The following is a 72089-nucleotide window of genomic DNA, read 5'->3' on the forward strand; positions in this document are numbered from 1 at the left end:
TTTGAGCACATTAGCTCTCTTGAAAAATCTCTAATGCTGGGAAAGGTGGAAGAAAAGAGAGGGAGAAGATGACTAGCAGCAACCCTAAATCAAACTCAGTTACAATGGTGATGAGGGTGCTATTGGAAGATCTGAAGAACCAGATTGGGGACAGATCATCCTGGAGAATCTACTGTATGTGGTCAATGTTGACTTGATGGGATATAATCAATAATCAATTATTGCAATTGACAATGATACTGCAGTGGTGGGTTTCAATTTTTTTTACTACCGATTCTGTGTGTGTGGCTTGGTGGGCGTGGCATGGTTTAGTGGGTGTGGCTTGGTGGGCGTGGCAGGGGAAGGATACTGTAAAATCTCAATTCCCACCCCATTCTAGGGGAAGGATACTGTAAAATCTGCATTCCCTTTGCAATCCAGGGGAAGGTTACTGCAAAATCCCCATTTCCTCCCAATCAGCTGGGACTTAGGAGGCAGAGAATAGATGGGGGCGGGGCCAGTCAGAATTTTTACTACTGGTTCTCCAAACTACTCAAAATTTCCGCTACAGGTTCTCCAGAACTGGTCAGAACCTGCTGAAACCCTCTTCTGTGATACTGTATCAACAATTTTGAAGATTTTGAATAGGGATAAGCCTGTGTAATTTCATTTTAAAAAAAAGTGGTGGAGAAGAAACACACACTCATCCGAATATCACTTATAACTTGATTCCAGAGAGAAATTTGTATGGAGTCAGAGAGTTGGTCATTACTTTAATGATTGCTAAAATACAACATGTAAATATATTTTGGGTAAAGGCATGCAGTCTTTTTCTCTTTCCTTACATACAAAAATGTTTGTCTTTTTGGCTCCTGAAAAGGCTGACATTGGTTAGGGTTGGGAAGGAAATATGTCATTTAATTATAAACAAACAAATACCAAATGAATTAATGTGTTGCACTGCCGGTTATTATAGGCTTCACACCCAGCATATTTCCTGCCTTTTTGTTGGTAAGGCCTTTGGGCAAACATCAAAATGAGTTAAAAGGTGGAGTTTAATTCCAAAACTGCACAGAGCTTTTTCTTTCAGATGTCAAGCAAAACGCCAGAGAAATGGGCAATGTTGGGAAAACAGAAAGCAGAGAATCCAACAAACCTAAGTAGTCTAATTGCTCTATTAAGAAACAAAATAAAACCTCTTGTCATTGTAAAATCTTGTTCTTTTACTGAGTTAAAGCAGCCTTTGTCCAACTGGTGCCTTCTAGCTCTATTGGACAGCTCAAATCATTTCAGCCAATTGGGAATGATGGGAGTTGGAAACATTACTTTTTCAGCAAATATTCTGGCTGGGAATTATGGGAGGGAGCTGCTGTCAGACATATTCATCCCAAATGACATGGAGGGAACTGATGTCAAATATATCCATTCTTAGCTAACTTGTTGGCTAGATATTATAAGCATTGTGATTCCTCACTTCTGGAAAATGCCACATTGGTGACAGCTATCTTAATAGCTTACTCTTTCTTCTGGATAGATGAATAATACACGTAATCCTTGACTTAGAACAGTTCATTTAATGACCAAAGTTACAATGGCATTGAAAAAAAGTGACTTAGGACCATGTTTCACACTTATGACTTTTGTAGCATCCCCATGATCATGTGATCAAAATTCAGTTGCTTGGCAACTGGTTCATATTACTGAGTGTTGCTGTATCCCAAGGTCATGTGATCCCCATTTGTGACCTTCTAACAAGCAAAATCAATGGAGAAGCCAGAGTCACTTAACAACCATGTTACTAACTTAACAACTGCAGTGATTCACTTAACAACTGTGGCAAAGAAGGTCATAAAATGGGGCAAAAACTCACTTAAATGTCTCACTTAAAAACAGAAATTCTGGGCTCAATTGTGGTCATAAGTCAAGGACTATATGTACAGATTTAAATCAACAGACCTTTCTTTTTAAATATCTTTCTACTACAATGCTTTAACAGAATTCCCGGTTTGTACATAGACTTTCATTACTTTTTAAAAACCTGTCTCAAAATTTCTGCCATTCTGGTTCACTGGAGAGTTATAGGTTCTTATATTAAGAGGAAGGAAAAGAATTCTGTTCTGTTTTCTGTATAACAAGTAAATTTTATCCATTTTTCCTGTAAGCTAAAAGTCCCCAAACACTGCCCCTTGATCGTTAGTTATAGCTTTCTTGCATACCCCAGTGTATTAATAATTATAATTTCCACTAGAAAGCCTGTCTGAGGAAAAAAAGGAGGAAACTTACATTGTTTCTTTTAAAAAAATAAACAAACTAAAATGCTAATGGGTGAGAAGATTGCAATTCTTAATAATATTACAATTACTATATGATTATATTATTAAAGTAAATCAGACATTTTGATTTCAAATCGCTTCCTTTTATTAAAAACGGAAGTAATTTTAATCTACATATCTACTTTGGCTCTTAAAATATTTGTAGGCAGTGATTTTTTCCATGAAGGGTACATGTTTGGCCACGACATGAGCTTGCATATGTAAATGATTCTTGTGTGGGAAATTAAATCTGGCAATGTCATGTCTTGGCTGGGGTGGTGTGAAGACTGTGTAAGAAAGCTACAATGAAGATATTTTTCTTTAGTTATAGGCAAGGAAAGATGTGTGTGTGTGTGTGTGTGTGTGTGTGTGTGTGCGCGCGCGCGTGCGCTTTCATTTGTGTGGTGGTCTTGGAAGGTGCTGCTGGCATATGTGATTCTGTATCAACTTTTCTCTTTAGCTTTCTGAAGGAATGAAAATCTGGAGAGATGGTGCTGAAGTAGCAGCCAAAGGCTGTAAAATCTGAGGTCAAAATGCAAAGGAAAAAGTGACAAGGGAAAAGTGAGGTCTACTCCATCTTGCAGGGACTGTTCTGGAATGTGTTTGCTTGCCAGGATATGCAATGCTGAGGAGTGCGTCTTAGCAGCAGTGTTGAGTTAGTAATATGAACCCTATACAAATACCTTCAGGGCAGACAGGTCCATTTCAGGCTGTGTTTATTTAATAAAGAGCCAGTGAAGTAACTGCAATTTCATTGTCAATTTACTAATGCATTACAGTTATGTTTCTTAACCTCATTGTTTGGGCTCAGAAGCCAGTGATACCCAGCCAGTTGCCCCCTCCACCCTCCTCTTTGGAGCGTAAAACACATTTTATTATGACTAGAGAGCCTTTTGTTTATTAAAAGCTGGAATTAAAGACCCTCACCAACTTTCCTCTGTGCACATATCCAGTTAGGCAATTGATTGGCTTATTAACCAATGCAAAACCTCTTGCTTCCATTTTTTAAGTGTGTGGATGTGTGTACATGTGTATATACGTATGTAGCAGGGGTGAAATGCTCCTGGTTTGGACTGGATCCGGTAGCGATGGCAGCGGGTGGTTTGGAGAACCGGTAGCAAAAAATCCCACCCCCATGCCCAGCTGAGCCACACAATCATCAGAAGATTTTTTTTTTAACTTTTAAAAGAATTTTTTCTTTGGCTGAAAAAATGCTTTTAAAAGTAAAAAAAAAAGCCTCTGATGATCACACGGTTCAGCTGGGATCATCAGAGGCTTTTAAAAGCAATTTTTACAACCTCTTTGGCTGAAGAGTTTGGAGAAAAAATGCTTTTAAAAGGCTCCTCTGGCGATCCCAGCTGAGTTGCCTGATTGTCAGAGGCTTTTTTTTCTTTTAAAGGCAAAAAAATGATTTTAAAAGAAAAGAAAAGCCTCTGACGATCAGGCAACTCAGCTGGGATCGTCAGAGGAGCCTTTTAAAAGCCTTTTTTCTACGAAGAGGTTGTAGAAAAAATGCTTTTAAAAGAAAAAAAAAAGTTGGCCACGCCCACCCAGTCACATTACCCCCACCCCACCCCCACGCCACGTCCACAGAACCGGTAGTAACAAATTTTACATTTCACCCCGGTATGTAGGTATATGTATACATGTTTATACATACAAGCAAAAAAGACACATCTAAGGTACAGTTGCTGAACAACCTCCTTGTCTTCATCACAGATTCATGTTTCAAAATTTAATCTGAGGAGAATGGAAATGAAATTAAAACAAACCCCTATGACCAGAGAATGACTATGTTGATGTTTGAAGAAGTTAGTTACATCTTTTGAACAAAAATCCAGGCAATTGAAACAGTATTCAGAAACTGCAGCTCATTCATCTGTTTTACACACAATTTTGCACATAGCTATCTTTCAATGGATCTTGTAACATTTGTATACTGTAATGTCAGCAAACCCTACTTCTTCTTCTTGTTAGTTGCGAAGTCGTGTCCGACCCATCGCGACCCCATGGACAACGTTCCTCCAGGCCTTCCTATCCTCTACCATCCTCTGGAGTCCATTTAAACTCACGCCTACTGCTTCAGTGACTCCATCCAGCCAACCCTACCACTCCCAGGGGGAAAAAAAAAGCTTCAGAAACCAGATTAAGAAAAGGACTTCAGCTAGTCAAGTTTCTTTAGGAATGCCACTGGCATTTGTCAATCACAGTGAAACATGTGGATGAGGGCATTCTGTCTGTTCAGGAATCCCCTGCCTTTATTTTCTTTTTAATATTTTAATTTTTTCCAGTGTTGGAGCATTCACAACTTCTGAAGGCAAGTCGTTCCACTTATTAATTGTTCTAACTGTCAGGAAATTTCTCCTTAGTTCTAAGTTGCTTCTTTCCTTGATCAGTTTCCACCCATTGCTTCTTGTTCTACCCTCAGGTGCTCTGGAGAACAGCCCAACTCCCACTTCTCTGTGGCAGCCCCTGAGATATTGGAACACTGCTATCATGTCTCCCCTGGTCCTTCTTTTTGTTAAACTAGACATACCCAGTTCCTGCAACCGTTCTTCATATGTTTTATCCTCCAGTCCCCTAATCATCTTTGTTGCTCTTCTCTGCACTCTTTCTAGAGTCTCAACATCTTTTTACATCGTGGCGACCAAAACTGGATGCAATATTCCAAGTGTGGCCTTACCAAGGCATTATAAAGTGGTACTAGCACTTCACGTGATCTTGATTCTATCCTCTGTTTATGCAGCCCAGAACTGTGTTGGCTTTTTAACAGCTGCTGCACACTGCTGGCTCATATCTAAATGGTTATCCACTAGGACTCCAAGATCCTCTCACAGGTACTACTATTGAGCAAGGTACCACATATACGGTACTGGTGCATTTTGTTTTTGGCCTAAATGTAGAACCTTACTTTTTCACTGTTGAATTTCATTTTGTTAGATAGCCCAATGTTCAAGTCTGTCAAGATCTTTCTGTAACTTGAGCCTATCTTCTGGAGTGTTGGCTATTCCTGCCAGCTTGGTGTCATCTGCAAATTTGATGAGTTCCCCATCTATCCCTCGTCCAAGTCATTGATGAAGATGTTGAAGAGTACTGGGCCTAAAACAGAGCCTTGGGGTACTCCACTGCATACTTCCCTCCATGTGGATGTAGTTCCGTTGAGGACTACACGTTGAGTGCGGTTGGTCAGCCAGTTACGAATCCATCTGGTGGTGGTGCTGTCTAACCCACATTTTTCTACTTTATCTAGTAGTAGGTTATGGTCTACTTTATCAAATGCTTTACTGAAGTCCAAGTAAATTATATCAACAGCATTCCTCTGGTCTACTAATTTTGTCATTTTGTCAAAGAATGCGATAAGATTAGTCTGGCATGATCTGTTTTTGACAAACCCATGTTGGCTTTTGGTTATTACTTTGTTTGCTTCTAGGTGTTCGGTGATTCGTTGCTTGATTATCTTTTCCAGAATCTTCTTCTTCTATGAAATTTCTTCTATGAAATTCTTCTATAATTTCTTCTATGAAAGTTGTTTATCATTGCTTTCAATTGATGGAATGCATTAACTACTTTTTATATGTATTCCACTGGCGGGAAAACTATTGGAAAACCCTGGTGTCTCAATTGTCTTCTACATAGAAGGAGGAAAAAGCTCTGAGATTCAGTGACAAGCATTCTTATCTTTTCAGAAGCAGATTTAATATATATTTATTCTTTTTATTGCTTTAAAACATTTTTAGTGTCTTAATTGTAATATACTTTATGAATTTTAAGATGCCCAGAGTCATTGACTGAGATGGAAAGCTATAGAAATTGAATGGATGAATGAATAAATAAATATAAATAAATAATCTGATTTAAGAGGCAAGGAAGAAAAAATATGTTTATATTTTTCAAAGTTTGGTATAGGAATCCTTGCACTGCAGGGTTGTCAAATTCAATTTCATTGAGGGCTGCATCAGGGCTGCGGTTGGCCTCAGGGTGGATATGGCTGACTGGGTGGGCGTGGCTGACTGCGTGGGTGTGGCCAGCTTGATGCTACTTCCCAAACTGCTGGCATGTTCCTTCTTTGCACTGGGTAGACAGGGCTGAAGCCATGCTGGCCCAATGTTTCCTCTTCGCATTGGGTAGACTGGACCGAAGCAAACCAGGTTGGTCCCTTACATTTTCCAGTACGGTCCCACAGGCCGGATCCAACCACATTGTGGGCCAGATCTGGCCTGTGGGCCTTTTTTTTTGACACCCCTGTTGTACTGTATTAAAGTCTGTCAATATTCCACGAATATAAATTGGGCTTCTTCCTGCTATTAATAGAAGCAATACTAATTTTGCCTAAAACAGGGATGAAAAGTTTAAATATACTTCAATTTGAGTAAAGAATTGAAATACTTTACTCAATACTTTTTAAATACTGGTACTTTAAAAAGAACCTTGATTTTAAGTTCTTGCAGAACAGTACATAGAAGCTCAACATGACTAGCGAAGTATTTTCTCCATTTCACTTCCTATTAGTTCTTTCGCAGAATTTATAAAATAAAAATTTCAACATTCAATATTTATCCCTGATTGTGACAATTCGTTTCACATCACTTCCACATCCACATTTCATGGTAAATATTATCTGGATACATACAAAATCTTGCAATATAATTTTGCTTTAGGAAATACTGATTAACAGGAGCTAAGCCATATAAAGATGAAATGATGAATAAGAAAGAATGAACAGATAATATTCTTTGATAGTACAAGCCTATATATGCCACATGACCACGGAGACATCTTCGGACAGCGCTGGCTCTTCGGCTTTGAAACAGAGATAAGCACCGCCCCCTAGAGTTGGCAACGACTAGCACGTATGTGCGAGGGGAACCTTTACCTTTTATATATGCCTGTTTAAAAATATTGAATTTAGTTGGGCTATTCAAAAGAAAGAGGAAACAAGGGCCTACAGAGTCAGAGAAATTTATGAGGATAGGAAGAACTCCATTTTTTTGAACAATTATTTCATTTCAGGTGAAGGAGGCTAAGAGAACAAAGGAAATAAGGCTGGTCTTTGGAACAATGGTGTTTTTCTCCCCATCAGAAAAAGCAGGTAAAAGTAAAGATAATTATGGTTTTGCAGTTCTTGTGGCATTTGTATTGTCAAACTGATTTTTTAGGCTCACTGATAAAACTAAGCCCCACAAAACAAAGAGATTCCTGCTGTAGAGAAGTAGGATCAACAGCTTCACACGTTTAGCATTTTTTGCTGAAAAAAATGAAGAAAACTATATTTCAAGTTTGAAACTGTTTTTTTGAATCAATCCCACTGCAAATATTATTTATGTGTTCTATTAGTTCTTTGTAGAGGAACATTCCTTTTAATAAGCATTGTTACACTTTTTTTTCAAATGTGTATTTGTATTCCTTGAAGAGCTAATTCAGTTTTCTAGTAGACTATCTGTTGGTAAGTTGCTGATATGTATGGGTGAATATTGCCATGGTGTTTGAAAGACAACCATATGATGCTATCTTTTTGCTGACATTCATTTGGCTTTCTCCTTTTATTTAGGAATTACATGGCTGGAAGCTGTTGCTGAAATGGTTTTTGTTAGACAATGTAATCTTCATCTCATAAATTTCAGTGATGCTCCAAGGTAAAGTTGTATGATAGGGAGGTACAACTTTTTTCCAAGAGAAAAAAGTTGGTCAGAGAAGCATAAGGGGGCCTTATTATAAAAAGCAATGGGACTAGCCAAGGCAAAAATCTAAATCTGATTTCATTTCATTTGTAATTACAATTAATATGACTCTTCTCCAGTCATGAAATAATTTTCTCTATCGATCAGATTAAATTTTCCACATCTGTCAGATTAAAAAATGCACGGTTTGGCAAGTCTCTGGGAGCCATACCCAAGAGGCTCTGTTTTTGTTCTAGGGCCTCATCCTATGGCCCTTTGAGGTAGATTGCCATATGGGATTAATTAGGGTGGGAAAGAGGAGGGCAGATGAAATCAGGCTCCGATTTGTTTTTTGATCTAGTATTTGTTCAAACTAATGGGGAGGTGTTTTTTGAGGTCACTCTTACACACTGTAGATTGAACTATACAGGTCTTCATTCCCCCCCCTCATACACGTTTGCATGTAAACTTTCTGGGTCTGAAGTAATAATCTTTCATACATGGAACAAAACTGTTTTACTAATATCTCTCCCCTTTGGGAATGCACAGGAGGCAGTACCTAGTGCAGTAATCCTTTTTCTTACTCTGTTCTTTCATTAACCCACATTCTCTTCCATGAAAAGGTATAATTTGAATTTAGTAACAATAATGCTGCAGCACAAGGTGGCATGAACATATTTCATGGGATGTCTGGAGAGTTGAGGATTGATGCAGTTTAACTCGCCCAAAGATGGACAAGAGCTAGACTCCTTCAACAAGATGGTGATGGTTGTCTCGCTGCGGAGTTAGCTAAAAGAAGCAAACCTGATTGTGTGAGTCAGTTTTGTCCTCCAGTTAGAAAGGAGATTCCAGTAATATCTTTCTAAATGAGGACTAATTGTGAGTGTAAAAACCTGTTGGCATCTTATTAACAATTCTTTGGATCCTTTGGCCACTTGCAGAAAGAGTGGTAGCTGGATATCTTTTTAGAATAGGAATATAAATGTCAGATGTTACTAAGACCATGTATGTTCATAACACATAGTTAAATAAGGGGGAAAATGCAGCAGTAATACTGGTGGCAAGGGGATATTTAATATTGAATTTGCTCTTTCCCCCCACCCCAAACGTGGAAACTTTTAGATACAATCCCGGCTCTGTGTTTAAGTCATTAAAACATCTTTAAACATTTTCTGGTTTTAGTTTTCTTAGCAGCAGTCCTTTTCCTGGAACGTATTTTATTTTTCTTTTAAGTCTGTGACTTTTTTTTTTTTGGTAAAGCTCTTTGCATTTCCAAGTTGTTGTTTTTTTAAAAAAGTGGGGGGAAGTAATAGGGTGGGGAAAGCGAGAGAACAGGGCCCTTTTTGTGTTTTATTTCTAATCCACAGGAATCCATTTTAGCCTTTTATGGCTGCTGCACTTGCTGAGAGGAATTACATCCTCTGTATGTTATCTGTAACATCGCAAGCCGTGGTTTCATACCTGGGCTTGGAAACACACCAGTGCTTCTGAGAGGATTTTGTTTGGGAAGGGGGTGGGTGGTTAGTGTGAAGAAGTCCAGGCAGTGGCAAAAGAAGAAGAAAAAAAACATAAGGAAAAGTAAGGAGAAAAGGTAAAGAAAGCATGGTGTATTTTGGAGAAGCTCAAGTGTGCAAAGTTCATCGCCCAGACAAACCGATCTTCAAATGAACCAGAGAAAGAATTTCAAATATCTTTGATTCTAGCAGTGTAGTACACACTTACAATGGAGATCAATTTATGTGAAGAAAAATAAGATTGCCATTATTCTGAATTTTAGCTTTGAACTGCATTTTGGGGTGTTTTATTTCTGCACCAGTGAAGCTTCAGTTATAGAAAGGAGGATCAGATAGTACTTATTTCAACAAGCAATGCATCATAGCTAAAGTATCACAGCCTGATTAGATGTGAGCACATATTCCTTCCTAGGTGTTGCTCGTTTTAGGTAAAATAATTTAGTCTTTGGTTTTAGATGCTATTAGTCAGTCAATGGCTAGATCTTAGATTTACTCTAGATTTTGGCAGGATAAGCTTCATTACTCTTTACAATACTGTAAATAAAAGCAGATTGTCACTGCTTGGAAAATTTGTATGCCATCATGTTTGGATTGATGAAAGGTGATAATTTGGGAGACAGCACTAATTTTGATTTATGTGAAACATTTATACTTTCCATTAGCACAAATATTGGTCTTTTAAGGCAGATTATAATAAAACTGTCTGTTCAAATAAAAGCACTTCAAAATAAAAAAGTCATTTATGTGGTAAAACGTTGCCCTAATCAACAACTAACAAGTTTTTTTTAAAAAAAGAGGGAAGTTGTGGAGAGGAGATTAAAATGTACATATTTCAGCATCCCTTACATTTTCAACCTCTCTTTGTGTTCATCTGAATGTACAAAGATTGGCAACACCGGTTATCCACAGATGGATGATTTGTGAAAACCCTAGCTGGCAACATATCTTTTTATTTTAGCTTGCATTTGTGAATTGAGATATGTGTGTGTTGTTGTTAATCAACCAAGGTTATGCATTTAAGATGGGCATATATTTTCTCTACATTAAGAAAATAAATTCAGAACTTAAATAATGATGACTTAAAAGACATAAGTGGACAAAATCAGATTTAAAATATTTTTTAAAATGGCAAGTTTTCAGTATTCTTGCATGAGAGCTTGCAGGATTGCTGAAATCTATGAAATTTCAGTTTATTTTTGATTTTCATCAAGTTGACCACAGCAATGCTATATCACTGAACAAAATTCCTAGTCTTATGGAGACTATTTCCATTTAGGAATAGCACTGGCACTTAGACTTATATACCATGCCACAGTGCTTTACAGCTGTCTCTGAGCAGTTTACAGAGTTAGAAGGATGGAAGGATCCTCAGAAGGATGGAAGGCTGAGTCAACCTTGAGCTGGTGAGAGTCAAACTCCGGCAATCAGCAGAATTAGCCTGCAATACTGCATTCTAACCACTGCACCACAACAGCTCATTTCCCTATTGGTCATTTACAGTGCCTTCTAGCGTCTTCCAAACATTATTGAAGTGATATAAATCCTGTGCTCATTGTTGTAGAAGGTATAGATCATTATACCTTCTACAACATATTATATTACATATTACATATTACAAGTACATTACATATATATTATATTACATATTTATAATATTACAAATTATTATTAAATATTACAAAATATTAATTTTGTAATTAATTTGTAATTAATTATGTTATTATTTTATTAATATTGTAATTAATTTTGTAATTAAATTTTAATAAAAATATTAAAATATTACAAAAAATTATAATATTACATATTACATATTACAAGTAATTGTGTTCTCTTTGCTGACAATGTCAAACTATTTAACACCACCAACAATACAGCTATCCTCCAAAAAGACCTGGACTTCTTATCTGAATGGTCTAAAACTTGGCAACTCCAAATCTCAACCAGCAAATGCTCAGTCTTACATATTGGAAAAAAGAACCTAAACACTAAGTACAAGCTTTATGGACATTACCTTACTGATGACCCCCACCCTGTTAAAGATCTTGGAGTTTTCATATCAAATGATCTAAGTGCCAAAGCCCACTGTAACTACATCGCAAAAAAGGCTTTAAAAGTTGTAAACCTAATCTTGCGTAGCTTCTCCTCCAAAAACACTACACTACTAACCAGAGCATATAAAACATTTGCTAGACCAATTCTTGAATACAGCTCGACTGTTTGGAACCCATACCACATTTCAGACATCAATACAATTGAATGTGTCCAGAAATATTTTACAAGAAGAATACTCCACTCCTCCGAATATAACAAAATACCTTATGCCACCAGACTTGAAATCCCGGGTTTAGAAAATTTAGAACTATGCCGCCTTTGACATGACCTGAGTTTAACTCATAGAATCATCTATTACAATGTCCTTCCTGTCAAAGACTACTTCAGCTTCAATTGCAACAATACACGAGCACACAATAGATTTAAGCTTAATGTTAACCACTCCAATCTTGATTGCAGAAAATATGACTTCAGTAACAGAGTTGTTAATGCTTGGAATACACTACCTGACTCTGTGGTCTCTTCCCAAAATCCCAAAAGCTTCAACCAAAAACTATCTACCATTGACCTCACCCCATTCCTAAGAGGTCTGTAAGGGGCATGCATAAGAGCACAAACGTGCCTATTGTTCTTGTCCTATTGTTTTCCTTCGTTATATCCAGTTAATATAGTTATTACATACTCATACTCATATATATGCTTATATATTGTATAATTATTTCTTGCTTATGCTTATATATGCTGTGTGACGAAATAAATAAATAAATTTAAAAAAAAAACTAGAGGGAAAGGGTCCAAAGTGATCCAGTCAAACTTAGCTATAGCAATGCAGTAGATAATCTTCTAGACAAAGAAATTGGAGAGTTATGGAGGCTTCGGCATTTGTTTTTTTGTTTGCTTAAAAAGTTTTATTTTAACATTCATATTCAATAACATATTTAATGTACCATCATATACAATTAATCGGACCTGCCCGGTCACCACCACCTTCCTTTAACTCTCTTGCCTTCTCTACCTTCTTCTACTTTCCACGACCATCCTCCCCTTCTCTTAGCTACATCCTCTCCTCCTTCCTCCCTACTCTTTTCTTCTCCCTCTTCTATCCCTCTTCCTTCCTTTCCTCTTCCTCCTCTTCTCTTTCCTACCTCCTTCTCTCTTCTACTTCCTTCCTTCCCATCATTCTGAAATGATAGCCAGGCAGCTCCGATCTTACATTGATTATACATCTTCAATCATCTCTATACATTAACCATCAATCCATTTTCTACCTCATCCCCTCCCCTCCCTTCCCTCCCCCACCCCCCGGGACTTCCCAGAACCGAATACAGGGTATAAAACTAACAGTCAAAAATTAAATATAACACAAATCATAATCCATAGTCACTCCTTAAAACCTCGACTCCCCGATTTCAGAAATTTCCAATTGAGTTCGTATTTGTTCTTCATTAAAGTACATAGTTTTTAATATCTAACCTTCATCAATCAGTACCAAAACACCGTTCCATCTTCCAATATTCACCAAGGATTCTTCTGAAATATCTTTCTTCCTTAAGCAGTCTCTCAAGAATAGTTCATATTTCCAACTTAATTTCTTAAATTTTACTGTCCAACCTCCAAAGATAAACAATAATCCATCTTTTCATATCTTTGGTATCATTTACATACATCAAATCAGATTACAAATATTATTGTTAATCCTATATTATCTCCACAATATGTCAATTGTAATAATTAAAATCTTCACTTTACCTTACTTATATCAAATAACATTATTAAAATTACACCTATAACTTATCCAAAATATATCAGTTATAACAATTAAATTCTAGTTAACCATATAACAACATTACATCCATCTCTCAAATATAATATTTAATCCAAAATTAAATTTTACTATCTATCCTCCAAAATTAAACAATATTCCATCTTCCTATTCCTTTATACCTCAAATATATCAAATAGTACCCCTAAAATTACACATTTATATCCAAAATAAATCATTTACAAAAATTAACCATAATCATATATAATAAAATTAAACATTCTCACTCCCCTTATCTTCTATCTTACACATTTTCCACCATCTATTCACCATTCAACTTAACATCTATCGATAAAGGGTTCCCAATCTTTAATACATTAGTGTAGAAATCTCGTGCTTTAAAAACTGTATTAAGAAAATACTTTCTTCCTTTATAATTCACTGTTAAGCCAGCTGGAATCTCCCATCTAAAATATATCTGATGTTTCTTAAGCTCATCCACTAAAAAGGCAAATTCTTTTCTCTTTCTTAACATTTTAGGAGGAATTTCCTTCATCATTATTATATCTTGTCCTAGTATTTGAAATTTATTTTTATAAAATGCTTGCAAAATTCCATACCTAATCTTCTTATTTGTAAAATAAATAACCACATCTCTCGGTAAACACTTCTGCCTTGCCAACCAAGAATTAACACGATAACATTTTTTCAATATTAACTTCAAAATCTTCTGGTTCCACTCCATCTATCTGAGCAAAGGCCTGAGTAAAAATCTCTTTCAAATTTTCTTCCTTACATTCTTTTAATCCTCTCACCCTTATAGCATATTCCATTAATTTATATTGTAATATAACCCTTTCTTCATCTGCCCTATCTACCTTAACCTGAATATCATCTATTTTATTTTCTAAATTCAAATTAATTTGAACTTCATCTATTTTCCTTTGCAAATCTAAATTAATTTGGTTAATTTCTTCCAGTCTTTCCTCTGTTTGAATACTAGATAGCAATAATGGGTTAATTGATTCCTTTAATTTTTTCATCTCCCTCCTCTGTTCTTCCACCATCTCTTTAAAATCCAATATTTCTTTGTCCATTTCATCAAATTTTTGATCTATTTCTGAAAGATGAACCTCCATAAGCTCCTGTAAAAAATTCCTTAAGCCATCTTTAATATATTCTTTCAATTTCTGTATCTGAAGTGAGGAAATTTTCAATATTTTAGAACTAGTTAAATCTCTTTGTTTGAAAGCCATTTTTAAACTAAGTAATACCAAGAAGAAGGAAAGAAAAAAGAAAAAGAAAAAAAGAAAAATTCAATAAACTTTTCTTCTTAAATACTGTAATAAAAAGATAAAAAAGGATAAAAAATAAAAATTCAATTTAAAAAAATATCTTGTTATATTCTTCTTAAAGGTTCCATGCCAGCAATTGTAATAAGCATTTCCTTAACTTTCACTTCCAATATACAAAACGCCATTTACTTGCAATACACAAAACGCCATTTCCTTTCATCATCTCCAATCTTGACTACGAATACATTCTCTATCAGGGAGTTAAAATCTTGTTACAATCAAATGCTAACGCTCCAGTTTTCAGCTCTGTCTGCGTTAGAGTCCTTCAGTAATCCATTTGAGTCGCGGAGATGGACGCTGCGTTTTGTTCTGCCATTTGGCAGAAGCGTTCCGGATTCTGGAGCTTTTTTTCAGGCTATAGAAGGAGCGTTCCCATCAAACCACCAGGAATCTTCCTGGTGCTTTCCTGGGGGCTCTACTTCAGCCCGAATGCTCACCTCTCCCTCTTTGCCCGAGGGAAGAGATTTCCAAGTCGCTTGACAGCAGATTAACGCTATCTAAGCGGCTCTACAGAATCACACGGAACTGGCGGTCTGAAATAGCCCGCCATTAACGAAGCGGAGCCACCCGGAAGTCTTCGGCATCTGTTTTTATCTGCTGCTGATGTATCATTTCTGGAAATACTTGAAGAGTTCTTTGAATTACAGATAGTTTAATGAATATTTCTGTTGTGTCTGCGCCCCCTGAGCCGGGCCTGCTGCCAGAAAGTGACTTGGACAGTGAGGAGGAAGGGCCATCAGGACTTACCTCGGGAGCACCAGCTTGCCTGGCTCAGCTCCAGGAGCCAGAAATAGGCCAGGTGGAAGAGATAACGAGGCCTCCATCCCCTGACTCTTCCCCCCCCAGGCCACGCCTGCAGACCCAGGCCTGATGGCAGTCAGGCTTGGTTTCATAGGCAGGAGAGGAGGGAACAACAGAAGCAAGGATGGGGCAGGCCTAGGAAGTGCTGAGTCATGGAGCCACACCCCACAGTATATAAAAGGCAGCCAGAGCTGCTGTGTCTCTTTGTAACAGGCAAATCCACTGATTAAGAGCTGAAGTTTGTTTCTAGGTGACTTACCAGCGTCGGGGAAGATAAAGGAGGCTCTTGGCAGACGCTGGCTATTCTGCTGCCAGAGCTGATAGTGACGGCTAATTAAGCCTTCATTCGGACGGAGGTGAGGGAGGACAGAACAATTTCATTAAATATTAAATATGAATAGACATCAGCAGACAATCTCATGAAATACTGTATTTTTTGTAAGCACGCACAATGCTTTAGAAGGAGACTCTTGAAGGTGGGCTTCAGCAACACAAATAATATATAAGTAGTCCTCACCAATTGCAATAGGACCCAGCAGTGAAGCTTGCAAATGGCAATCATGTGACCATGGAATGCTGCAACTGTTTTAAATGCATACTAGCTGCAAAGTGCCTCAGTTGTGATCCCAAGATTGCAGGGACATGCAATGGTCACAACTTGAAGGACTGGCTATAAGACTCCTTTTTTAACATTGTGATAACAATCACTGAATGAATGGTCAGTAAGTGAGGACTACCTGTACCTGAATGCTTGTATAGGACCCTAATTGCATTAGGGTAGATATGATAGGTATGATCATAGTATGGTCAACTTAAAAGTTGCAAAAATCTCAGATCAATCCCCAAGGCAAATTATTTTAGTCTGAAATCTAGAGAGTGATTGAAAGTCAGTATGAACTGGGATATGGATCATGTTATAGGCTTACTTAATGAATCACACTGAGTAGGAGGAGCAGGGCTGGACAAGTTTGTCCAACTCTGGAGCTATTGGGTACTCAGGTATCTCCAGAAGAGGCTCACAAAGAGCAGGGTCTGTTCGAGGAAGAGCTGCAGGTCTGGAGTAGCCAGGTAAACGGTTACCTACTGCAGAAGCACTGACCTGGAAAAGATCCTCACTCTCCACAGAAAGATCAAGTCAGTAGAACAAAATGGTCCAGTTAGGCTCTTCAGAAAAAAGAGACACAGTTCAGAAATGTATTTATTCTTTTAGGTAAAGGTAAAGGTTCCCCTCGCACATCTGTGCTAGTCGTTGCCGACTCTAGGGGCGGTGTTCATCTGTTTCAAAGCTGAAGAGCCAACACTATCCGAAGACGTCTCCGTGGTCATGTGGCTGGCATGACTCAATGCCAAAGGCACATGGAACGCTATTACCTTCCCACCAAAGGTGGTCCTATTTTTTCTACTTGCATTTTTACGTGCTTTCGAAACTGCTAGGTTGGCAGAAGCTGGGACAAGTAACAGGAGCTCACCCCGTTACACGGCAGCACTAGGGATTCGAACCGCTGAGCTGCCGACCTTTCGATTGACAAGCTCAACGTCCTAGCCCCTGAGCCACCGCGTCCCTATTTATTCTTTTAGTGTATGGCAAATACATGGACTTATAGTGGTTCAGGTGTTAATATCCAGGGTGGGTGAATTCAGTGTGATCGAGCCGACAGTCGAAAGCCTGAGAATGCTTTCTTGATGGTAGTTGAGTGCTCTTTCACCCTTGGGGCTTTAGAAGGCCTGTTTTGTTTACTTGTTGCCATGTAAATGTAAATGTTGTCGATTCTCTCGCCCCTGCTGTTCAACATCTACATGAAGCCGCTGGGTGAGATCATCAGTGGTTTCGGGGTGAGATACCAGCAGTACGCTGATGACACCCAGCTGTACTTTTCCACCCCGGACCACCCCAATGAAGTTGTTGAAGTGCTGTCCCGGTGTTTGGAAGCCGTACGGGTCTGGATGGGGAGAAACAGGCTCAAGCTTAATCCCTCCAAGACGGAGTGGCTGTGGATGCCGGCACCCCGATTCAGTCAGCTGCAGCCGCGGCTGGCTGTTGGAGGCGAGTTATTGGCCCCAAAGGATAGGGTGCGCAACTTAGGTGTCCTCCTGGATGATCGGCTGTCGTTTGAAGATCATTTGACGGCCGTCTCCAGGAGGGCCTTCCACCAGGTTCGCCTGGTTCGGCAGTTGCGCCCCTTCCTTGATCGGGATGCCTTATGCATAGTCACTCATGTGCTCGTTACCTCTCGCTTGGATTACTGTAATGCTCTCTACATGGGGCTCCCCTTGAAGTGCACTCGGAGGCTTCAGTTAGTCCAGAATGCAGCTGCGCGGGTGATAGAGGGAGCTACACGTAGCTCCCATGTAACACCGATCCTGCGCAGGCTGCACTGGCTGCCTGTGGCCTTCCGAGTGCACTTTAAGGTGTTGGTTATGACCTTTAAAGCGCTCCATGGCTTAGGACCTGGGTACTTACGGGACCGCCTGCTGCTACCACATGCCTCCCACCGACCCGTACGCTCCCATAGAGAGGGACTTCTCAGGGTGCCATCCGCCAAACAATGCCGGCTGGCGGCCCCCAGGGGAAGGGCTTTCTCTGTGGGGGCGCCCACACTCTGGAATGAGCTTCCCCCGGGTTTACGTCAAATACCTGACCTTTGGACATTCCGTCGCGAACTGAAGACACATCTCTTTATCCGCGCGGGGCTGGCTTAAATTAGATTTAATGTGAAATTTTATCAATTTTTAAACGGGGTTTTTAGTATGGAAATTTTTAATTTTAGGCTAATTTAAATAAGTTTTTTAAATGGTATTTTAATCTGTATATTGTATTGTTTTATCTTGCCTGTACACCGCCCTGAGTCCTTCGGGAGAAGGGCGGTATAAAAATCAAATAAATAAAATAAAATAAATAAATAAATAAAATAAATAAATAAATGTATTTAGAAAGCCAGGAGTTCTACAAAGATGTCTGACTGCCAACTGCCGTTAACGACCAATTCTTCAATGTAGTCTGGCTGCCGATTGTTGCTAGCTGTTTGGTTCACACTATCATGCTATCCAGGCTGCACCATGAGGAAAATATAAGCTTGTCAGATTTTTGTTAGCAAACAATATTCCAACCACCGACCTGATTTCCTGTCCAGCTTCTGATTTTCTGCCTGAACTTTCAATGGGTAAAATACTACACTCGGGCCTAACTCCTAATACTAGATTTGTCTGCCCAGAACCTTGGCTTCTAAAGTTAACTTTATTTTTTCCTGTGCTCTTGCATTCCTGCTTTGTGAAGATTTATAGCTGCTATGAAGAACTCTGATCTGTCTGACCTCTTGCACATATAACTGCTGGCATAGAACAGATCGTCTGTCTGACCCAATAATGTAGTTTGCTGAGGGACAGTTACTAAAAGAATTGTATTTGACTATTGTAATGAAGCTGAACGTTATCAGAAGCCCACCTCAGTTTCCATCCTTTGAGGTGAAGTGAGTAGTGGTAATAGAACCATCATTTCCTGCCTGGGGTTCTCTGGATATTGAAACTGCAGCTCTCAGAATTCCAGTCCAGCATTACTTTAGTTTTATTGACAAATACTAAAATTTTCCTATTTTATTCTCAACATATCTTATTTCTATAGTTGGCCCCTTACAGTGTAATTTAGCACATTAATAAAGGCATTGCTTCAGTATTATTTGGCATTGCCTTAGTATCAATATTTTATTATTTATTTATTTATTTATTTTGTTGAGTACATATTAGATAATATATATAAGTATAAGCATACAATTAAAGGTAACATTAGGACAGGGACGGTAGGCACGCTGCTGCTCTTATGCACGCCCCTTACAGATCTCTTAGGAATGGGGTGAGGTCAACAGTAGACAGTCTTAGGTTAAAGTTTTGGGGATTTTGGGATGAGACCACAGAGTCTGGTAGTGCATTCCGGGCATTAACAACTCTGTTACTGAAGTCATATTTTCTGCAATCAAGTTTAGAGCGGTTCACTTTAAGTTTGTATCTATTGTGTGCTCGTGTATTGTTGTAGTTGAAGCCGAAGTAGTAATTGACAGGTAGGACATTGTAGCAGATGATTTTATGAGCTATACTCAGGTCATACTGAAGGCGGTGTAGTTCTAAATTTTCTAAACTCAGAATTTCAAGTCTGGTGGCTCCAAAGACCTATGCAAGGGTCCTTTTTGTAGACTTTAGTTCAGCATTCAATACCATCATTCCAGACATTCTTCTAACTAAGCTAAACCAGCTACAGGTACCGGAACAGACTTGTAAGTGGATCACAAGCTTCCTAACAAACAGGAAGCAGCAGGTGAAGCTAAGCAAGATCACATCAAATACCTGTACAATTAGCACAGGGGTCCCCCAAGGCTGTGTGCTCTCCCCACTTCTCTTCTCTCTGTATACCAATGACTGCATCTCCAATGATCCATTTGTTAAGCTACTGAAGTTCGCAGATGACACAACAGTGATTGGTCTCATTCGAGACAATGACGAATCCGCATATAGACGAGAGGTCGAACGACTAGCCTTGTGGTGCAACCAAAACAATCTGGAACTGAACACACTCAAAACCGTAGAAATGGTGGTAGACTTTAGGAAAAACCCTTCCATACTTCCACCTCTCACAATACTTGACAACACAGTATCAACAGTAGAAACCTTCAAATTTCTGGGTTCTATCATATCGCAAGATCTCAAATGGACAGCTAACATCAAAACATCATTAAAAAGGACAACAACGAATGTTCTTTCTGCGCCAACTCAGTAAGCTCAAACTGCCCAAGGAGCTGCTGATCCAATTCTACAGAGGAATTATTGAGTCTGTCATTTGCACCTCTATAACTGTCTGGTTCGGTTCTGCAACCCAACAAGAAAAACACAGACTTCAGAGGATAATTAGAACTGCAGAAAAAATAATTGCTACCAACTTGCCTTCCATTGAGGACCTGTATACTGCACGGATCAAGAAGAGGGCCGTGAAAATATTTGCAGATCCTCGCATCCTGGACATAAACTGTTTCAACTCCTACCCTCAAAACGACGCTATAGAGCACTGCACACCAGAACAACTAGACACAAGAACAGTTTTTTCCCGAAGGCCATCACTCTGCTAAACAAATAATTCCCTCAACACTGTCAGACTATTTACTGAATCTGCACTACTATTAATCGTTTCATAGTTCCCATCACCAATCTCTTTCAACTTATGACTGTATGACTATAACTTGTTGCTGGCAATCCTTATGATTTATATTGATATATTGATCATCAATTGTGTTGTAAATGTTGTACCTTGATGAACGTATCTTTTCTTTTATGTACACTGAGAGCATATGCACCAAGACAAATTCCTTGTGTGTCCAATCACACTTGGCCAATAAAATTCTATTCTATTCTATTCTATGAAGTATTTTGTTGCGAGCAGAGAGTGGAGGACTCTTCTCGTGAAATCTCTCTGGACTCTCTCAATTGTATTAATGTCCGATATACATTATTTAGCACTTTATGTACTGCCTTGATATTAGGCTGTTGGTCCAGTGGAGGGCTTATAGGACACGGGTTTGTTTCTGTGGACCGGCATTGGTGACTTTGACAGTTTTGGGAGCAGGGGGAATAGTTTTGTGCACGCAACCTAAATCCCACGCATGTGCAAATGAATTTTCACATGCTCATCTACTGCTTTGGTGGCCCAATTCCCAATGGGTCCGCAGCCCAGTAGCAGTTCATGGCGCAAGCATTGGGAATCCCTGTTCTAGTAATAGTAACACTTCTGCAGTTAAGCCACTTTAGGAAGTGCGTATATAATACAGGTTGTCCTTGACTTATGATCACAATAGAGCCCAGAATTTGTGTTGTTAAGCAAGATTGTTGTTAAGTGAGTTTTGCCCATTTTATAACCTTTCTTGCCACAACTGTTAAAAGAATCACTGGTTGTGAAGTAAATCTGGCTTCCCCATTGACTTTGCTGGTTAGAAGATTGTCAAAAGGTGATCACATGATCCCAGGATGCTGCAACAGTCATAAATATAAATCAGTTGTCCAGTGTCCAAATTTTGATCACGTGACCCTGGGGATGCTGCAATGGTTATAAGTGTGAAAGTGTGAAAAACAGTCATAAGTCACTTTTTTCAGTGCTGTTGTAACTTCAAATGGTCACTAAATGAACTGTTGTAAGTCGAGGACTACCTGTACTTCAAAAGTGGTAAATGTAAATACTTATATCAAGATGCTATTCTTCTTTTTAAAAAAAATAATGGTAAGATAATGCTAAAACATCTACACCTGTTGAGATTGCATTATCCTTTATTATTTCAAGGAAAATATAGCTACAGCACAACATTAAAATGACCACATCATGGGGATGCCCCATGACACTAGATAAAACATGAGAGTTCTAGAACCACACATGCAATATGCCAATTGTTGGTAAGTAGATGTTTTGAGTGGCAATAATTCAGCAGGAAGAGATCTGATATGAGTGCACACAATCTTACTATATCTTTCATGTCATGTTTTCTATTTATTAGTACAGTCTAAAATATTTTGCTGTTAGGGGAACAGCAAGTTATTTTGGCATCTAAAGCAGAATGTTTTATAAGCTCTCCTCTGTAAAAATATAATGGATAGGATCAAGTGGAACTTAAGCTAGTCACCTATGCTTAGAGTAGATCCACTGTAATCAAGAGTCTATTAAAAATGATTACATCTGGTTCCAACTAAATTTATTTATTTATTTATTTATTTATTTATTTATTTATTTATTTATTTATTTATTCATATTTTTATAAATAATATAAGATCCGTTCTTTGAAAGCAAGGTAGGTAAGAATCCAACAAAGAAACAATAAATAGGCTAACAATTTATTGCATTTTTATTATACCAAAAATATGCTAAGTGTCTGTCTCTGTTTAATGGTGGGTCCAATCTTTATTTTAAATATGTGATATAGCGTTTTCCTGTATACTGAATTTTTCTCTTCAAGCTTATTTTTGAAGTACACAACTATCATGGTCTGTTTATAAGTTCTTAGGCACACTTTATGGGCTGGTGGCCAATTGAATTTTGGGAAAAAATGTGAGGAATGCACACAAGTAATCTGAAAGTAAGCTGGGCAGGTGAGTATATTCCTGAGAAAGTAATTAGAATAATTTGCGTTTCCTAAAAGGAGGAAACAATCAGGTCTTGTAAATTCTTGCATGTAAAGAGGCTGGCATTCATTTTTTGAAAATTAATAACAACATATTTTAACCCCCCCCCCCAAAAAAAAAACTAAGGTGCTGAACAAGCATCAAGGCCATTGATGCTCAGAGGCACCAGCTGGCTTCCCTGACATATTTTGCGGCTAGATTTTGCAAGATATTTAACCAGGTCAGGAAAGACTAACATTTGCATAGTATACAATATTTGACTAAGGGGGGTTTTTTGGTCATGGAAAAGAACAGTGGTCGGCTGCTGCTGGTTTGGACTGGTTTGGGTGAACTGGTAGTTCTGATGATCAGTTGGCCCTCCCCACCTGCTCTATCCTGTCCTATATTTCGTTCTTTCTGGCTCAGCTGATTCGTGCAGCATAGTTGATTTCCGCACCTCTGCTGTTCTACTTACCGGGGCTGCCTTGGAAGGTAAGCAGCTGAGCTTCAAATTGCTGTATTTTGAACGCTGTGCACAAGTGCGTTAGGGGAGTGCGCAAAGTGTGTGCTCACAGAACTGGTTGTTAAACTGGTTGCAGCCACCACTGGATAAGAATGTACATTTCCCCAAATCAGTTAATTAAATTAATTTTGGACACATGTTTTAAATGTGAATCTCTGCATATTGATGTAAAACACATATGCATATATTATGTATTGCAAGAATTGGCCCCACTCTCTAACTTTTTGTTCCTTTCTGATTACACCCCGTTTTCTCAAAACCCAGCTAGAATCTTGTCTCCACAGCCACTCTGTGTCTCTTATTCAAGTGATGATGGAAGCAAGGGAGAAAGCACATTTTACAGACATTCCCTACTAAAGCTTTTGTTTGAAGGCCTGCTAATAAATCAGCTGGGATGCGAGCAGACCTACCACACCCTCTTTGCATAGTGTAAATTCTGGCTGGGTTTCTGCCTCCTGTCATCTTTCGTGGGTGTCAGGTTACCCTCTCTCTCTCTCTGTGAGTGAAGAAACCCACCTGTGACTGAGGGGCCTGTTTTGGATTCCTGGGAAACTTTAACCTCTATTAATACCTCTAAATTATTTGTTCATATGGTAAAGCACTTATGTAAACTGATCCTTCATGCCCTGCCCCCCCGCCCTACTCTCAGAGAGGTAAAGCCTTTGTGCAGATGGCTCTACCTGCTTTCAACTCCTCCAAATTCTTCAGTACTGTTCTGTTGTTGTTGTTTTGTTTTGTGCAAAATCAGAAGTCTGTGACTGGAGGGAATAAAGCAGAACACTAATACATTTTCTAAGGGCCATAAACTGCTTATCTTCAGATTCCCTGAATTATCTGGACACTTATTAATGTTGACTAGTGAACCCGGTTTCATTATTAACCAGAAAAAAATGTTTTTTAAAAAATCTCCCATTAATTCCTGCCTCTAGAATAGAGTTTATATCTTTTAAACAACCCAACTACATACAATTCAATCTCAGCACCTATAGTGCCTTTACCACCAACTGAGACAAAATGGGCCATTGATGATATGGCAAAAATCTGTTCTGAATTATAGCTGAAGAAAGTAGGGGGCTTGTTTTGCCCTGCAGCTTCCACCAGATCTTTTTTAAAGCTGCTCTTCTTTGGGGAACCTGAAGAAAATGATGTAGCTAACAGGTCAGCCTATCTCCCAATAGTTCCATGTATCTCCTGATTCACTCAGGCCAGTTCTTTATAAAGAATATATTCTTTTTTTAAAAGAGATGCATTTTCATTTGTTACAGTAAACTCTAGCATTCTTCCCTGTTACGAAAGAATAGAAAATATTTCACCACCTATTCAGAATGATGATTACTAATCAGTCGAACAACTAGATTGTGCATGCCATCTTTGCCTCTCAAAATGGTCCATTGAGAAAATAATCAAACATTTCAAATCAACCACTAAATGTTAAAACCAAGTAGCTTCTCAAACAATTTAAATTAGCTCCATTGAAACCATAAACAGAAAAAAAAATACATTTAAATTTTAATTCATTATCATTTCAATAAAAAGTGAACTGAAATTAAGTGCTCTTTAAAACTTATTTAAAAAGCAGGCTGGGTGAGAATGAGCAAAGAATCCCATAAATTCTTGAAAGACTTGAAATGGCAGAGAGAGGAGTTGAGATTAGCAATTATAGGATAAATCCTCAACCTCACATTCATTGCGTTTTCAGAAGTTGAATGCTTAATGTTTATGTGAAAAAAAAGAAAAGCGAGCGAGCGAGTGAGAGAGAGAGACTGCTCTGGGCGGACCTATCACAATTTTCATCCACTCCTTTGTGGCTCTGACTAACAATTTTGCAAGATGAAAATCCAACATATCCAGGAGTTATCAGACTGGGTAACGGTAGCCTAAGATTGGCTTGTATAAATTTTCAGATTCTTTGTAATAGGATGGGAGAAATTATTTTTCCAATTAACTTGGATTTGAGATTTTGAAGTTTTCTGCAATCTAGTATCTACTGAATCCTGGATAAGGCAATCCATAAAGAGGCAAAGGAGCGGCTGTGTGTGATACAAATGATATATGATATCATTATACAGATGATATAAGTTATAATTTCATGTTACAGGGCATGTAACTTCAATGTGGCTTCCACCGCTAGGGTCTTGGATAGGCAGGACAAGGTTTATTTTTAAATCTGAATTGGAAAGGGGCAAAACCCACTAAATACCCAGTATTGTGGTGGCACAGCAGTTAGAATGTGGTATTGCAGGCTAATTCTGCTGACTGCCAGCAGTTCGATTCTCACGGGCTCAAGGTTGACTCAGCCTTCCATCCTTTATAAGGTAGGTAAAATGAGGACCCAGATTGTTGGGGGCAATAAGTTGACTTTGTATATAAATATACAAATAGGATGAAGACTATTGCTAACATAGTGTAAGCCGCCCTGAGTCTTCGGAGAAGGGCGGGATATAAATGCAAATTTAAAAAAAAAAGGTTGACTCAGCCTTCCATCCTTCTGAGATTGGTAAAATTGTTGGGGGCACTATTCTGACTTTGTAAACTGCTTAGAGATTTAGAACAAAGAATTAGATTAGAACAAAGAATGCAATGATGAAATAGTTAAAGCAAACCTCTTCAACATTTTCTTTGGCTCAGTTTTTGTTAACTCCGATAACACATATCCGACTTTCCACAAACGTACCAGCAATGATTATGATGATTTAACTCATATAGATTTCACAGAAGACAACGTTGGAAGAGCTCTTCACAACTTAAAACCATCGCTATCTATTGGACCCGATGGACTGTGCGCATACTTCTTAAAAAAACTTTCCATTAATATAGCAGAACCCCTAAGTATTATCTTTGAAAAAGCTTTCACTACCAGTTCTCTTCCCAAACTTTGGTCACTAGCCACAGTCATCCCTATCTTCAAAAAAGGAGACCCCAGCTTAGTCGAAAACTACAGACCGATCTCCCTTTGCTGTGTCACCTGCAAAGTCATGGAATCTATCATCAACCAATCCATTACCTCATACTTAGAAACAAACAACCTACTCTCCAACAAACAATTTGGTTTCAGAAAAAAATTATCATGTAACTTACAACTTCTGCACTGCAAAAACATATGGACTTCAAATCTTGATCAAGGCAAATCAATAGATGCAATCTACATAGACTTCTGCAAAGCTTTTGACTCAGTAGTACACGATAAACTTCTCCTAAAACTAATATCCTATGGCATCTCAGGACCCCTCCACAAATGGATATCTGCTTTTCTGTCTAACAGACAACAAGTGGTCAAAATTGGCAATGCTCTATCAAATCCTGTTCCTGTCAAGAGTGGCGTTCCTCAAGGCAGCGTTCTTGGACCAACACTCTTTATACTATACATTAATGATCTTTGTGACCATATCTCAAGTAATTGTGTTCTCTTTGCTGATGATGTCAAACTATTTAACATCACAGACAATACTTCTATCATTCAAAACGACCTTGATCATCTAACCGCTTGGTCTAAAAATTGGCAGCTCCAAATTTCAACCAGCAAATGCTCAGTCTTACATATAGGAAGAAAAAAACCAAAAACTAAGTACATACTAGATGGACATTACCTTACAGATGACCCCATCCCGTTAAAGACCTTGGAGTTTTCATGTCAAATGATCTAAGTGCCAAAGCCCACTGCAATTACATAGCAAAAAAGCTCTAAGAGTTGTAAACCTAATCTTGCAGTTTCTTTTCCAAAACACCACAATATTAACCAGAGCATATAAAACATTTGCTAGACCAATTCTAGAATACAGCTCACCTGTTTGGAACCCTCACCACATCTCTGACATCAATACAATTGAACGTGTCCAGAAATATTTTACAAGAAGAGTTCTCCATTCCTCTGAAAACAATAGAATACCCTATCCCACCAGACTTGAAATCCTAGGCTTAGAAAACTTGGAACTCCGTCGCCTTCGACAAGACCTAAGCTTAACTCACAGAATCATCTATTGTAATGTCCTTCCTGTTAAAGACTACTTCAGCTTTAATTGCAATAATACTAGAGCAACTAATAGATTTAAACTTAATGTCAACCGCTTTAATCTAGATTGCAGAAAATATGACTTCTGTAACAGAATCATCAGTGCTTGGAACACTTTACCTGACTCTGTGGTCTCTTCCCATAATCCTAAAAGCTTTATCCAAAAACTTTCTACTATTGACCTCACCCCATTCCTAAGAGGACCATAAGGGGCGTGCATAAGCGCACAAACGTGCCTACCGTTCCTGTCCTATTGTTTTTCTTTTCTTCTTTCTATATATATGCTTATACCTCCTTATATTTACCCATATATGTTTATATACTATATAATCTTTTGTATGATTCCTACATATATTGTTGTGACAAAATAAATAAATAAATAGAGATGGCTGTAAAGCACTATGAAGCAGTATAAGTCTAAGTGCTACTGCTATCTAAATTAATGCTAAAGACGTTGTCTGGGGGATGGTGAATACAAGTATATTTCTGTAAATATTAAGAAAGTCAATGCTCTTACTCTATTATTTTTATGTTGCTAGAAAAAACCTAGATACATCTCTTCCTAAAAGAAATATCCGAAATGGAAAATACACTAAGGTACAAGATGCATCAAGAGGTATAAAGAATTGTGGCCTCTAATGCAAATTTACTATATAAAAATAAGGCTGTGAAGAATGTTTGAGTCTCCTAAATAGCTTCTATTGCCCCCACCTTTCCTCTAGCTGTCTTGAACCTCCAATCAAGGGCTGCCTGGGAGCAATTTGGTGTTTGAAATTGTTGCCACACGAACAGCTGAAGGCTGGCAGGGTCACCTGCCCCTGGTGTCACACTCTGTCATTTTAGATTAAGATATGCAAAGGCGACATGGCTGCGAACTTTTGCTTTGCTGCTGTGGCAATGGCCATCTTCTCGACTTTAATGAGAGGAAGGCATAATTGGAGTCAACTGCTTGATTATGATAATTGCTACTGTCTGGGGAAGACACATTCAAAGCCTTAGCTTGATCAATAGTGCATATTTAGGGTCTGTGCTGTCTGTGCACAAGCAGATGGGTCTGGAGGGAAGTGGTACTCCCTGGCCCCATATTGGCCTTTGACCTTAGACTGACCACTTGTTCACGACAGAATTTCAGTGGGCTGGGGAAGGGGTCAATAGGTTTGTGGTTGTTCCCTGGTGTTCTTGGTGATTTGTCCTGAAGGATTTATCCCCTTAGAGGGAAAGGGTCTTAGAATTTATCCCTTTACTACAAAAACAGAGCAAGATGTCATATATTTCCCTTTGGAAAACCAACATTTTCATTGTATTTTTTAGTAAAGCACTTACAAGACTTGGTGGGAAAAATATCTTCCCTTTTATGAGTCCAGCTGAGTGAAGAACTTCTGGGTAACATCAAGACAGAAGAAACAGAGGATTGAAGTCCAAATATTGTCAATCATCTTCAGCATTTCTTTGTGCTTTGCATTTAGTCTCTCTTGACAATAACTACTTCTGAAATCAGAGACAACACTGACTTGAAGACACCCCACCCTCAAAAGGTCAAATTAAAGGCCTATTTCCAGCACGATACAGATTAGATCATTGTGATGGGTTATACTGTACTAAGGTCTGCTAAAGACTTCCTGCAAAGAATCTGATCCACTAAATTTACATAATACCTCTTGCAAATCTTCAAACATCTTCCTTGGTTGTGAGAGCTGAGCAGTTTGGAGACTCTTCACTATTTGGGTCCTGCAAGCTTCAAGTCTTGCGGCTGTTATATATAAGCTGGGTTAACAAAATCACAAATGAGGGGGTGATAAGCTGCCTGGGAAAGCAAAAGGAAATCATCAAAGCCATTAAAAAGCGAAATAATATTTTGGACATGTGATACGACAACACCCAGAAAAATACGGCATCCTTCACTTAATCCTCCAGGAAAAGACAGAAGGCAAACGAGGTCCAGGCAGAAGAAGAACATCATGGCTTCAAACCTAACGGACTGGTTTGGACAAAACTCAGCAGCACTTTTTCATGCAGCTGTTGACAAAAATAGGATTGCCAACATGTCTGCCAATGTCCGATGAAGGATATGGCACAACAAGAAGAAGAAGCTTCAAGTCTAGCTTTTCTTGTATGAACCTATCCTGTACTTTGATTTTCATGATGCTTTTTGGGGTGCTGCCGCTGCCATTTGTTTTTAGTTGTATGGCAACCTGGAAAGCAGCCTTTTCATGTGCAGAACACTTGCTGGATACCCAATAAAAAATACCATGTAGATGCTCCCATTCTTCTCTTTAATAAAAGGAGTGACGAAACATAAAGTTACAAGTAAAAGATGATGTTGTCAGCACCTCCCCCCTATAAGATGTATGTAAAGACAGGGTGATTGCACTAAGGTGGAAATATACCTCGTCTTTTCAACACCAAGCTATTTGCTCATTTTGTTTTTCTTTCTGAAATTGCTTATTTTTGAACTGCATTTAGATTTTCAGTATTTAATAAATTTTCTTTCTCTGGACTTCTAAAATTTACCAGGTCCTCTTATGATTTTAATGTTTATAGAGCATAAATCTTTCTGTAAATAAATTAGTAACATGCCCTTCCAAAAGATTTATCTTATCAGAAGACATTTTCCCCAGTCTTTTGCTGTAGCATAGAACAGGGGTCTCCAACCTGGGTCCCTTTAAGACTTGTGGACTTCAACTCCCAGAGTTCCTCAGCCAGCTTTGCTTCAATTCTGGGAGTTGAAGTCCACAAGTCTTAAAGGGACCAAGGTTGGAGACCCCTGGCATAGAAGATGATTGCAACTGTTTCTAGGTGGGCCAGGTTATTTTGGAAAAGTGGTGTGAAGCAGCATGTTATCCATTCATTTCAAACATTTTTGTTTTGATTATAAATCCTTGCATTTGGGGTTTAAATGCATGTTGTCACATGATAAGCATGTTGTTTAATAAGAACATTTTAAATGAATGGAATAACAAGGGCTGTGGTAGCATAGTGGTTAGAATGCAGTTGTTGTTAGTTGCGAAGTCGTGTTTGACCCAATGAGATCCCATGGACAACGTTCCTCCAGGCCTTCCTGTCCTCTACCATCCTCTGGAGTCCATTTAAACTCATGCCTACTGCTTCAGTGACTCCATCCAGCCACCTCGTTCTCTGTCATCCCCTTCTTCTCTTGCCCTCAATCTTTCCCAGCATTAGACTCTTCTCCAGTGAGTCCTTCCTTCTCATTAGGTGGGCAAAGTATTTCAGTTTCATCTTCAGGATCTGGCCTTCTAAAGAGCAGTCAGGGTTGATCTCCTCTAGGACTGACTTGTTTGTTTGCCTTGCAGTCCCCAGGGACTCGCAGGAGTCTTCTCCAGCACCAGAATGAAGTATTGGAGGCTAACTCACTGCTCACTCCAGGAGTCTGATTCTGAGCGGCTCAAGGTTGACTCAGCCTTCCATCCTTCCGAGGTTGGTAAAATGAGGATCCAGATTGTTGGGGGCAATATGCTGACTCTATAAGCCGCTTAGAGAGGGCTGTAAAGCACTGTGAAGCAGTATATAACTCTAAGCGCTATCACTATTGTTAGTCTTTATGATAGCCCTTATTTCTGGGAGGATGGTAGATTTTGGAATTTATACTCATAAATGGTTCCAATCGTAGGACATAAAGAAAACTAAACATTGCGTGCTAATATCTATAACGATAGAGGGATATTGCATTTGTGAATGCAACTTTGTAAAAAGTACATTTTAAAATAAAAGACAGAATAAAGTGATCAGTTTAAAGCTTCCTTTGTTAATATCCATTTTCCTCTTCTTTCTTCATGAAGTGTGCCTCAAGCACCTTGTCAAATAGTGGATATTTGACTTTTTGGACCATGGGAACATGTGGAATGTGAGAGATGTTAAAAATATTTTCATCAAATGTTTGCCATATAATAGAAAGAAGTGTATTCCTGCCTCCTACTATCTTGACTACTACCTCTCATATACGGTAATGAATCTGTCCAGCTGTTAAGATCTGCAGGTAGAACTCAAGAAAATATTCCCTGGGCACATGCGAAAGGACCTCTTGCTGCATTCTTCCCAGGATATGAAATATACTTCCTTTGGAGTTGCATTAGGCCCCCATTCTCTTGGTGTCAGTTCCATCAGATTTTTAATTGTTAAATAATTTTAGAATCCACTGTAATCTTAGTCACTCTCCCCCTCCCTCCCTCCTTCCTCCCCCCCTCTTTTAAATTTTATTAGCCACTTTGACTACTTGCCAGAGCAGAACAAGTGCTCTGCTGGGTATATATCAAATAACTAAATAGGTTTTCCAAGAATGCCTTTGGGATCTATGTAGTACTCAGATACCATTTTGGAAATATGGGTTATGTGGAGGCTAGGCATTTGCTCTGTGGCAAACTGCTTTCCAATTATTTAATTAGAAGACTAAAAAAATAGCATTAGATAGGTCAGGGAGTTTGGAGGGCACTAAGGAACATGCTGTCACACCCTTGTCAGCCTTGAGTACTAAATTGAAGACACAGACTACAGAGATATACATGCTGGCCAACTAACAGCTTGACCTGTATTGGAAAACAGTATTCCATTAATAGGGGCTTTTATTTTGTTAAACCTATGTAGGATAATACTATTAAAAGGCAGCATCAATTAGCAAACAAAATCAATGTCCTCCCCCCACAAACCGTTCAACAAGAAGAGAGCAAAAAGATGTCTTCCTTTTATCGTCCACCTCAACAATCCCCCTTATATGTTAGCTTTAGCCAGGATGTAGTCCACTTGCAGTTTTCCTAGGCATGGACTTTTAGCCTTAGCAACATAGAGAGTTGGCACTGCTATCTTCTCTGCTCACTAATGGATAATAGAATGACAGTGTTTGTATCTGATATTGTAAGTCAGCCTGCCCAGCCCCTGGAACAACTATGGAAACCAAAGGATTTCTCTTTCTTTTGTCTCTTGGTGCTCAAATTTGTCAAAGGCATGTGAGAATACACAGCCATTTTAGAAAGCAACTGAGTCCAGTGGGAACTGATTCATTAGGCAAGAGGGGAATTGCCCCATTGAATATATCTGCCCAGTCAATCTCTCCTGACTTGCCCCTTATTTATAATTAATCCATGTCAAGGTATTAGCTGTCAGCATCTCCCTTAGTCTCTCATTTGTATTTGCTATACAAATCTATAGCATTTGTAGCATTCAGGAAAGACTCAAAAAGGATATGGAAGCAGCAGCAATTACTTTCATGCCGTTCCCATTATAGTTCATAAGAGAGTTTAATATCTTCTGCTGTAGTTGAGAACTTGCTTTCTCTGTTGCCAACAATGAAATTATTGTTCACTGCTGGCTCATGTTTATATATAGGCTGTAGTAATCTGGTCTCAATTCTCTAGTTTGTGAAATGAGGGGAACCCTTTCCTTCACTTCAGTTAATGAAATGTCTTGGGCCTACTTTAAACATATCTTAGCCATCCCTTAATCGTGACATGCCTTCGTGGCAACAGTGGTACTCTCAGAGTTAGAGTTCCTGAAAGTTTTCCACACAAATACTAACCAGGTCTATTACAGCAAATGATAGCAAAAGGTCAGAAAAGTAGGGGAGAACACATTATCTCATTCTTGTGAATATTGTAGAACTTGTGTGACTGAGTGGAATATGGCCTAAAGTGGGAATGAAACTCATGTTGACATCATAAAAAATTTAAAAATAATGCTGAGGTCTTCCTGCAGAGAATTGTATGAGATTTGAACAAAAAAAAAATCTTATAGGGTCATTGAAGAGAAACAAAAGAGAAGGTATGGATGGCCAACCAGCTTAAACTGGTTGGAACTGGTGGAACCAGCTTAAGGAGAAAATTTCCACCATATTTTGATGGCTTTTGGTCCAATCATCCTCAAAATCTTCTGACTAGCTTCCCTATATACAATATAGAAATTGACTATTCTTTTCAGCTGCCTAGGGAACTGCCAACTCCAATATTTAAGACGGGGTAGAAAACCAATCTAATTTTGGGCCTTTTGGGTATTATCCACAACTATATGCTAATAATCTACTGTATATAGGAAATTCGTTGATTGGAAATTCAAGACAGTTACTAGCTGAGAAAGAAGTTGCCTTTAGGTCTGAATGGTCAACCTTCAACCAATGTATCATCTAGTGAGAAATATTCTAGCTATCCATATATTGATATTTCTTATGTCTTCATAAGTTTGAAGGTGGCTTTTGATTCAGTATTTAGAAAAAGACTATGAGGTATAATTACAACTATACTTTGGCATTCATTTTCACTTATTGAGATATTGAATAAGAGCAACCATATCCAGGTCAGATGGGTTATCTTTAGAAGTGTTTTTGCTTCTATTCCCAAGTCAAAAGGATTAAATAAGAGTACATAATTGCTCCCTTTCTTTTTATTTTTTTAAATTGCAACTAGATTATTAACGTTTTATCTAAAGCTGAGTTTCATTATTATTATTTTTTCTCCTTTGTACTGACGATGTAGTCATTCAATCCATTACATAATTCAGCTTTCAGCTGACCTGCCAAGACCTAGTATCTTTGTTAAGTGAGTTTTGCCCTATTTTATGACTTTTTTTGCCGCAGTTGTTAAGTGAATCATTGGAATTGATAAGTTAGTAACATGTTGTTAAGTGAATCTGACTTCCCCATTGACTCTGCTTGTCAGAAAATCACAAAAGGGGATCACTTGGGGCACAGCAACGATCATAAATATGATCCAGTTGCCAAGCATCTGAATTTTGATCACGTGATTATAGGGATGCTGCAGATTGTAACTGTAATTAAGTCACTTTTTCCAGACTCTTCAGTTTGAACAGTCACTAAATGAACTGTTGTAAATTGAAGACTATCTTGTAATGTTTAAATTATTATTCTAAATTATTTTAAAATTACTCTTAAAACAAAAATGGTCTTATTTACTAACAACATGCTCATTACCTTCACAACTGGAAAATGCATATTGTCCACACCAGTCAAGGATTTCATGTATCCAGGAGGTTTATCCAGGCATTCACTTTTAGGGAGAAACACATAAAAGAAAAAGCCCTCAGAGGGCTTCTAGTGCCATAATTTGATTTTTTTTAAAGTCATAATGATATCAACGATGGCTTGGCCACAATTAATCAGACCTAAGGTGCTGATTCTTCTGCTTTATGAAGCCAGCTCTGAATCTAAGACAAGAAAGCACTGGAAGCAATATAATCTTAGTTCTTATGCTATATGCTGTGTGTACCTCAGTGTGCGCTTGTAACGCTTTTCTTCAATTGTGTCCGTATAATTATGAGCTGGGATAGCCATAACAACAAGTCAGCCAATGGGAACTGTTTGGTGTCAGACAGCTCGGACCCTGGGTGTGGCTTAGGTTCACTGGTCTGTATATACTGTACATATAAGGATTATTATTGCTTCTACTGATTCTGTGCTTCTGTGATCCTGGGTTCTGGTTCTGGCTTCTGCTGCATGGGTATTGTATACATGCATCATGCTTTATATTACTGAATATAAATAAGTTTCTTTTATAAATGAATCCTGCTGAATTCTTTACTTGTGTGCTGGTTGGATTGCTGCAAACTCTAACAAATTGGAACTAGGTTTGGTTTCCACAGGGGGTCATATATGATCCTGCTGATTAAAATGTTGGCTAAAATTAGCCTCTTTGGATGGTTCTTTAGCCCAGATAATACTTCTCTTTCAAAAGTTTATTTCCTTTTGAAAGAAAAGCATAGGTTGAACTTGAATTATTTTGGCCTTTATCTCATTCTTTAATTAAATCAAGGCCCATGAGGGCTTTCCTATAGGCCATAGAAGTGAATTCTGGATCCGGACCTGCAGAGATAGGAGCAAAACCCCTAATTGTCTCAGTAGTGGAGTCTGTGATAGCACTTTTCTCTTTCCCTAATTATTTTTATAATATCTAACTTGCCCACAGCCCCACACAGAAGAGGGTTTTCATTACCCAGACTCAACATGTTGCCATGGTCTTAATAATGCACTGCCGTTAGACTTGACTCTGAACAGATGGGATGATCAAGACAGTTAGCATGTACTTCTTCACTGTCCTTTTTATCAACCATGGCACACTGAATTATTTATGTTCCTATTAACCTCTCACTTGGGCTGGGCTGGTGAGGAGAACACTCTATTTTGTTACCAGTCAAGTCTATAGAAACACCCATAAGGGTCATCACATTTTTTTTTCTTTGACAATTGCTGTGAGAAGGTTCTGGATTCAATATTGGAAATGACTCTGATTTTTATTTTTGCCCTCACGGATTCTAATTCTATTAACTTCTTATGCACCGTTCTTGTTTTTATCAGACTGTTTTGTGATATGTTTGATGACTTCACCGTTGACTTTCCTGTTGCAGTGCCTACCCTCTGTTGCAGCATATCCCCAGAGTTTCATACTGCTGATGGTATTCAAAAATCATTGAAAAATTGGCTTTGCTCCCAGGTCTGAGGGTATAATAGCTGTTGAGCTCCTGTTGGTTTGTCCTTGACAGTGTTTTTCAAAGTGTTTTGTATAGTCCTTCTGGGTGTTTGGGAATTTTCGTGATTTTTATGTGTTCTTATTTTTTTAACTTATCATATAAGCCACCCACAGTCAACAAACAAACAAACTTTAACTGAAAGAAATATATTTGCTCATACTAGTTTTTGTCCTTTATGTTGTTCTTCCAAATTCATGGATAGTATGAAAGAGAGATTGGTTCAGAGAACAAATATTAGGAGCCATGGTGGCGCAATGGGTAGAACACAATATTGCAAGCTAACTCTGCCCACAGTCAGGAGTTTGATTCTATAGCTCATGGTTGACTTATCCTTCCGAGGTCAGTAAAATGAGGCCTAGATTGTTTAGGGCAATAGGCTGACAGAGAATTCTGTAAACCAGCTGTCCCCAAACTTTGCAGCTTGGTGACCCAATAGAGGGGAGAAGGGAACTGGACTGCATGAGCAGCAGGCCAACGTGCACACGCAGCTCAACTCATGTGAATGGTAGGCACCATTGGCATGCACACAAAGCTTGACTGCAAATCAAACTGCTGATGCATGTGTGCATGCACTGGCTCACTGTTTGCACAAGTTGAGATGTACATGTGTGTATGTACGCCAGCCTGATGCCAGAACAGCCCAGTTGCGAATAGACCATGGCCTAGTAATGGGCCGCGGCTTGGGAATTGGGGACTCCTGCTGTAAAGTACTATTGAGCAGTATATAAATCTAAGTGCTATTGCCATTGCTAAATATTAGATAGTATGCATTCTTGGTGGCCATTTCCTCCATTTTTTATGGACTTCAAAGTTACATAGTCATTTTGAAATTAAGTATTGTACATAGGTAGTGTGGAATATATTGGGGAGCATTTGGTTGAGATGAAGGCACAAAGGGATGCAGTAAATGGTCATACAAGCCTTGGTGGTGCAGTGGTTAGAATGCAGTACTGCAGGCTACTTCTGCTGCCTGCCGGCTGCCTGCAATTTGGCAGTTCAAATCTCACCAGGCTCAAGGTTGACACAGCCTTCCATCCTTCCAAGGTGGGTAAAATGAGGACCCACATTGTTGGGGGCAATATGCTGACTCTGTAAAATGCTTAGAGACGACTGTAAAGCACTGTAAAGTGTATATAACTCTAAGTGCTATTGCTATACCTAATAGAAACACTACACTTAAGCCATTACCCACTTTCAAGCTCTTAATTCTACATGTACCATACCCACATTGTCTCATGATATATGATCTTATAATAATTAATTATATTGCTAAAAAATTGATGGTCACCAAAGGAGGAAACTGGTGGCTGTACAGAAGCAATAGGGAAATTCCTCAATCCAACATATAATGTATCATAGGTTGAAGTTGACTCAGAAGATTTGTAGTATAATTCCCAACCATTTCTTAAAGCCTCAGGCAGAAGAGAAGCAAACTTCAGCCAACTGAAGATGTGTGCTCATGTTACATCTGCATTGCAACATTAGACATTTTCTGTAGTACAATTAATTCCAAGCTTGTGTTCCTATGTGTGAGCATACCAACATTTTGCTGCAGACTTAGAAGAAAGTCCTCCCAAATGCAGAGATCCTGGTAATCTTCTATCCATTCATGGAGTCATTCCTTTGACTTCTTTACTACTAGAATTTTGGTTACTAGTTTTTAATTAAAAGTTACCTTGTTTGATATTCAGATTTTCATTCACTGGGTAGATTCAGATAGTCATGTTAGCATATCATTCATTAGTAATATTGCTTGCCAATTTCTGCATTTACTGAGCCTGTTTCGTGATATACTTCACCTAGTCATTGGGCAGAGGAAGTAAATATGTCAGGTAAGCTCCAAATCAGAATTGATTGACCCAATCAATTAGTAGTGAAGGAATCATTTTCGTTCAAACAGACCCAGACTTTTTAGGGCCAAACGAATTTTCCCTGGTAATTAATTTGCCAGAGAATGAACCGTCTCTTCTGAAATCTACAATTGAGATGAAATCTTAGGAAGGCCCCCGAGTTACATCTCTGTGGCCATTTTGGTTTTCACCCTTGTGGTTCCATGTGATATGAAAAAAGGCTCAGCCATTGGGTGAGGGTATAAGTACTACATGAATCTGTCAGTCAGTTCCAGCCTATATCACCATGGTCTTTTATTTTATTTTTTTTCCCTGCCAGAGATTAAAAAAACTGGAAGGAAGGAAGACGGAAATGACTGAGAGGACTAAACTGAGAGGACTAAAATAACTGAGAGGACTAAAACAAGATTTAAACAACAACAAACCCTTAGAAAATATGCTATCAGTACATAAGGGTGATAATGAGGAAGGGAATCATTACTCACCTGTGTCATGTGAACAGGGGCATTGGAGAGAATAGAAAACTGTACATGACAAACATCTGTACTGCAGCTTCCTGAATTTCAACTGTTTTTTAAAAAATGAAATGCAGTGATGCAGACATTTCCTAATTGAAAGGAAGTCCAATGGAGAGAGGAAGACTCCTTAGTGTTTTCTCTTCCTATATTATCCCTCTTCAAAATTCCCTCATCCCAACTGCCTCCCTCTAAAAACAGCATTTCCACTGTGGGAGTAAAGATTTGATTTTGAGAGGGAAAACTGCCAAGAGAGAAGCAGCCCATCCCCATAACATTTCTCTGCCCAGACTGACAGCCTCCTGCAGATCTTTTTGCACTGGTAAAACTGTTGAGAGATGTTATGCCTATGTTAGATAATGTGCAATTTAGCCTTGAAATCCTTAAACTTCTCATGGAGCCATCCTCCTGTGTAGCCCTTTAGATCTCAAAGTCAGCTGAGACTTCCAAAGTTGAGAGATGGCAATAGCAGATGAGGGGAAAACAGGTTTGATAGATGATAAGACTATGAGGAAAAAGCCATTGTAATATTCTTCAACTTCTCTTCTAAAATCTCTTTTACTGGTATTTCCTAGTAGCAGTCAGTTACAAGCGAACCATTGGGTGTCTCTTTCCATCCTTTCATTTTCTACATGGACTCTTCTATCATATGGAAGAGATGTTCTAAGGTGGAAAGGTCAAATACCTTTCAACAACCAGATTAAAAAGAAAAGAATTTTAAAAGAGAGAGACAAAGAGTCGTTTAAAAATATGAAAGAAAAGAGGGAAAGAAACAAACATCAAATAATAATATAAAACTCAGCCTTTTTCTTTTCTATCCTGAATGTATGCTGGTGTGGTGCTTAGGGGATTAATCTCTTAAAAAATAAGTGCCATGTGAGTAGACAGGCAGTGATTAAGGTTTTAACTGATCAGTCTGCATCTGACAGCGAACCAGCTATTATCTTAACGGAATCAAACGAACATTCAGAGCCTCTCCTCAGCCCCAAACATGAAAGGAGATGTCATCCGCTGGCAGTTGGCAAGCCGCAAAGGGAGGGGAAAAGGGAGAGAGAAAGGAAGAGAGGGAAGGTAAAACTAGGATGAGAAAAGAATGAATGAGTGGAAAAGGTAAATGGTTAGAGACAGATCAAGTATGGAAGACCAAAAAGAACAAGTAGAATTTTGGGGTTGGAATCAGGGGGCCAAAACAACATGCAGATTTCCCTTCTGCTCACTGGTACCATTGGCTAATTTTAGACTCTTGATAAAATGAGTCTTATGGCAGAAGATGGCTTACAATGTTATTGGGATGTGAATTAGATTTAGAAGAATTCCAAATGCTGAATCAAATCCGACTATTTCACAGTGAATTTAGTTCTCCAAGGCAGGGATATATTTTATTTTATTTTATTTTATTTTATTTTATTTTATTTTGTTTTGTCTCTCCCTCTCCCTCCCTCCCTCCCTCCCTCCTTATATGCCACCAGTTGTGGGATTATGAATGGTATGTTATTTGTTTATGTTTCAAAACAGTTACCTGCATTTCATTTTTAAAAAGCAAATCCCACAATGGGAAATACTTCTTTTGAATCAATCAGTACCAAACCTGGATTCAGCACATCCACAGAATTCCAGTCCTTTCTAGTTTACCTACTTACTTGCTAAATAAATTCAGTTTTAAACAGTACTTCACCTTTCGATTCCCACATAAAAACAACGCCAAGGTAAAAAAAGAGGGAAAAGAATTGAATTATTGGTTTATAGAATGGCTTTCCATACAATTCTTTAGAAGAGAAATGTTGAACTGTCTATAATTCTTTGTCATCTACTTCTTGGTGTTCAATTATTATTACCATTATATCCTATTTTTCTATTCAAAAGGCACTTAAGAGCACTCCAGAGGGCATTCTTTTGAGCAGCAATGTTTAAAAAGCCTTGACAGAATCAGCAGGAAATAAATTATTTGTAGAGTGTGCATCTTCCTGATCTTAGGGTTTCCCAGTTTGTTCCTTAGTGTTATTTTTAATCCATGCTCTGCTCTTTCCTTCATATGTAGTCTTATTTATTTGTATTGTTCATTAGTTTGTCCTGTGCCTTATTAGACTTGTTGCATTTACAGTGTTCTCCTCCTTTCCACCTTACCATTATTAGAATAGAATAGAATTGAATTTTTTTATTGGCCAAGTGTGATTGGACACACAAGGAATTTGTCTTGGTGCATATGCTCTCAGTGTACATAAAAGAAAAGATACCTTCATCAAGAATCATAAGGAACAACACTTAATGATAGTCATAGGATACAAATAAGCAATCAGGAAACAATATCAATATAAATTGTAAGAATACAAGCAACAAAATTACAGTCATACAGTCATAAGTGGAAAAAGATGGGTAATGGGAAAGATGAGAAGATTAATAATAGTGGAGACTTAGTAAATAGTTTGACAGTGTTGAGGGAATTATTTGTTTATCAGAGTGATGGCGTTCAGGAAGAAACTGTTCTTGTGTCTAGTTTTGGTATGCAATGCTCTGTAGTGTCGTTTTGAGGATAGGAGTTGAAACAGTTTAAGTCCAGGATGTGAGGGGTCTGTAAATATTTTTACAGCCCTCTTTTTGACTCGTGCAGTATACAGGTCCTCAATGAAAGGCAGGTTGGTATCAATTGTTTTGTCTGCAGTTCTAATTATCCTCTGAAGTCTGTGTCTGTCTTGTTGGGTTGCAGAATCAAACCAGGCAGTTATAGAGGTGCAGATGACAGACTCAATAATTCTTCTGTAGAACTGTATCAGCAGCTCCTTGGGCAGTTTGAGCTTTCTGAGTTGGCGCAGAAAGAACATTCTTTGTTGTGTTTTGATGACGTTTTTGATGTTAGCTGTCCATTTTAGATCTTGCGATATGGTAGAACCTAGAAATTTGAAGGTCTCTACTGTTGATACTCTGTTGTCTAGTATTGTAAGAGGTGGAAGTATGGAAGGGTTTCTCCTAAAGTCTACCACCATTTCTATGGTTTTGAGTGTGTTCAGTTCCAGATTGTTCTGGTCGGTTATTATATTTTTGCCTTAATTAAAAAAAATAGCTCACATTTCAAATTGTATTTTGTGTACGTTCATTTGTACCTTTGTGCATGTATTGTTTTAAACTTACTACCCTATCTCACTGTAGTTTGTTCATTATTTGTAGTCACTTATTTTGTTAGATGGGTTGTGCTTTAATTTGATTTTAAATGTACATTTCCATGACATGCCAAACTAGGCTATTGGGGACTAACCTGGGGACTAGTAATCACATCCACTCATACGTATGCAATTGTTCCTAATCCTGAGTGAAACTACTTAGAAACAAAGTTTGTTTATAGCTTACCTTGTCATAGAACTGTAGTGTGATAGGGCATTCCACATCTATCCTTCAATTTGTAAGGTTTCATACCTAAGAACAGCTCTAAATTTTCTGTTGTATATAGATAGTTCAAGAAACAACAGTGTGAATTATTGTCAACTATTCTAAGGTTCTAAAAATTTCTGTTGCATAACTTTCCATACATTTATCTATCTGTCTGTCTCTTAGCAGGTTTTTATGCCATTAAAGGAGCAACTTTGCCTATGCTATTATTATATATATATTTTTAAAAAGTATAGGCATTTTCCTTTTAAATGGCATCACCATTTAAAGGTATACTAAAATCTCTACAATTATTTATTTGAAATTTGGTTGGCTTTATAACATCACCAGGTTTATTGAATGCTCTCAAACAGTAAAGAAGTACTGTAATAGCTATTCATGAAATTGCACTGATAATCACATTTTGAGCTTTCAAATCACACTTCTCTTTGCTTTTGAAGGTGATTAGCTATTGTGGTTCTCAAATCAACCTGAATCTATTTGTTCTGTTTTCCATATTCCAAATGTTCAAATCAGAGTTTGAACATTTTGTGGTTGAAACTTGCCCCTAATATTACTTACAAATATGATAGAGTTCTTTGAATTGAGGATCTTCTTATTCCCCAGTCAATGTTATCCAAATGACAAAGTTCAATTTTTTCATTAAAATGAAAATAAAGTGTGGTTTAGCACCAGTGTATCATGTTTGCTTTTCTTTTATCACTGTTACTTCCCAAATTAATTATATCTGGAAGGAGAACAAGACCTCCCTCCCTCCCTCCCTCCCTTCCTCCCTTCCCTTCCCTCCCCTCCTTTTCTTCATTCTTTTAAAATTGGAGCACTGAATACTCTGTAAAATGAACATCTGTATTTTGATATTCTTGATTTACTGGAATAACTTCTGTCTGTCTTTCCAATCAATACTCATAAATACCTACCTACATACAGTATCTATTATGGATTATCAAATGGTTATAAGATTAAAAGAAGAAAAATATATTTCTGTTGAATTATTCTCTCTACTTTTTTCTTTTTTTAAAAACTCCTTATGATTTACTGTTTGCTTCTGAAAAACTATGGACATCTCTGCCTCCTTGGCCTTTCCCACACTCACGGGACCTCCTGTTGCCAGAGTCTCTTTTAAACCAGGGAGGTCTGGCACTCTTGAACCTGAGGTCGAAGATGAGAAAGAAGGAAAGAATGGCCTTCAGGCCAGGATAAGAAACTAGGGCAACAGACTCTTAAAAGTGATAAAGGGTCTTTATCTAGAAGCACTTAAACAAAACCCACAAGAGCCAAGAGAGGAGTCTCTGTCAAGTACCAGCCATGGCCATAGGGAAAACCACAAATCCTTGACACAATAAAAGATACTTCCTTTATATTGAGCAGTTGGTGGAAACAGAACAGTCCACTGTAGGTCAGGCAGGCCCTGGCAAGCTATCCCTGGCTTTCTTACCTTGGCTCTGAGCTTCTCATTCAATGAGCCACTTAGCAAGAGCACAGTCTGGAGGGCAAGAGTCAATGGGCATTGTTAGTAAGCTGCAGATGTGCAGCAGAATAGCAAGGGATGATGCAAGACGGTTATTACTTTTTTGTTTCCTTAGCTCCTTGTTCACTGTCTGAACCCACTTGTGGTCATATCTTGCCTTTTATCTTAACAGCAAGCTCTTCTGTGCAACAACTATTTTTGTTCTGTGCCTGGGGCCAATAAAGAGATAATCTCCTGGTACAGAATGCTGAAAAGTACAGGGGAATTGGTTAGGAGTACCTGGCTGGTTAGAAATGAAGAAAGTAAAATCCTGTTTCTGGGAATGATCTTTTACCTTTATCACCAGTAAATGAAGATCAATAGGATTTCATACGGTAATCATCCTTCCAATCCAGGATTTACATTAATTTGTAACCTCTGCTTTTGAAAAAGTAAACACTTTATACAGAAGTTCTTAATGTATTATTTTGGAGGACAATTATATATTTTGCTCCATATGAAATTCAGTGCAGTTTTGAACATTTGAAATTTCTTTTTACTAACTCTATGTGAAGGCAATATTGCAAATCCTTTATTTAAAAGACACTGTCCCTTATCTGTGGGAATTTCTGATGTAATTCTGATATAATGCTTGCTATAATGCCTAGTATGTTCTATACCAGCCACTGTGATTTTGGAAGAAGATTTTGCTTTCTCCCGATGCATTTTTTGAAATTAAAATTTTCCTCAAGGCTGTTATTTATTGCTAGTTGTCTGCCTCCCCTTAAAATGTGTTGTGAATTAAGCTATTTGCAGTAAATAAATAACACCATTATGGCTAAGAAGAGCAATCTGTGACTGGGAAATGAGTACATAGGAAAAGGATTACATATCATCTCCTATATAATAATTCTAATATGGTTGAGGGTAGGATAGTTGAGTTTTCTTAACAAAGAAAAATGACAGATTAGTAATTGGTGAATACCTAGTAGTCTACATCATTCAAGCTAAATCTCCTTCATCCCAAAAATGTGGCTGCAATTTGTAAAAAAAACCCATATAATTTAAAAAGGCAACAATTTGAATTTGCAGTAATAATATATTTAAATTTGCGCCTAACCTAACATGTAGTTTGGGCCACATAGTATCTCAAAGTATGGGTCTGTAGTTGATTAATATTGTGTAAGCCCCAAAAGACAGAGTAATATTCCAAGTATTGGTACCGAATCACAGTTCGTCCATTCTGTATTTTGCAGACCATCTCAAACTGGCTTCAGCTTCCAATCTTCATTCAGCATGGTAAGTCTGCATTATGCTTCCAATATTATGCGTGCCTCATAGCATTCCTTGATATCTGTTCACAAACCAGCAGAGATATCTACAGAATAAATCAGCTTCACCAGAATGATAAAATCAATAGTAAAGCATGGTGATGCAAGCTCCACCCTTATATACATACTAATAATATTGTGACACATATATAAAATGGGCACAGCTTGTTTAGGTAGCACTTGTTTAGTGACCACAATTGCGACCGGCAATTTGTTAATAAGTGAAGTGGTCGCTAAATGAAATTATGATTGTGCTACTTACTTCAGCTTTACAGGCCTGTCAAGGTTGTAAATGTGAGAATGGTTACAAAATAAACCAGTTGTTTAATGATGACTACCTGCATTGTGATGCTGGTTCTTTATTTCTCCCCCTTGTCCTTCTCAAACTTTTACTTCCAAAAGGAGCTAAAATTTGCATTTGCAAATTATGCATACAGGCTTCCTTACATTATGGGTTTTCAATTACATGCAGATGGTTACAGGCATATAAGTGAAGGGACAATACAGGCATGGAGCAGTTTCATCTTTCTTATAAAACCGAGCAGGCAACTTGCTCTAGAAAGCCCCTTCATCTACGGCTAACCTAGGAATCAGTTTATTGAACAATTGCAGGCTGGTTAACCTTATTATGAAGGATTATTTATAACTATCCTTTGAATTTTTCTGTTAAAAGCAATAGGTGATCATGTGTAAAAACACTGAAGGTGGTGTAACTGAGATTTAATTCCACCATTGTAGCTGATCAAATGTGTTTTGCGGGTTTTCTAAATAGTACAGAATGCATAAAACTGGAAATAGTTGTGAGACTTACGGGCATACATTCAAATATAGCTTATCATGCCATTTTGATTTCCAACCTCATTTCCCTTTTGCAATCTCTCAAAATCATATCCTATACATTTCCCTAACCTTGGCTTGATTATATTTGTCATCCTAATTGGATGGACAACAAAACTTTCATTGCAACTAACTTGAATTAAAGATGTTGCCAAGAGCAAGGATTAAGACACGGGTTGAATATATTTAAGAGATGTATAGATGTAAATTTTGATTCTGTATAGAGAGGAGTTTCTGAGCTGTTATTCCTACTTACTCTCCTTCTTGATTCTGTTGGCCCAATGTTACTGTGCCAGGAGGGTCCTCGGGACTTCCAGGGTCATGACTGCCCATTATGGGGCAAGATTTATCATTGGCAGGTGTGCTGGAGGATGGTATATTATCCAGGATTATGAACTGTAACAGGATAATCTCTCTAATGTAATTCAAGCTCTTGACATGGCTTATGGCTCCTTAATGTACCTCAGACTGAAGAATTGCAAGAACATTCTTCCCCCTCCCTATCTTGTCAGCTCTTAAATGATTTAGACAATTGCCTGAAGCCAGATCTTGGCCTCCAGTCATAACTCAGCACCATTCAGTAAATATGATGGCGAAAGAGATTTCTCTGCCTTGTTCTTTCCCCACTGCATTTGCACCTTATCTACCTTAAGGGGGAGACAGCATCTTGATTAACAGCATTTACCTGCTTTGCTATGGGTTTTGGTCTACTTTTATATGTCCTTGACTTTTCCGAATTCACAGGGGTGTCACTCAAGATTTTTATATGAATGTCAAATTGTGCTTAGAGATCTTGGTGCTTATGCATCATCATCAAGCAAGTAGCAGCATGCAAAAGTAAATTGGGGACTAGGTGTTTGTCCCACAGGCCTTGTGCCAATTAGCTGCTGGATATTTTAGGTGCCCTGCCATTTCATCTAATGGAACAAATTAAAGAGGTCTGTGTCATAAATTTAGAGAGCTATACAAAACACAAGAATTAACATTTTAGGCAATGGCTGGGGACTCAGCAGCTAGTCTAGTTCCCCCCAGCTTTGCTTATATTTCCCATTCCTCACATTCTATGCTGTTGGCTGAGGATAATAAAAGTTGTAGGTCAACATGTCAGGAAGGCCGGTCTTTGGAGAAGGTTGGCTTAAATCACCAAAGAAAATTACAGATCTTGGCATTTAGAATTAACTCTTCATTCTCTTTATTGATAAGTTTTAAAAAATAATAATAATAATATTGTATTATTTTATGATAAGTGTTCTTAATGGTACAAATTTATGTTTCATAGATACTGCTATTAATGTTGTGCCTTGTTATATTATTATCTTATTCCAAATAGTTTTTCTATAATTCTATAAAATGTTTTTTTTTAAATCAATTAGTATATTTGGTCTTGCAAGCTTATATACCCCAGTTCTGTACGTACACAGGTAGTCCTCAACTTACAACAATTCATTTAGTGGCTGTTCAAAGTTACAATGGCACTGAAAAAGAGACTTATGAACATTTTTCACCCTTATGACCGTTGTAGCATCCCCACGGTCACATGATCTACATTTGGATGCATGACAATGGACTCACATTTATGACAGTTGCAGAGTCCCGGAGATGTGTGAGCCCCTTTTGCGACCTTCTGACAAGCAAAGTCAATGGGGAAAAGAGATTTGCTTAACAATCATATTACTAATTTAACAAATACAGTGATTCATAAATATGGCAACAAACATCATAAAATGGGGCAAAACACATTTAACAAATATTTCACTGAACAACATAAATTTGGGCTCAATTGTGGTCATGCGTTGAGGACTTTCTGTAGTCTCATAATAAATATGAATGTGAGGACCATTTTGAAATTCACTATCCCATATTTTATGAATTGTTATACTTAACCATACTAGTGTATTTTTGCATATTAATATGTTAGAAAAAGTGTTCCTAGTTGCATGTTATTGCTTTCAATATGAAACATTGAAAAATGTTGTAAATCTATGCTATAGGCTGTGGTGAACATAATTGTATAAATTCCAGTATTAATTCCTGGATCTTTAGGAATTCAGCTTCTCATTTTTCTATACAAGTTGGGGATAATACAGAAGTTCTGCACGTATAGAAGTGGTAACTTTATAAAGTAGAAGCATACCACCAATTCCCTGCCTTCTCTATAAGTTTCTTTAATTTGGGAGAGAATGGTAAGTAGTTGATAAAAGAAAAATGTAAAAAGGAACATAAGAATGAGAGTAAGCAGGCATTTTAGACTTTATTATTATTATTATTATTATTTATTCAATTTTTATACCGCCCTTCTCCCGAAGGACTCAGGGCAGTGTACAGCCAAGGTAAAACAAACAGTGCAATATACAATTAAAATACGAATTAAAAAACTTATTACATAATTGGCCTAAAATTTTGGAACATATAAAACTAAAACCCATTAAAAATTAATAATAAAAATTTAAAACCAATAAAATTTAAGCCAGCCCTGCGCGAATAAATAAATGTGTTTTCAATTCGTGGTGGAAGGTCCGAAGGTCAGGTATTTGGCGTAAACCCGGGGGAAGTTCGTTCCAGAGGGTAGGAGCCCCCACAGAGAAGGATCTTCCCCTGGGGGCCACCAGCCGACATTGCTTGGCGGACGGCACCCTGAGAAGTCCCTCTCTGTGTGAGCGTACGGGTCGGTGGGAGGCATGAGGTAACAGCAGGCGGTCCCGTAAGTACACAGGCCCTAAGCCATGGAGCGCTTTAAAGGTAGTAACCAAAACCTTAAAGTGCACCCGAAAGACCACAGGTAGCCAGTGCAGTCTGCGCAGGAGTGGTGTTACGTGGGAGCTACGTGAAGCTCCCTCTATCACCCGCGCAGCTGCATTCTGGACTAACTGAAGCCTCCGGGTGCACCTCAAGGGGAGCCCCATGTAGAGAGCATTACAATAATCCAAGCGGGAGGTAACGAGCGCATGAGTGACTGTGCACAAGGCATCCCGATCAAGGAAGGGGCGCAACTGACGAACCAGGCGAACCTGGTGGAAGGCCCTCCTGGAGACGGCCGTCAAATGATCTTCAAACGACAGCCGTTCATCCAGGAGAACACCCAAGTTGCGCACCCTATCATTTGGGGCCAATAACTCGCCTCCAACAGTCAGCTGCGGCTGCAGCTGACTGAATTGGGGTGCCGGCATCCACAGCCACTCCGTCTTGGAGGGATTAAGCTTGAGCCTGTTCCTCCCCATCCAGACCCGTATGGCTTCCAAGCACCGGGACAGCACTTCAACAGCTTCGTTGGGGTGGCCTGGGGTGGAAAAGTACAGCTGAGTATCATCAGCGTACAGCTGGTATCTCACCCCAAAGCCACTGATGATCTCACCCAGCGGCTTCATATAGATGTTGAACAGAAGGGGCGAGAGAATCGACCCCTGTGGCACCCCACAAGTGAGGCACCTCGCGGCCGACCTCTGCCCTCCTGTCAACACCGTCTGCGACCGGTCGGAGAGATAGGAGGAGAACCACCGATAAATGGTGCCTCCCACTCCCAGTCCCCCCAACCGGCACAGCAAGATACCATGGTCGATGGTATCAAAAGCTGCTGAGAGGTCTAATAGGACCAGGGCCGAGGAATAACCCCTGTCCCTGGCCCTCCAGAGATCATCCACCAACGCGACCAAAGCTGTCTCCGTGCTGTATCCGGGTTGGAAGCTGGACTGGAACGGGTCTAGATAGACAGCTTCATCCAGGTATTGGGGTAGCTGCCGCGCCACAGCACTCTCTACAACCTTTGCAACAAAGCGAAGGTTGGAGACCCGACGATAATTACCCAAAATAGCTGGGTCCAGGGAGGGCTTCTTAAGGAGGGGTCTCACCACCCCCTCTTTCAAGGCGGCAGGGAAAACCCCTTCCAACAAAGAAGCGTTGATAATCCCCTGGAGCCAGCCTCGTGTCACCTCCTGAGTGGCCAGCACCAGCCAGGAAGGACACGGGTCCAGTAAACATGTGGTGGTGTGGAGCCTCCCCAACAACCTGTCCACATCCTCGGGAGTCACAAGATCAAACTCAACCCAAACAGACTCAACAAGACGTGCCTCCTCCCTCTCGCTTGGATCATCCCAATTTCGGTCCAGACCATCCCGGAGCTGAGCGATTTTATCGTATAGATAACCACTAAACTCCTCGGCACGTCCCTGCAAAGGGTCATCCCGCACCTCCTGATGAAGGAGAGAGCGGGTCACCCGAAACAGGGCGGCCGGACAGTTATCTGCCGACGCAATGAGGGTGGAAGCGTAGGAACACCTCGCCTCCCTCATTGCCACTAGGTAGGTCCTAGAATAGGACCTAACTAGTGTCCGATCAGCTTCGGAATGACTGGACCTCCAAGTACTCTCTAGGCATCTTCTCCGGCGTTTCATTTCCCTCAGCCCCTCGGAGAACCAAAGGGCCGGACGAGATCTGCGCCGGGTCAGAGGCCGCAAAGGCATGACACGGTCCAAGGCCCCAGTGTTCCTAGGCCACAACTAGTTCCTCAGCCGAGCTGTGGGCCAGATCCTCAGGAAATGGCCCAAGCTCTGTCAGGAACCTCTCAGGGTCCATCAGGCGCCTGGGACAGAACCAACGTATAGGTTCCGTCTCCCTGCGATGGTGGGTGGCGGTTTGGAAGTCCAGGCGAAGGAGAAAATGATCTGACCATGACATCGGTTCTGTTACTAACTCATCTAATTCCAGATCATTTAGCCACTGTCCAGAGATATAAATTAGATCCAGTGTGCCTCCTCCCATGTGCGTAGGGCCATCATTTACTCGAATCAGGTCCAAGGCCGTCATGGAAGCCTGAAACTCCTGAGCTGCAGTCGATGACAAGCCAGTCGATGGCAGGTTGAAATCCCCCATGACTATAAGTCTGGGGGTCTCAACCGCCACACCGGCAAGTACCTCCAACAGCTCGGGCAGGGCTGTGGTCACGCAGCAAGGAGCCAGGTACGCGATCAACAAACCCAACTGATTCCTATGGCCCCACCTCACATAGAGGGATTCACAGCCGGCAATCTGAGGAACAGTGGCCTCCCTCGGCTCTAGATCAGTCAGTATTATCATATTATCATGAGTCAGTATTATCATATGTCAAAATTCATAATCGGGTAGAAAAGGGATGGGTCTGTTTATAAATAAAAGGATAGGATAAAACATAGGATTAGCTATTAAACTAGCTTGATAGTTTAAGTAATAATTTAACTGTAATGGATAACAGAGAATAATCTGGCAGTCTAATATTATTTGAATGGTTCTTGGTTAAAAAGTAGAAAGTTTTTTTTTTTAAAGTTTTGATTTGCAAATGCTTGATTTTATAAAAGTTTACAATTTTCATAGTAGAAGATCAAGTCTTTGTTTAAAATGCATTGGATTACATTCTATAGCTTTGTGAGAAGCTGGTTGTCAGAACTATATATGGAACTTAATGGCATATAACCAGTGGTGGGATTCAGGCAGTTCGCACCACTTCGGGAGAACCGGTTGTTAACTTTCTGAGCAGTTTGGTGAACTGGTTATTGGAAGAAATCATTAGGGCAGAGAACCGGTTGTTAAATTATTTGAATCCCACCACTGCATATAACTTATTTTAAATAGCCTTGTATTCCTTTCCTCTTTGATACAGGAAATAGAGATGTCTATTATACAGACAGGGGTACGGCCAAACCATTGCTGGATTTTGATGATGATTGTCATTTCCTTGTATTGATTGCTCTTGATTCATTTGGACAAGCAGTGATTAGTTTAAGCTTTGTAGCATGGACATCCACAAGGCTGAAGGTTTCATCAAAATGATGAAATGAGTGTTGTGCTGTTGTGACACAAATTCTGTTTCTTTCACACATACGTGTGATTCATGAAGCATGAAAGGGCAGAGCTTGTGACATGAAGTTGCTTACATCCTTTACTTCTCTCTGCAGGAACTTCTGATAGGTTGCTTAGGTGCCCAGCTGGCAAATACCTTGTGTGCTCCATCATTTATCAAGCATTTCAGTTCCCATAGGATGAAGGCTAGAGCAGGTATGAATTATTGCATAATTTGCTGAGGCACACATGACTTTTCAAAGAACAAAATCCAAGAAAAGTCCATCTGCTGTCCATCTAATATTTTAACATTCAAACCCTATAAATCCCAGAGGACATGGTCTATGATCAGAGATTCTGGGTAATGTAATCCAAGACATTTGGAAGATGCCCCTTTGCTTAATTGTTCAATAGCTAGTATAATGGAGAACCCAAGCTTGACATTCTCACTAGGATTACTTTAACTTGCCACCATTTTGGTTGAAGTTGAAAATACTGTAGGCTCAGTCATTTCTATGACAAGAGGACAGATGGGTGAGTAAGTGATATTCATTTTCACATCACGAATAGCAATTGGTGCTCTGGCAGATGCAAAGAATTGAGTCTTTCTCCTTTCTCATGCTGGCAGTTAGTTAAAATGAAGCAATTAAATCTCAGTGAAACATAGATAAACTGTGGTCACACAACACACTGAACCATTTTCTAAATATACACTATATGTTGAGCCATAAACAAATTGAACTGGTTTTTTATGATATAAAAGTTAACCAACATTGACACAAAATGAACTTAGCTTTGATATAAATCTATTTCTGAGTTCTTTACTGGTTAAGAATTTTAAAGAACATAGCCATGAAAAACTGAGTTGATAGAGGGCTGAGGGCTGCTGGATCTGAATTCCTAGGCAAGGGAGTTTATATGTTACTGATCTTTGAAAGAAAAATGAAAGAAAAGAGGGGTGAGTGGGAATATAGGTTGAAGAGCAGTGACAGAGATGTGGATCTTATCATGGGAACTAATTCAAACAGAACCAAAACAGAAAAGTAAAGGGGAAAAATGTCATGCCCTCACCATCACTTAAAAGAGAAAACAGGCTCAGGGACACAAGGCATGTATGAATATCTGTGTAAGAAGGAGGGTCCTCTTGAAATCTAGGTAATTTGCAAGTCTTGTTGAAGCATGACGCCCTCTCTGATCCCTGGACTGCAGGCCAGCACACCATCCAGTGAAATGTAGGCAGCTGTATTTACTGTTGCTATTTGTTGTTGCCCTGGCAGCTCCCTCCAGTGTGAATTTTCTGTGTCACTGGCTGAGAGGATTCTGAGCAGGTTTTCTGATTATGTGTTTTTTGTAAAACAAAGAGTGTGTCTGTTGGGGAAGGGTGTGGGAGAGAGCTTCTTGCTGATGCCCTTAACTCCTTAGTTGCTGGACTGCTGGGGGTGGAATGGTAATGCAAGTAAAATTAGTCAAACAAATCACTCCTTTACTACTAATTCAGTGAGGCAGTATAATAATGTTATAATAAAGACAAAGATGCATTTGATAAAAAATATAACCTGCCATCTTGGTAGTTCTATAAAACTGTGCTTAAGATTCTTACTGTCGATGTAATATTGACTTGCATATGTGTGTGTGTGTGTGTGTGTGTGTGTGATGAATCTCAAAGCTTAAAGCTGATCTTTACCATTAAGTAGTCATAATGGGAATAGGATAGTACTAAAAAGGTGGGTATCACTAGTAATAAAAAGAATGGATTTAATATTAAAGACACAGAATTCACTAGGAAGACCAGCCACTTTGTTATTAGATTGGATGAAATGACTTCTCTCTTGATATGAATTTATGGTACATAGACTAGAAAGTAAAGAAAGAATGTGGCAAGAGCGCACTGCTTCCATGAGTCTTGCTAGAAAAAAACTACATGGTTATAATCAGAGCTGAGTTTGAATTAAGATTGTTTTGATATTTTGAAAGATAACAAGTTTCCTAATATTGTGGTAATGCTAGTGGCCTTAATAACAATTACCTATATTTCTGTCGTAAGCGGTAAAAGGTCTTGAGCCATTTTTTGGGGAAAAATCTAGCATGGAATACCTGAGATCGACCAACTATCTCAATTGTCTTGTGCCAGGCAGAAGTCCAATAGACTTCCAGGAACTCCTATTGCCTTTTCTCTTTCTTTTAAATAAGCTGTATTTCTCCACAAATCCATTATTAGAAGACACAGTTCAAATTATCAATCTTCTCACAGTTCAGCTAAAATATGTTCTTTTATTGTAAATTCCATGCATGTGGGCAATTTCAGAAATAGTTACCAGGGAGATGAGTGATTAAGAAATATGAAACATAAACAAACAGTGTTAAGATTTACCACAACTATTGCCACTACTATTAAAATCTGATGTTGTACAATTGAGAGAATATGACCAATCCAACGTTACCTAATGAGTTCTATAGCAAGGCTTAAAGTTGGATCTTCCCAGTCCAACAGTATGACACTATATCATGCTTTTTTTTCAACAGATTTTGAACAATAGAGATGTATAAAATAAAACAGAATTTCCTCCCTCAGTTTCTTTAGCCAAAGGAAATGTACCTCTTTAAAATCCCTCGAGTATTAAAGTATAAATTACAAGTCTCTATTAGTTTTCTACACATTATGTTTATAGCAATTTTGAAAGGATATTACTAATTACAGTGTTTTTATGGTATTGGTTATTGGTTATTTTTGATGATAGTTCTCCCTAAAAGTTACAGTATTGCAGCTTACCAGAACTTATTAATTCCTCTTTTTCTGTTCTTCTTAAAGAAGCTAGTTTAGAAAACCTGGACACCTCCACGTCTAGGCCAACAGTGCTAAACTTTTGTAGTGGTTCTACAATGTCTCTTCCAATGAAATAGAGACTGCCCATTGATATAACTGTATGAACCTTCCCTGACAGGTAATAATAACCCTATTACTCGTCTTTAACTATGAGTTCACTCCATTAACTTTTCATAGCTCATCACTACCCCAGCAATTCCCCTTCATGCACTCATTCCACCTCTTTCAAGAGGATAGCTCTTTTAAAGCTCAATGCATCACATGATATAATTGCCAGTTCAGGGTTTTTAAAACCATTGCATGGGATGCCACAAGTAGTCCGCTATTCACAAATTATTTGCTGAAGAGCATAATTTGAATTGAATGCCTACATTTTTATTACTCTCACACCTTGATATATAACCAAAGTGTAATTTATTGGGGATGACACCAAGATTATAGTATTGTATTTCAAAGCACTACAATTGAACAGTGCACAGAAAGATGAGCTATCAATCAACAGATAATAAGTATGGCAGCAATAGTCACAAATAAGCAGCATACAGACTACATGTGGTGGCAATAACCAAAAGGGCATTGCTAGAAATTGCCATCATAGAAACATTTTTCCAGCCAAGCAGAATATATTAAAAGGAAGATGAAAATTACATCTGGAAAAATAAAATTAAAGAAAAACCCTGTCTCAGGCTATTTAACTAAAATAACAGCTCAGATAAAATGCCTACCACATGTTATAAATGGCACAGGAAAATTTAGAAGGATTCGGGTCTTGTTAAATAGTAGGAAAGGAGGCTATGGAAACAAAGAAAATGTCGAGAAGAAAATAAGAAAAAGAACCTAAACTCTGGAATATCTAAACTGACAATAGGACATGTCAAGAAATAAACTGAAGGACAAAGTGCCCCAGTGATAAAATGTCAAAGTCTCCATGCCAGAAGAGATTTAACACACAAAAACTCAAATCTAGCTCAGAGAACTAAAGGATACTTTGGTGTTTGATACAGCCAATAGAGTTTTATCAAGTCACATCTGAAAACTTTCTAATACTTCAAGTAATGTAACTAAAACAACAACAATCAGCTACTATGGGATAACAAGGAGAACTTAAGTAACTACTGATTTTGAGGATCATTTAACAGGGAAGGACCCATATTTTTTTTTCTTAATTTGCCTCTACTCTTGAAATAAATATGAAGCGATAAATATTTTGTCCTCAGGATATTCCCTCCTGATGTTGCCTAATCCACAGTTGAGGCAGATTAAAGTCACTGTAAACTGTTTTACTTTGAAAGTAGTGATTTTGCTCTTCTCCTGACCTAACACAATGTTTTGCCATGGATACAATCTGGTATTAGCCAATTGTTCATTTATTTGTTTAAGAGATTTATATTCTGCCTTTTCTTTGATTGCTGATAAGGCCAGGGATCTCTTCTATTGGTTGCTGAACTCCCTGCCCAATCTCAGTATATGTTCTGCAATATGTACACATAGACAAGTATGGGAATATAAAAATAGCCTGCACTCCACGCATAACCATAAAATATATTGCCAAATTTATAATAATATGGCAAAATGAATGCACACAACCATGAAAAAGGAGTGCTTCTGCCTTGCATAGTAGAAGGGCAGTCCTACATACCGTATAGCAAGTGCATCAGAAAATATAGAAAGGATAAATTCACTAGTCTAGCTCCATTTTATCATTCTGGAGAGGGATACAGTATTTTACCCTGACCTCTCCTTTATCACAACTTCACTTCAGGATGCATTAAATTCCTAAACTTGTATTTTTCACTGTTTCTCTGCAGATGCACCTGGTATTCCAGAGCCTGCCACTTAGGCTCTGGCCTCCAGAATGGGTGTCATTGCTGTATAGGAGAAAAAGAAGTTTGTTCCTCCTAGACCAGGGGTCTCCAACCTTGGCAACTTTAAGACTTGTGGACTTCAACTCCCAGAATACATCAGCCAGCAAAGCTGGCTGAGGAATTCTGGGAGTTGAAGTCCACAAGTCTTAAAGTTGCCAAGGTTGGAGATCCCTGTCCTAGACTACATAGTTAAGAATATTGCAAGGCATTCAGGTTTTACATGAATTCAAGAGATGATTTATGGGACCACCTAAAAGTCTGCTGGGAGATCTCCAAGGTATGCTAGGTTGCCAAGTACTGAATGGATGTTCTCGATCAAATGCTGAAGGACCTGGCACAATTATGTGCTATGCCTTCCCTGTGGTGGAATGACAACTCAGGTAATAATTATCACCTGCCAATAGTTTGGGTGGTGTGGTACAATCAATCTTATGCTTGGAGAGTAAACTTATGAGCAATATTCAGAATAAGCATTTCATTCATGAGTTTAATCATGTCAAACATAGAACCTCACTCACAACATAACCGTAATCACAAAGCCCAAGAATCTTATGTCAGCCACAAATAGAGATACATTGTTAAGTACAACATGCCTTAGCAAAGACAATCTCCTACAGCCATGTGTGCTGGCAAAGTCCAAGGATTGCATTAATACCTAGGAGATTCTACGGGATCTCAGGACTAGGCCAGGAGAAAGAATATGCACATTTCTTGAAACAAGTGTGACATGAACCAGTTTTGGGGGCAGCCAATTGCCACTAAAAAGGGCTAGGACTTTTCTGTAGACCAGGGGTCTCCAACCTTGGCAACTTGAAGACTTGTGGACTTCAACACCCAGAGCAAAGCTGGCTGAGGAACTCTGGGAGTTGAAGTCCACAAGTCTTCAAGTTGCCAAGGTTGGAGACCCCTGCTATAGACAAGACTCAAAGCAGACTCAAAGTAACAAAGATAAGGCATCCGTGGAGATACAGTAGCTTGGCTATATTCTCTGAAATTGGTTTTGGACATAGAGCAGCCTGGCTGATAGGTCGCAGGTAAGGTAAGTTTACAGGTAAGTTTACAAGAAATATTGGGTGCTCCCTTTTGCTTTATCACCCATATTCCTTGTTCATCTTGACAAGTTGCTAAACTGACATTCTAAGGACCCTTCTACAGTGATTGCATTTCCATCCCATTTTACCCCGTCTCATACTAGGGGGAATGATTGGCAGTTGCTTCTTTCACTGACTAGTAAAGCCTGTTAGGAGGAGGAATGAAGACAAATTCCTTTCCTTAACGTGGCCTGAAATTTATTCATGTAGTGCCAACACTGTTTGCCAGCTTTGTTACTGTGGGCAGAATAGAGACTGGTAATGGAGGTGGCACAATTTATACCAACATATTCTTCTGAAGATTGATGGATTCCAATTTTGCATAGCCATAATGCCTTTCAGTGTTTAGGACTGTAGCTCTCATCATTATTTGAATAGGTTGTGAGCTCCAGCCCAATACTTCTCTGTACTTCCAAGAAGTACTCCAAGATTATTACTTCTGGTGGTAGATTAGGCATGGCCAGTCTAGAATAAAATTTTCTTTTCACATAAATAAGTTTGCAGTCAGAACAAATGTTTTTTGCTCGTAAGAAAAGAAGATATTTATCGACTCAGAGGAAACCCTTCCTCCCTCCTTGTTTGGAAAGTTAGGAGTCTGGAAGGAACTTTTTACTAAGTGAGATCACAGGCAAAGCAGAGGTGAAATCTAAAAATTTTCCCTACCGGTTCTGTGGGCGTGGCTTAATTGGTGGGTGTGGCTTGGTGGTCAGATGACTGGGTGGGCATGGCCAATAACAATAAATAATAAAAATAATAAACAAAGTATGCAAAACAATAAGAGGTTCCAAAACTCAACTTTCACACTTTACACACACACAACACAACACAACTGACTCACACACAATGTAAAAGCAGCTGCACTTCACCCAAAATGGCCCCTGCAACAAGCAGGAACCTCACACAGCCACCAAAAGTTCAAAAATCAACTTTCACACTTTACACACACAACACAACACAACGCTATACAACTGACTCACACACAGTGTAAAAGCAGCTGCACTTCACCCAAAATGGCCCCTGCAACAAGCAGGAACCTCACACAGCCACCAAAAGCTCAAAAATCAACTTTCACACTTTACGCACACACACAACACAACACAACACAACACAACACAACTGACTCACACACACACACAAAATGCCACATACAGCTTTGTGAGATTTTGTGTGTTTGTGTAGTTAGAGTGAAACATAACAGAAACACACCAAGTCTTAGAAAGCTGCACAAATATTTTATTATTTTATTTTATTTATATTTTTAGATAAAAGCAGTTAAATTTAAAAGTTCCTTTTAAATTTAGATGTAGCAATTTAAAGTTAATGGCTATGTCTAAAAAAAAAATAAAACTCTTTTAAAAAAACCAATTAACTATTTTTTTAAAGCTCCACCCCCCCAGTTACTTACCCAATTCAAGGGATAAGGCAGGCAGATTAAGTTGCTCACCGATGAGATGGATTGCAGGCAGGCAGATTCAGTTGCTAGCTGATGCAATTGATTGCAGCAGCCGAAGGAAAGCAAGGCAGGAGCGAGCCCGAAAGAAGCAGCTAGCAGGCAAGTGGGGACCGGGCGATTGGGTAGGCATGGGCGGGAGGTGGGTGGGCAGGGATTTTTGCTACCAGTTCTCTGAACTACCCATCCCCATCGCTACCGGATCGTGCGATCCGGTCCGAACTGGGAGCATTTCACCCCTGAGGCAAAGCCTCTTCCTAGAAAGTTAATTCTTTTCAATTATTGACCTTTGAATTTATTGACTGTTCAACTTTGTTGTACCCCACCCAAAGTCACTTGTTTGATGAGATGGGGGCTATATAAATGAGACAAATAAATGAGTAAACAATTATTTAAACCAGCAAGAATGAACAAGAAATAAATTGGGAAAAGCTAATTTAATAGATTAATCCTTTACTATGTCCAAACTGTGTCAAAAGTTTTTCTTCCCTTTTTTTCATTTGTATGTCTGCATGGAATTAAGAGGTTACCTGCTATATAGAAAAATGTGACAGATACATTGCAGTTGTGAATCTTCATGCTAATTTTTGAATAGCAATAGCACTTAGACTTATATACCGCTTCACAGTGCTTTACAGCTCTCTCTAGGCAGTTTACAGAGTCACCATATTGCCCCCAACAACGTGGGTCCTCATTGTACCAACCTCGGAAGGATGGAAGCTGAGTCAACCTTGAGCCAGTCAGAATCGAACTGCCAAATTGCATGCAGCCAGCAGTCAGCAGAAGTAGCTTGCAGTACTGCATTCTAATCACTGCACCACCACGACTCTTCCTGATATTCAAATATTAGAAGATACAAAGGATACTGTAAAAAAATGGATCTGTGTAGAAGCCAGCATTTGGTCTACCTGAGGATATACCCAGTGGTGGGATTCAAATAATTTAACAACCGGTTCTCTGCCCTAATGATTTCTTCCAACAACCAGTTCACCAAACTGCTCAGAAAGTTAACAACCGGTTCTCCCGAAGTGGTGCGAACTGGCTGAATCCCACCACTGGATATACCTCAGGTTGTGTACTAAGGAAATAGTACATCTATTTGTTTTCTAAATAACAAAATAACAATGGCTAAACTACTGCTTACAGCATTACAGTATTGTGTGCAAAAGCTGAACATATTGTGCTAGGCATGCTGTATTAAACTGTGGTTTATATACTCAGTGTTTATTATATAAACCATAATTGGTATGATTTTTTTTACAAATACTGTAGTGCTGATCCGCAAACTATGGTTTATAAAGCAGAGGAGCTGGATTAACACAGCATGCCAAGATGAACCAAGCAAATCACATTATGGCATGAAGGAGGCTGAAGATTTCACAACTACCAAGCCTGCTTAACAGTTTAGTCACCTCATTTTTCAAATGCTTTTCAAGGGAAGCCACACACACAGTGCATTAAAGGAATGGTGTCAGGTTACAGGTACGATAGAGTTATCTCAAAATGTTTCAGATCGGACTGATTCATCCTACTATAACCCAACTCTTTCCCCTGCAATTTAGTGGCAATGTTTTCAGTTTGGCTGGTTGGAAAAATGCTTTACCTAGGAACAAGATTAGGAATGGGAACAATTATGCTGTTCTTGGCCAGAGAAGAAGACTGGAAAAAGGAAAGCAGGGATGAACAGTTTGGAAAACCGAATGAAAAGAAAGCTCAGATGGTGTTTGAGTCATAAGGACTCCCTCCTCCCCCAAAGCAGGAAAACGTTTGAGAAATGGGAAACAAAAAAATGGAGTAGAGGAGTCTGAGTCTTAAAACTAGGAACAGAAGAAGCGAAGCCAATGAAAAAGAAAGCAGTGAAAAAAAAACATCACAAAGAGTTTGGGCGTGTGCAGATGCTGTTTCATGCAAATGGCATGAAAACAATTGATGAGAAAAATTGCTCTGGATCGGTTGGCAAATTTTGGGCCAGCAAACCAATTGAGCATGGAGGCCAGTTTGAGAGTGGCTAGATTTCAAACAAAGCAGCCAGAACTTTGGCTGTAGGCATCTCCAGTAAAGCTTCAGATTAACTCCACATTGCAAAGCTGTGCTTTTAAAAGTGATGGATTCTCCCATTCGCTCTACGTTCGAAGAGGATATGGCAGATTTGGTGTACAGGTAGTCCTCAATTTACAACCACAGTTGAGGCCAACATTTCTGTTCTTATGTGAAACATTTGTTAAGTGAGTTTTCCCCCATTTTATGACCTTTCATGCCACCGTTGTTAAGTGAATTACTGCGATTGTTAAGTTAGTTACATGGTCGTTAAGTGAATCTGGTTTTCCCATTGACTTTACTTGTCAGGAAGTCGCAAAAGGATACTGCAGTTGTCATAAATACGAGTCAGTTGACAAGCATTTGAATTTTGATCACATGACCATGGGGATGCTGCAACAGTGGTGTGAAAAATGGTCACGGGTCACTTTTTTCAGTACTGTTGTAACTGTGGATGGTCACTAAATGAACTGTTGTAAGTCGACGACTACCTGTATTACAAACCTGTGAATCTCCTCCTCTCAGGCTGTGATCATATTTGCCAGGTTTTGATTGACTCTGCTTGTCTCTCTTGAGCAGCGGTTCTCAACCTGTGGGTCGGGACCCCTTTGGGGGTCGAATGACGATTTGCCAGGGGTCGCCTAAGACCATCGGAAATATGGAAAGTATACTTGCGAGTCAAAGAATCGCGCTCCAATGGTTGACTCCACAAGCCAGCTGCAGGCTCTTCAAATCGCTAGCCAAATTCAGCTTCAGGCGCGATGAATTAAAAAAGAGAGAAATCTTTGCTCTGATGTCTCCCTCTCAAGCCAGCTGCAATCACTCCCAACCGCTAGCCTAATCTGGCTTCAGGCGCAATAAACTTAATAGGGGAGGAGTCTCCGCTTTAATGCCTCCATCCTCAAGGCAATCGCAAGCAATTCAGATTGCTAGCCAATACGGCTTCAGGTGCGATAAATTCAAAACGAAAATAATTTTATGGTTGGGGTTGCCACATCGTGGGGAATTGTATTAAAGGGGTCGCAGCACTATAAAGGTTGAGAACCACTGCTCTTGAGGGTAAGAAGTTCCCTCTGCTCCAATGATTTCTAGCGGAGAGGGGCTGAAAGACATGGTTTAAGATGGACCATGGAAGCTGCCAGGAAGCTGGAAGGAGTGCAGGAAACCCGAGGGAGGCATGAGACTGAATTATTAACTTAGCCACAAAGAAATCAAAAGCAGTCTGAAAAGCAGCAGGTTGAAGAGGATGGGCAGTAGGGCCTGTGAGAAAAAGACCGCAGTCCCCAGAGAGGCTGCGCATGGAGTTCATCTCTCCGGAGATCTGGGTTTCTTCTTTCTCAACACTTTCACTCATTTCCTTGAGCTGCAGTCAGATATTTATTTAACCTTGCAAGTGAACTGCATTGAGAATGCCAAGTACTGGAACTGCGAGTGCTCTTACTGATGCCGTGTTTACATATGCAGGCCTACATTTGTTACTGTCTCTCATGTGTGTGCTGATATGTACATACATAGAGATATTTCATTCACAGATGCCTGCAGACTAACTGTGTGGGCCCTAAGACATTGCACAAGGATTGATTCTGGATCCTGTTAGGGGTCATGTGAAACTGTGATTATGCACATGACACACAGGTACATACATGTAATAATCACAGCGCTTAGGCTCACACATTTAATATTTTGTAAGTAACGGATGGCTTTAGAATGAAAAGTGTTTATATACTGTTATTGTATTCTTCCGATGTTCTTATTCAACTCTAAATGAAAAGCCTTAATATAAAAAATACAGCCCTCTGAAAGCTTTATGAAAGTTCTTTGGCTTGGTTTTTCTTCTGGGTAAGAAGAAACCGAAGGAAAAGGTACTTTTTACGTAGTTCAAATTTCTCTTAAACATACAATTTTGCAAATCATTCAAAGCAAAACCTGGGCTACTTTTTTGCTATTTATTATTAATATTTGTTGATTGCCTTTTGATTTTTTTGATTTTTATTTTTGTAACTTTTTGTTGCTATCATTAAGGGTTAAATTGCAACCTATGGCTATCATTTGTGTTGTAAATGTTGTACCTTTGATGAAGGTATTTTTTTTTCTTTTATGTACACTGAGAGCATATGCACCAAAACAAATTTCTTGTGTGTCCAATCACACTTGGCCAATAAAATTCTATTCTATTCTATTCTATTCTATTCTATTCTATTCTATTCTATTCTATTCTATTCTATTCTATTCTATTCTATGATGGAAGGGGAAAATGCACACATATACACAGAGAATATTTAACAATTCCATACCCATCACAGCAAAAAGTTCAACAGAGCTACATTAGTCCATCTTCATCCCTGGGAAATTTATGTAGGAATCAACCTTCACAGCTATAAAGTGCTATCACATGGAGGGAAAACTGTGAGGAGCCCCAAGAGATCCTGCACCCCTGCAGGGAATCAAGTGACAACTCACTGCAGAGAGGTTGACAGTCTAGGGCAGGGGTGTCAAACTCAAGGCCTGCAGGCTGCATCCAGCCTGCGAGTGCTTAGATCTGGCCCATGGAGCAGCCCTGGAAACAACGAAGGACTGGCCCGCGGTGCCTCTGCCAGCAAAAAAGGGCTTTCGACCTCTGTTTTTGGATGGGACAGCCTCCTTCAACTCCCTGCTAGGAAAAACGGAGCTTGGGAGGGCCACATGCGCCCCCCCAAGTTCTGTTTTTGCTGGCAGAGGGTTGTAGGAGGCCGTCCCACCCAAAAATGGAGATTGAAAGCCTGTTTTCATGGCAGAGCACTTGGGCCACCACAGGTGCCCCTGACACAAGTGACGTCAAGCTGGCCACTCCCACCCTGACCATATCCCTCTGGCCCCCCAAGGTCAAACACAACCCTGATGCAGCCCTCAATGAAATTGAGTTTGACAGCCCTACAACTGTAAGAAAGTTTTTCTTCCTTGTTGCAGAAGAATTCACATTGTACTTGTCTCCCACTCTTCATATTCTGCTGGGAAAGAAAGTTACAGGCGAAGACTGGCTACAGACATGCGCCTTAGCTTCCAAATTCCTGGCAAACACACAAGAGGGGTGAGCATCCCATTTGGATCAGCAGCCTGGTTTACCTTCCACTGAAGACAGCTTGCATCCCCATTATCCTGCGGGTGAGGACTCAACTATTTGTGTACTCCCCCTCTTGAAATTAAGCTCAGAGCAATAGGCAATCTGAGGTCTGTTAGTCATTTTGGGTGATAATTCTGGCATTTGGGAATTCCTTCACACTTAGAGCAGAAATCTTGGGTAGGATACCAACTTTGGAAAGCCTCCTTCATGGGATTCAAACAGAAGTGCCTCACATCAGAAAGTACTCACCCCCTCTCCTGTGCCCTCTACAAATCACATCAATAGCAAGCTGTAGTTCACTTCAAACAGCTTTTACCTGCAAAAGCCAAAAACAAATAATTGAAACTTGCCAGACAGAAGCTATCAGAATATTCTCCACCCTGTCTGATGGACTTAAAAAAAAACCCCAACCACCTCTCTTTTCAAGAGCCGGAAACAAACAACCAGTTGTAAACAGAGACTTCCAACAACTAGAGATCGCAGTTAGCTTAACAGAAGCTGGTCAAGATTTTTTCAACAGCTGAACAAGGATAGTGCTGCCTGATGGCTTCTAATTCAGTTTCAGTACATATTTCATCATTCTAGATAAAATCTGCCTACCAGGTATTCATCTGGCTAGTCCTTAGCCTGGTCAGCTTCAGCACATTAGTTTGCTTGCTCGTTTTGAAGTTGGGGCTGGTTGGGGCTAAAAAACAGCTTCTAAAACACAGCTGATTGACGCAGGGAGCAGCAATTAGAAAAGCAGGCAAAGCACAGAAGATCGAGTTGGGACTGAAAACAGCTTCAAAAGCACAGCTGATCTTCGGAGGGAGCTCCAGTGACTAAAGCAGGTGAAGCGCGGAAGGGGTAAAAGAAGGCAGCAGCTGTTCCGGGTAGTCATTTTGGGCACTATGTGCACATTCGGAATATGGAGGGGAAAAAGTGCATCTTATACTCTGAAAAATACAGTAGGTAAATACAAAGGATGCTACCCAAAATGACAGACTAGTAGCAACCATGATTCGCCAATTGCCCTCCAATTTGGTTCTTCTGTCTGCAGTAGTGAGACACCTAACACACTGTTTTTACATTTTTCCCAACAGAGGGAAAAAAAGGACACAAAAGTTAAATCTGCAGTGGCCCAATCCCTCATGAGCTTCCCTGATTGCAATTTGCACTAGCCTGCAAAAAATGAAAAAAGAAATACGGAGGCTCTGCAGTGGCCTTTTTTCAAAACTTCTCTAGTTTCCTGTTGGGTAACTGAGGCATGGTTCAGGCATGTTACTCTAGAACAGACCATGGGTACAAATGATAATTCAGAGATTTTGCCTTAGCTGCAATTTAACCCACAGTAGGGGTTCAGACAGTATGTTGTATAATGCCTTAGCATATTGTGAGAATTAGGTCACTGTTACTCTCAGTCTAAGCAATTGCACAAAATTTCTTCAAAGACAGATAAAGGTGGGGAAATCATGAGTGCCACATTAAGCCCTTCGGAAATAAATGAATTAAACAGAATGATATAATGGGGCCTTCTGCAAAGATTATAATGGAAAATATATCATTTTTATTAAAAAAAATAAAAGTAAGGCTTAACAGATTTGTATGTCTTTCATTCTTTATGAAAAAAACAACCCCTCAAGATGTTGTAGGGGTCTGAAAAATGGAATGCATAAGAAATATAGGATGAGAGTGATTAGGTAATCTCTCTCATGTGCAACATGGCAACTCCATACTAAGCATTGTGTAACAACTGCTCATGGTGAAGTTGCTGCTCAGCAATTGCCAACCACTTTCACATTACAAGCAAAGAAAAGGAGTCAGATCTTTGTACTATCAAATATTATAACAGTGTTTCTAAAGAAAACAAAACTTTAGATCCGGCACTATTTTTTTTTTAAATGAATGAAATAACATTGAATTGATGGAATTGAAATAAACAGAATGCTATCCAGATGTTACATGTTTATTTAATAGGGAGACGTTTTCCTTTGGTCATAGGAAAACAATAATGCTTTTATTTTAACCTTTTTGGTACCAAACTGGTGGATTTTTGTTTTTCTGTTTTAAAAATGCAGTGAGGTTGCGTACAAGTTTTATTTTCCTATTCTGCTTTTGAGTCAGTTTTTGATTCCTGATTACCGCCTTGACTAGTTTCTGTAGTTTTCTTGGCAAGGTTTTTTGGAAGTGGTTTGCCATTGGCTGCTTCCTAGAGCTGAGAGAGCGGGACTAGTCCAAGCTCACCCATCTGGCTTCATGCCTAGGCGGGACTACTGTAGATAAAACGCAAGCATCCACATGTAAAAATTATCTGAATAGAAATAGACATTTCTTCAGAATGCAGAGTTATTTGAACTCTGAAACTCAACTGTTCTGGGTGTACCCAGAGATACCCAACACTATCGCTTTCTGACATTGTGATAACAATTAACAATAATGAATATATTTATTGTTTTGTATTTTTGCCAGCTGGAATCTCTTTGATCACATAGCGGCATAACCAAGAAGAAAGAGTGGCATTTCTCTGCTTGTTTGCCTGTGGCCTCTCACAAAGATTCATGGCCATCCCTAATCCTAAATGTAGCCAAGCTGCAGGCCTTCCCAAAAGTGCTCTGCAGCCTCCAGTCCCCACAAAGGGTGATGCTTTCTCTAGCGCAGTGATTGCTAACCTTTTTGCTATCGCATGCCAAAAGCAGGGGGAGTGCAGGGGAGTCACGTGCGTGCGTGCCCATACCCATAATTCAATGCACCCCACTCCCTGTGCATGCACACGTGACCCCCATTTTTCGCCCTCCCCAGGCGCCAGAGGCTTTCTAAGATCACTTTCTAAGTGATCCTTTAGAGAAAAGACTGACATTACTAGACTGCTTTTTTGACTGCTTTCTATAATATTCCCATCCCTGTGGGACTCTTTGCAGGGCTAATAAATACTTTCTTCTGCCTAATATTACACCTCTAGACAGGTCAATGGTGCTGAGTTGATGGTTTTTTACTCCTAGAATGTCTTTCCAAGAAAACTGCTTTCCAGATTCAGCATTTCTGGGACTGTGATCCCATAATAGCAGACAGTAGACTTGTTCATCAGTCATTGCTCCAGGATGCTAATCCTTTCATAGCCAATACTGATTTAAAATGCTGTTTTTAGGCAACCTATGAACATCTCTCAGTACCTCACAAAAGGAAAACGCAATGTTCCCCAGGAAGGTATTATGCTATGGAGGGAGGGAGAGACCCAACCATCAGAGGGTACAGAAAACCAGTTCTGCTTTCTCTATACACAGGCCTTGTGGATTAAGCTATCAGCCAAAGCAACTGCACTCTAAGGTCAACAAAAGCAGCACCTGCCCACAGACTTATGGGTGCAGCAGCACAATAAAAGTCTTGTTTCTTTCATAAGTGCTGTTGGAGCAGGATGCCTAGGCCCTGAGCCAACTTGCTGATCGCATAAAATATTATTTGTGTTTAAAAATCCCAGTAATTGACTATGCACATTTTTTCCAAGCCTTCTGCCAACAGCAGTAAAATCAAAATCCATCCCAGATTACTTTCATCATGCAAATTCTCATTTTTGTAAACAGGAGTGAAAGGCAGACCCACTGTTTTTCACAGCCAGAACATCCACTGCCAAGCCTACACCCAATGCACAGCAAAGAGTTGACCGGATCATTTATCAGAGTGGCGCAAATGGGCATATTATAGAATGATGCTCCTGCAGTGGGAAGGAGAATTAGATTAGGCGGGGTCTGTCTCTTGAGTTTTTTCCATAGATGCAAAACATCACACTGTTTTATTGTACATGGGATGGCTAGAAAGAGTGGTTTTTATTTGATTTGTCCGTTTTTCTGATTTTTAAAAAAATAAAAATACTCAAGATGACATTTAAAGGTAAATGTAAAGGTTTCCCCTGTCCAGTCATGACTGATTTTGGGGGCCAGTGGTGATCCCTGTTTCTTAGCCAAGGGAGCCAGTGTGGTCCAAAGACTTTTCTGTGGTCATGTGGCCAGCATGACTATATGCTGAGGTCAGTGGTGGGTTTCAAATTGTTTTACTACTGGTTCTGTGGGTGTGGCTTGGTAGGCGTGGCATGGCTTGATGGGCGTGGCTTGGTGGGTGTGGCAGGGGAAAGTTACTGCAAAATCCCATTTCCTCTCGATCAGCTGGGACTCTGGAGGCAGAGAATAGATGGGGGCGGGGCCAGTCAGACTTTTCAGAATTCTCCAAACTACTCAAAATTTCTGCTACTGGTTCTCCAGAACTGGTCAAAACTTGCTGAAACCCACCTCTGCAGAGATGCACAGAATGCTGTTATCTTCTAACCAAAATGCTATTTACTTGTATTTGCATGCTTTTGAACGGTGAAGTGAGCAGGAGCTGGGGCAAGTAATGGGAAATCACTCCATTGCACAGCACTCAAGTCTTGAACCCAGGCTGTCAGCTCTCCAGTTGACAAGCTCAGCATCTGTAGCTACAGAGCCACACACCCTCTAATGATGCAATAGAATAGAATAGAATAGAATAGAATTTTATTGGCCAAGTGTGATTGGACACACAAGGAATTTGTCTTGGTGCATATGCTCTCAGTGTACATAAAAGAAAAGATACGTTCATCAAGGTACAACATTTACAACACAATTGATGATCAATATATCAATATAAATCATAAGGATTGCCAGCAACAAGTTATAGTCATACAGTCATAAGTGGAAGGGGATTGGTGATGGGAGCTATGAAACGATTAATAGTAGTGCAGATTCAGTAAATAGTCTGACAGTGTTGAGGGAATTATTTGTTTAGCAGAGTGATGGCCTTCGGGAAAAAACTGTTCTTGTGTCTAGTTGTTCTGGTGTGCAGTGCTCTATAGCGTCGTTTTGAGGGTAGGAGTTGAAACAGTTTATGTCCAGGATGCAAGGGATCTGCAAATATTTTCACGGCCCTCTTCTTGATTCGTGCAGTATACAGGTCCTCAATGGAAGGCAAGTTGGTAGCAATTATTTTTTCTGCAGTTCTAATTATCCTCTGAAGTCTGTGTTTTTCTTGTTGGGTTGCAGAACCGAACCAGACAGTTATAGAGGTGCAAATGACAGACTCAATAATTCCTCTGTAGAATTGGATCAGCAGCTCCTTGGGCAGTTTGAGCTTACTGAGTTGGCGCAGAAAGAACATTCTTTGTTGTCCTTTTTTAATGATGTTTTGATGTTAGCTGTCCATTTGAGATCTTGCGATATGATAGAACCCAGAAATTTGAAGGTTTCTACTGTTGATACTGTGTTGTCAAGTATTGTGAGAGGTGGAAGTATGGAAGGGTTTTTCCTAAAGTCTACCACCATTTCTACGGTTTTGAGTGTGTTCAGTTCCAGATTGTTTTGGTTGCACCACAAGGCTAGTCGTTCGACCTCTCGTCTATATGCGGATTCGTCATTGTCTCGAATGAGACCAATCACTGTTGTGTCATCTGCGAACTTCAGTAGCTTAACAAATGGATCATTGGAGATGCAGTCATTGGTATACAGAGAGAAGAGAAGTGGGGAGAGCACACAGCCTTGGGGCGCCCCTGTGCTAATTGTACAGGTATTGATGTGATCTTGCTTAGCTTCACCTGCTGCTTCCTGTTTGTTAGGAAGCTTGTGATCCACTTACAAGTCTGTTCCGGTACCTGTAGCTGGTTTAGCTTAGTTAGAAGAATGTCTGGAATGATGGTATTGAATGCTGAACTAAAGTCTACAAAAAGGACCCTTGCATAGGTCTTTGGAGACTCAAGATGTTGTAGGATGTAGTGCAGAGCCATATTAACAGCATCATCTGTTGATCTATTTGCTCGGTATGCAAATTGCAAGGGGTCTAAGAGCGGATTCGTGATGGTTTTCAGGTAGGAAAGCACTAGCCTTTCAAAGGTTTTCATGACTACAGATGTTAGAGCAACTGGTCTGTAGTCATTCAGTTCCTTGATGGTGGGCTTCTTCGGCACTGGGATGATGGTAGAGCGTTTGAAGCAAGAAGGAACATAGCACATCTCTAGTGATTTATTGAAAATATGGGTGAAGATGGGGGCCAATTGGTCAGCACAGACTTTTAATAAAATATTAAAAGATTTTTCCAATAAGAACTCACCTGAAGGTCCTTTCCCACATATAGTAGTGAATCTTCTTTACATAGTATAAGAGCAATTAGCTAAAAGTATATTCTGAATTGCCAGAGATTTGGATCTTACATCAACAAATGGATTCACATTTCTTGCTAAGTCTTAGGTAAAACCCATCACAAGAAACTATAAGGGCTGGATTTTCGCATCACATAAAAGCAAACCCATGCAAACCACAATGTGTCTCATGGACTCAGCCTGTTTCTATAAAATTTGTATTGTCAGTTTAGTATAAAGAGTGAGGAATACATAGAATCATAGAGTTTTACCCCAACTCCTTCCTCAGTGCAAGGATAACACATTTCAGACAGATGGTTGTCCAATCTCTGTTTGACAATCTCCATTTGATAATCTCCAATGAGGGGGAACGTATCCCTTCATGAGGCAAACTATTCCATAAACTGAGAGCTTCATCAGGAAATTCCACCTACTATCTCACTCAAAGGTACTTGCCTACATTTTTAGTCCAATGTTTCTAGTTCTATCATCTGGGACAATGAGAATATCCCCTTTCTCCTCTATCTTACAACCCTTTAGATAACTGAAATGGAGGAGCAATATAGAAGAGTCAGAACAATGGATTTCAGGAGGCATATTTTAATGAACTCAAGCAGAAGGAAGGTCTAATCCAATGGCTTGAAATCTCAGAGAAGGAAACTGAGAAGAAAGGGAAATCCTGCAATTTTTTCCAAGTTTCCTATCATTTTTGTTTGTCCATCCAGTTCCTCCCTGTTGGTATTGATTAGATGCAGGATTATGGACCTCTTGTTCCTTTTTCCATCTTTTGACAAATGAAACTGTCAGCAAGAGAGCATAGGAACTGGTTGCAATGCTGACACTTGGTGGAGTTAGATTTCCAGTGAATATCAGAGTAGTGGAAATCTCCTATTGTAGCTCTCCTATGCTTTTTTTGAAAGTTTAGTCATTTGGCACAGAAAGGCCTTATCCATATCTTCTGCCTGTTCTGGATGCCTACAATACACTCCCATGATGATATCACTTGTGTTTTTCCCTCCTTTTATCCTTACTCAAATGTTTCCACACTGATTTGTGAATTTCTCTAGAGTCATACGCTTTCTTTCTGTATAGTGCAACACCCCTACCTCTTTCTGTTGACTTGAGTTCTTTGGAAAAATATGTTGCCTTCCAAGGCTATGTTCTAATCATAGGGGTTATCCCAACACATTTCAGTCGTTATTTATTCATTTGTTTATTAAACTATATGCTACCCATCTCATTAAGGCAGCTCAAGGTGCTTACAAACATTCAATAAAAATGCCTTGTAAAACATTAAAGCAATAAATAGAGATCTTAAATTTACAATTCAGTTAAAATTAAATTGACAAAGATGGAGAAAAAGGCAGCACATGGGGAGGAAGTGGGCTATTATCTAATCCATTAGCCACCTCCAGAATGCTACACACTCATTGGGACCCCAGGCTAGTTTCTATGTCCAATTTCTACGACATCATACTTGTTCTTTTGTGTAGGATGTTTCTGTAGACCTTTCTTTCGTTTTCAGCTCTATTTGGATTTATGTAAAAATATCCGAGATTGTGAGTGGTATTCCCTATTGGTTTTACTGATTTAGTTTTCTGCCAGTCTTTAAGCTGAGCCATGGTGGCTCAGTAGTTAGAGTGCAGCACTGTAGGCTACTTCTGTTGCCTGCCGGCTGCCTGAAATTTGGCAGTTAAAATCTCACCAGGCTTTGTTAGATAAACCATAATGGCTAGGTTTATATATAGTGCTAAGCGTATCACAATTGTCAATTCCATATAGCATAGTATGAATCCCAGTCAGAAATTAAAAATTTCATGGCTGGATTTTAACATGGGTTTCCCCATTCCAAGGCTAACACTATAATCATGACTTTACCATATACTAATAAAAGAGGTTTTCTGTAAGTCTAATTATTGCATAGAAAGGTGTAATTGTTTTAGAAAAACTCATCCACTGAAATTCCATCTTGTCTAAATTTCTTTTACATAATGGCATAACTATTCAAGTTAAGGAACCAATGTTGTATTAAGTATGATAAGCCTACATAAAATATTTGCCAGTAATCCAGATGAATCAGCATTAAAACAGAAAAATAAGATAGGCTTGTTGTCTCAGCGTTGGCAGATATACTTAGGTGGAATTGCTCTTTCAATTCATATTCCCGGTGCAGTGGAATGTGGGACAGCAAATGAAAGTGTAATTAAGGACAAAAGATATAGTACAGCAATAATTTAATCCCCATTTAAGACAAAGTATAGAAGAGACAATTAATATTAAAATAGATCTCACAGCTTTGGAAAGACAGAACACACACACATACATTGACATTTTATGGTTTTAAACCAGCCTTTTCAAATGTATTTGTTCACAATTTACGGCAGGCTAGTTGGGAATTATGACAATTATAGCTTGGCCTGTCTGAAGGACAAGGGGAGGGCAGATATCTAGGTGAACTTGGGTTATGAATTTATTTGGAGGCACAGAGCTCATTCTAAGTTTTAGAGGTCTATGGGAAAATGTTTTGTGGTTGGCTTGCTCCCTACATGAGCCTCCTCGTCCTTGATAGTAACACTGAAAATTGGGTTAAGACAATCTATCTTCCCATTATATCTCTTTGCCACCATCTAGTGGTCAACAGGACCTTTACAATCCAGAGTTGATAGCCCTATATTAGATTCAAACAATTGAATAGTCAAACCTATGACTATCACTAAGTGTTGTATCTTATGATTCTTGGTGAATATATATATATATATATTTTATGTACACTGAGAGCATATGCACCAAAGACAAATTTCTTGTGTGTCCAATCACAGTTGGCCAATAAAGAATTCTATTCTATTCTATTCTATTCTATTCTAT

The 72089-nt window shown here is 39.2% G+C and overlaps 1 long non-coding RNA gene across 1 annotated transcript; it reads left to right on the forward strand.

The window, feature by feature from the left end:
• The first annotated feature begins 7301 nt into the window (after positions 1 to 7301).
• On the forward strand, positions 7302 to 44158 carry LOC131196182 (uncharacterized). Its single transcript, XR_009154656.1, has 3 exons — positions 7302 to 7380; positions 7840 to 7924; positions 44023 to 44158. It is a non-coding gene; the product is annotated as an uncharacterized LOC131196182 (long non-coding RNA).
• Positions 44159 to 72089: the final 27931 nt, after the last annotated feature.

This window comes from Ahaetulla prasina, chromosome 3, assembly GCF_028640845.1.
Source record: "Ahaetulla prasina isolate Xishuangbanna chromosome 3, ASM2864084v1, whole genome shotgun sequence".
Lineage (NCBI taxonomy): Eukaryota > Metazoa > Chordata > Lepidosauria > Squamata > Colubridae > Ahaetulla > Ahaetulla prasina.